This window comes from Anomalospiza imberbis, chromosome 4, assembly GCF_031753505.1.
Source record: "Anomalospiza imberbis isolate Cuckoo-Finch-1a 21T00152 chromosome 4, ASM3175350v1, whole genome shotgun sequence".
In the NCBI taxonomy this organism is placed as follows: Eukaryota; Metazoa; Chordata; class Aves; order Passeriformes; family Viduidae; genus Anomalospiza; species Anomalospiza imberbis.
The window spans coordinates 55710152-55781022 of record NC_089684.1 but is presented as its reverse complement, the minus strand read 5'-3'; the positions used below and the strand labels follow the sequence as shown (position 1 = coordinate 55781022).

General features: G+C 39.1%; 4 protein-coding genes and 1 long non-coding RNA gene across 5 annotated transcripts; 1 reads left to right on the top strand and 4 right to left on the bottom strand.

Annotated features, from left to right (window-relative positions):
- Window positions 1-10558: 10558 nt before the first annotated feature.
- Window positions 10559-23543, bottom strand: OTOP1 (otopetrin 1). The gene is made up of 6 exons (XM_068188667.1): window positions 23228-23543; window positions 18014-18150; window positions 15087-15145; window positions 13491-13621; window positions 11592-12538; window positions 10559-11221 (listed from the first exon to the last, which is right to left on the bottom strand). The coding sequence occupies exons 1-6, from the start codon at window positions 23511-23513 to the stop codon at window positions 11051-11053; spliced, it is 1731 nt and encodes a 576-aa protein (XP_068044768.1). The 5' UTR covers window positions 23514-23543; the 3' UTR covers window positions 10559-11050.
- Window positions 23544-25987: 2444 nt separating this feature from the next.
- TMEM128 (transmembrane protein 128) lies at window positions 25988-33737 on the bottom strand. The gene is made up of 6 exons (XM_068188677.1): window positions 33579-33737; window positions 32356-32497; window positions 30268-30429; window positions 29067-29175; window positions 27685-27724; window positions 25988-27264 (listed from the first exon to the last, which is right to left on the bottom strand). Exons 1-4 carry the CDS (start codon window positions 33694-33696, stop codon window positions 29076-29078), a joined length of 522 nt encoding a protein of 173 aa, XP_068044778.1. The 5' UTR covers window positions 33697-33737; the 3' UTR covers window positions 25988-27264; window positions 27685-27724; window positions 29067-29075.
- Window positions 33738-41151: 7414 nt separating this feature from the next.
- Window positions 41152-41425, bottom strand: LOC137473452 (uncharacterized). The gene is made up of 2 exons (XR_010998810.1): window positions 41350-41425; window positions 41152-41299 (listed from the first exon to the last, which is right to left on the bottom strand). It is a non-coding gene; the product is annotated as an uncharacterized lncRNA (long non-coding RNA).
- A 2336-nt stretch (window positions 41426-43761) lies between these two features.
- On the bottom strand, window positions 43762-51375 carry LYAR (Ly1 antibody reactive). The gene is made up of 9 exons (XM_068188658.1): window positions 51234-51375; window positions 50636-50803; window positions 50213-50327; window positions 48162-48269; window positions 46695-46778; window positions 45552-45888; window positions 45180-45284; window positions 44230-44315; window positions 43762-43913 (listed from the first exon to the last, which is right to left on the bottom strand). Exons 2-9 carry the CDS (start codon window positions 50755-50757, stop codon window positions 43779-43781), a joined length of 1092 nt encoding a protein of 363 aa, XP_068044759.1. The 5' UTR covers window positions 50758-50803; window positions 51234-51375; the 3' UTR covers window positions 43762-43778.
- Window positions 51376-52375: 1000 nt separating this feature from the next.
- On the top strand, window positions 52376-70551 carry ZBTB49 (zinc finger and BTB domain containing 49). The gene is made up of 8 exons (XM_068188657.1): window positions 52376-52474; window positions 53754-53927; window positions 55944-57040; window positions 62350-62396; window positions 66206-66279; window positions 67026-67108; window positions 67197-67358; window positions 69184-70551. The coding sequence occupies exons 2-8, from the start codon at window positions 53776-53778 to the stop codon at window positions 69858-69860; spliced, it is 2292 nt and encodes a 763-aa protein (XP_068044758.1). The 5' UTR covers window positions 52376-52474; window positions 53754-53775; the 3' UTR covers window positions 69861-70551.
- The last annotated feature ends 320 nt before the right edge of the window (window positions 70552-70871 follow it).

Below are 70871 nucleotides of genomic sequence, written 5' to 3'. Positions count from 1 at the left end.
CGCGGCTCACCGCAAGTACCTCTGCTCGGGATCCCCGCCCCGCGGCTCGGAGCGGATCCCCCTGCTCGAGGTCTCCGCCCCGCGGCTCCTTCCAGAGGTTGCCGCTCCGCAGTTCGGCGGGTCCCCCTGCTCGGGACTCTGTCCCGCGGACCCCGGTTTGGGTACCCGCCTTTCGCTTGCGCTCCGCGGCTCAGCGCGCTCCTCTCTTCCCAGGCCCTCCGCTCCGCGGCTCAGCGCGTACCCTGCCCGTGGCACACGCTTCGCGCCCGCTCCTTCTGGGTTCGCTCTACGCCCCCGTGATTCCCGGTGGCTCCTGCCCGGGCTGGCAGCGCCGCTCCCCCGTGCCCGCCCGGGCTCCCAGCGCGGCGGAGCGGCGCTCCCGCCTGTGCTGCCCGTCCCTACCCGGCTGCCCGGGCCGGCCCGCCCGCCCCCGCCGCCCTGCGAGCATGCTCCGCCGCCGGGGACGCCCCGTCCGGGCCGGTGGGCACCGCGGCTGCCAGGGGACGGGACGGGACGGGACGGGACGGGACGGGACGGGACGGGAAGGCGCAGCGGGGCCAGCCGCCCTCCCCGCTCCTTCCCTCCCTCCGAAACCGAGTCACCCTGGCAATTCCTCGGCGCCGTCACCGGCTCTGTGCGGCGGCTTTGCGCAGCGCAAGAGAAGAGCGCGGTCCCACCGCGGGGAGCGGGGAAATGACCCCCAGCATCCCCGGGGCAAGAGGGGCTGTCCAGGACGGGCACGGACACAGCTCGGCCGGCCTCTCGCTGGGAGCGAACGGGGCTGAAAGGTGCGCTGTGGGGAGCGGGACGGGCTGGGTGTCTTCCACAGGGATGGGAAATAGAGTGTGCCTCCGTACTTGTTCCAGTGGCTTCTTCTGGATGGCTGAGATGTATTACAGGCAGAAAGCCCGGCAAGCGAGAATCCGATTCTCTTTCTTTCCAGCTCTACGGGATGAATTACTCCTCTCGGTAGGGCTCCAGCTCAACTAGAAACAGACTATGACCGTGAGCATTACAGGTGTTAATACTCTTGGACTCGCCATGTGCTAATGTCATGCTTGAATTTCTTCAGAGAACATGTCTTAGTTATTTTTATTGAACATACAATTGATTTAGTTCCTCTAAAACTTAATTTCTTTTTAAAACGATTGCCAGAGATCAAACACATTCTTGACTCAGCAGCCTGAATTTTGGCATTGAAAGGGCTCAAGACCTGACACTCTCCAGGGGCCTTCCAGATGCTTCTCCAGGCAGATCAGGAAGGACAAGAATCACTATACCTTGCTGCAGTGACATGAAGGAAGATTAAGTGCTAGAGTTACTAAATACAGAGGGGAAAAGAAAAAAAAATAAATCTAATTCTGAAACTTTTTAGGTAATTTTATAAAATTGTCACAAGAAAACTTAAGCCTCACTTTAGCTCTTGCTTAAGAAATTGGCGCTACTTTTCCACATTTAAGCAGAGTTATATTTAATATTGGAGGAAGAATTTAGCTTTTGTCACCACTGAATTCTAAACAGTGTGACTAAATCTCTGATGCTGAGGCAATGTGTTGCTTGCAGAAACTCTGCTTTCCTAAGCAATGCCTCCTACAATTTCTCTAAACGAAGAAGCAGATTGCACAAGTATTTGTGCACATGCCTGTTGAAGTTGCTAGTCATGGGAATATTTTGTAATGTAGTTAATGGGGATTTTTTATGTCAAAAGCAATGATCCAATTTGCTTGCTTAGCTTATATTCATTGCTTCAGCAATGTAGAAGTGCATGCATTTGCTTGTAATGTTGTATCTGCATGTATGTGTGTGTTTACATGTGTGCTGCCAGTACACACGAGCTATTTGAATAAACACATGTGTAGGTATCTGTCTTAATAACAAAAGTAGCCCAATAAAACATAGCGTGCTCACAACTCAGCAGCCCCTTGCCCACACTGGTAGCTTGGTACAAATCAGAGGTGCAGGTGTGTGTTATCTCCTGCCAGCTCTGCTGGGTGTGCTGGAGTCAGGCACAGAGGAGGTGCAAGCAGATGGGAAAGATACCTTAACTCATTGAAACAAAAATTATAACAGCACACTTGTCAGATGTCTAAAGAATGAAGTTTTGCTATGCTTTGTTCGTTACTGTCTGCAATAGGTGGACCCAAAGTGAAGGACCTTCCAAAGTATCCCATTTATTGGCCAGGAGTTGTATTTGGCTGTCTGAATCATGTAACTCAGAATTTAGAGGATGCAATATCCTTTCCCACCTATTTAGTCTTTAGCAATAATTCTTGGTTTCCATCTGGTGTGAACTGATGTTGTTCACCAAAGCTCCCTGTGGATAAAGATTCAGCTTTGAGCTGGGAGAAGGTTTGTCACCCAAAGGTGCAGCTGTCAATGTGTGCATCAGTGATAGGGTCTCCAATGCTGATCCAACATTTCATGCATGCATGTTCAAAACTTTCTTTCAAGGCAAAGGAATGCATTAGGAGATCAGGAAAATTTTCAGTGGTAGTAGAAAAAAATCCTAGTTTGTGATGGGGTGGCATGTGAGACTAAAACCCCCATGCTGACAGACTCAGTGAGTTGGGAAGAAGTGGAGCAGGAAGAAATGGAGCAGGAAGAAGAAACAGGACAACTGCTTTGTGCCTTTACTGGATCATTCACAATGGCATCAGGTCAGAGAAACAATTATTTAATGGGGACATTTATGGTGTGTTATTCCATCCAGTGCCATCAAAATTTTTTGAGCCTGAGATAAAAACCTTTTGCATTTATAGGTTATTAGCATCCTTTTTTAACTTTCTGTAGGCAGTTTGCATATAAATCTCATTTTAAGAATAGTCCATTAAACCCACAGCTGTCATTTGCTGAGAGATTTGGGGTGGGATTTTTTTTCCATCCTGAAATTATCTTTGTAATGTCTTTTGTGCTTTTCCTTCAGAGCTTTGCCGCATTTTTCTTTTTTTTTATTCACCTGTTAAAATTGCAGTTCTCTCTCACAGCTGGCAGATTGGAAGTAATGGAATTTAACTGCTATTGCAATGGTTCTGAGAAAAAAATCTTTTCCATTCCTGATTTTAGAAATGTATGTTTTACTAGCTCTTTCCCTTCATTGCCACATTTTCTATTTCCACTTCAAAATAGAAATACCCATTGTTCTGCCTAATAATATTTATTTTAAAATCATCAACGTGCATAAATTCACACATTCTCTCATCTGAGAGATACTTGGTGTAAAGAGATAGGAAAATAATTAATGCTGAAAGGAAATTAAAATACAGAGACACAGGTGTACCACTGAGGTTTAGGCTGTAAAAGCATCTCATCAAAAACCTCCCATAACAGTTAGGCTCTAAAACAGAGAAGAAGAGGTACTGGGAGGGGCTTAAGTGTAGAAGGGTGCTCAAGTGGAGCTGTATTTAGGAGCATGGCTGTACCAAGGCTTAAGGTCAGTCAGTTTTACCCACTGACACTGGCAGTCTTTTTTGCACAGGTGCAGGTGTGTATATAGCCATGTGAGAGTACTGAGGAAGGAGAGAAAGAACTGGCATCTGCATGGAGTACAGAAAAATCCATGCAGACTGAGTTGGGTTCTGCTGCTCATGTTTCAAATTAAAATAAATATGAGCAATTGGAAAATGGTCAGAAATGCATTACAGGAATTATGTCTGGGAAACTTCCTCAGTTGAGCAGAGGACAACAGGAGGGTCAGAACCAGCTGGTGATATCTGACAAGGGGAAAGTTTTCTATAACAGATGACTTTTAATATTTTAGGTAAAGTTAGAAAAATTTCAGAGGCTAAAAACTGAATCTATGAGAAAACAGGGTAGAGGAGGGGTACACATTTTTAACAGTAAGGATGAATAATGGCTGAAGCAATTGGTTTTGGATTGTAATAGACTTGCCAGCATTTGCAATCTGAAAGCCAAGGCTGAATGCATTTCTCAGAGGCTGTGCCTCAGCTCATCCCTCAGCTCTGTCGTGATTCCCAGGGTCCCAAACAGTACTCTGTAGTCCATGTTGTGGGAAAAGTAATTTTGGATGGCTACGGTTACCCTTGCAGGCCTTAAATCCTATTTTGGTTTGTGTTTATGTGATTAGCAATATGTAACAGCAACTGTAATGATCACTCAGGGAAATCATAAAATAACTGATGTTAACAGAAGACATTTCCATAGGGTTTTTTTTTTTAATTCATACCAAGCTTGACTTCATTTAAACCAATGGTAAGAAATAAAAGATGGATGCTAGCCAAGGCCAAGATCAAAGGGAACAGCATTTTTGTAAATATGATTCCTACTGTATTGTCTTACTTCATTTTGGGGCTTTTGTCTTATAAAATATTATCTTTTATTTTTAGATATTTATAATCCGGTATTAAAAATACTATATTTTTTTTCTCATAAAGCAAGAGGTCACATGATTAAAAACTACTAAAGATCGGTCACATTTGAAACAAGACAAATAAAAAGAGGAAAACCCTTGTTTTTTACAATTCAGGAATTTTATTCATATTCTCTGTGTGTGCATGGTAAGAACTGTCCCGAGAAAATAATCAAGATGAAAAATGTGATTTTAATTCTCTAATGCTGAACACGTCAAGATTTTTTTTTTGTCTTTTGCCAACTATACTTTCGAACTGCAAATAAAAATCAGATGGTCTTAGTTTCCCAAGAAGCTGCTGTAATTTTGTATCTGGCTTCATTAGTGTAACAATTTGGCCTGTGGAGTAATTTGAAAACAAATTTCAGTGTTCTGATTTCTCTGTTTTCCTTACCAGCCATATATTAGGAGGATCTATGAATTTTATATTGAAAGTGTAAAGTACAGGTTTTTTAGTTAAATAATTTTTATTGAAACTTTTACTAACATCATCATTTATCTCTAGGATTTTACCCTGTCCATTAACAAAGTATGAGATTATCTTTCACAAAATGAGTAGGAAAACCAAATCCTTCATGGAATCAAACAGTAATTTCAGTAATGAAATCAGACACTATTGTGAAGACTCTTAAGTCTGATAGAAAAGATGGGCTCAGAAAACAGAAGTCAGCAGCTGGGTGTCTGCCTCTCAAGGAACACAGATGATGTCTCATAGGGTCAGACAGTGACTCATCCTTGGGCTCCCCTCCTCCCAGAAGGCAGCTGCTGCATGGAACGGAATGGGGTTGGGAAGCAGGACACCCAAACCTCATCTGTTTCACTGGCACTGTGTCACAGTACAGAAGAGCCTGTTGCAAATGCTACGCAGAAAACTGCAGAGCAAGGTAATTTTTCAAGTGTGTCAACAGTTAGAGCTGATAGGGTTTTTAATCTGTACTTTCTAGAGCTGTGCAAGACCAGCATTAGATTTCATAGTTCAGAATTTATTTGAGGAAATAATTCCAGCTTCAAATTTTTAAACATTAGTGGTAAGGATAAGCAACTTTGTTGCTTCGAGGTAAACAGCAATAAACTGCAACTTTTACTTATTTCTGCCTTTCCCCCCCTTAAGCAGTACTTGAAATAACATGCTCATTTAGAATCCTTCTGATTTCTTCTCCAACACACGTAATGAGGGTCAAAGGAGTTTCAAGTGCAGAGAGTATCAAGCATCCCTGTAACGCCTTTAGGACCTCCCCATTCTTCTGGCTGATGCACTGCAGATCAAAGGAGGGAACATACAGATTGAAAAGCATATGCTCAAATAAGTCAAGGCAAATACCCCAAATTCAGCACAAGGTCAATGTATTGCTGCAGTGGGACAAAGCTTGCAAGTGCAGGCACAGCCAGCTCTTCTTGATATAGTGAAGTTTGGGTTCTTGACTCTTATTGGATTGGAAAAGTTTTCCAAAATGGAGAACAAAGAAAATAAAATTAAAAGTTTAGTGAGAAGAAAGACATTCTGATGCTTGGAAAGGACTCGAGGACACTTTCAAAAGTCTGTTTGGCTAGTGATGCATCTTTTAAATGTATTTCTTGGTAATTAAACTATTAGATTCAAGCAGGCAGTGAGGGAAAACCCTACCTGGGGAGCTCTGCAGGCATGCTTCTTGTGCCTGGGAGAGGAGCAGCAGGAGGGACGAGGAAGGGGGTTCATGTAACCAGATACCATTAAGATGTTGTTAAAAACTATTGCTTACTGCATCGTTGCTGTTGGTTGCTGCCTTACTACAAAAATCATTGTCTACTAGAAGTGAAATTACTAAATTCAGAAAATTATGGACTCTAGTTGGAACCAGACAAAAAGCATGGACTTAGCCTTAAGTATATTAATTGTACCTGTTAATTCTTAAAAGCATTCTAATCTTCAGTTAAGCCTGGTAAATATTTGATAGCACAATAAATTAGAATAAAGAAGTTATGGTATCATTTAAAATCTGGCCAGCCACTCACTCCCTCCCTCAGAGTGGATGAAGGAGAGAATCAGAACAGTAAAGGTACGAAAATCTGTGGGTTGAGAAAAAGACTATTTAACAGGTAATGCAAAAAGGCCATGTGAGCAAGCAAAGTGAAACCGGGAATTAATTCAGCACTTCCCGTGGGCAGGCAGGTGTTCAGCCATTCCCAGGAAAGTAGGGATCCATCACATAACAGAGACTTGGGAAGACAAATGCCATCACTCAAAATGTGTGTCCCCTCTCCCACTGCTTCCTTCTTCTTCCCTCAGATTTATGCTCAGCACGAAGCCATAGGGTGTGAGATATGGTGTGCAATGTCCCTGGGTCAGTTGGGGTCACTGTCCTGGCTGTGTCCCCTCCCAGCTCCTCACTGTGGGGTGGGATGATGGACAGAAAAGGCCTTGGCTCTATGGAAGTGCTGCTCAGCAATAGCTAAAATATCCCTGAGCTACCAGCACTGTTTCCAGAACAAATCCCAAACACAGAGCCCCAGTAGCTGCTCCGAAGAAAATTAAGTCTATCTCAGCCAAAATTAGCACATGCGGAGCTGTTCCTCACTCAAATTAAGATTCTGATGTAGTTCACCAGCATTAATGATTCTACGTGTGCTTTTCACAATATGGCTTTTAATTCTAGGTGTATTGCAGTGACATTCAAGCAAAGATTATGGGAAACTAAACATAAAACACCCACTGCTTTGTTACAAATGAAGTAGAGAGATAGCAGCTGGTTTTCCTGCAACCCCTGTTCTTTCAAATCTTTCTACCTACTGCATCCATCTTTATTTGTACTTAGGCATAAATCATTGTCCTTTTGCTTCTGGCAAGAAAATGAAAAAAGTGTTGGTAAAGATTTTACCAAAGGTCATATTTTAAAGATGAAATTCAGTTCTCTTTCAGGTGAAGAACAGTAGTAGAGGAAGGCAGGAGGCATGCCATATAGAACTAAAGGTTTGGCTTTAAATGTCAGCCAAATTAACATTATGGGACATAACACACCTTCTAGTTTAAAAAAAGAAACAACAACAACAAAAACCCCAATTAAAAAAAATAATAATAATAATAATAAAATATTCTAACCATTGACTACTGACATTAAAGTAGCATCAACTTCAAGATGAAATTGTTCCTTTAGAAGCTAATAGAGCCAAACTTTTATTTTAAAGTTCTCCTTAACAATTGCAGCTGCTTCAATTCTGTTTAAATCCAGATCTCATTTTATTCATGCATGCATAGAATGAGGCCAAATGCTTGGGGACAATGGTTCCCAGGGAATAAGTGATCCAATGAACCATCTGTACACACATCATGTCTAATCACGGTGAGGTGGCAAAAATAAAAATTATTAGATTATTAAAATCTTGATGTTTGGGAATCGTTTTTATCTCATGGATGTTTGGTGAAGATGAATGAATTATTTAAGCCAGTGATAAGAAACATGCACTTACATTACTTGGGTAATTTCCCTCTGCTGTTCTCTGGAGCCATCTATTTCTCTGCACTTATATAGTCAAAGTCTATGGAACACAAGTGGACAATACAACATACAAATATTTCCAAAATTATCAAAATGGACATTAATTTTTGCATGATTAAAAGTGAAAATTCAAAGTATTGAGAAATACTAGTAAAAGGAATTAACTTCTTTTAGAAGGCCTCAACCATGAGTCTTCCATTTTCTATCTCAGTGTCATTGACACAAAAAAACACTTGGAAAATCTGTGGTCATGCAAGTTTGACTCTTCTGGTAAATTGAGATTGTAGTGCTCTTTTTGCACCTTAGCAGCCTTTGATTCTGTACACATATGAGTTTAAATGTAACCAAAGCATGCATTATTGAATAGATAAAATTATTCAATGAAGAAAAGGAAGAGCTTAACAGAAGGATGAACATAAGAAAATAACTTTCTGGTTAAGATTATGCAGCAAAAATTCAGAATCTTTTGCATATCAAGTGCATTTCACTAAAGAAATTCCCTTTTAAAAAGGTCTCTTTTAAAGCAATATTAAATTGGAGCACCTCAGGAGAATATCAATGAGCAGCTGTTAAACTTCTCTCCTGGGTAAGCAGGCTCTCATGCCTCCTGTCACATGTTCAAGCAGATAGGTAGGCAGAAATAGGGTAGTTTTGTGCTATTTATTATATTTACGAACCTGTGATAAATCAGTATTGTCAATATATACTAGAGGGAAAAAATAAGAAAACAGTTGTTTGAGAAAGCCCAGGTTTAGCATTGAGCAGAGAGCTAGAGTCACACTATATTAACTATGTTAATCTAAGTATTTTTCCTTGTCCAAAAATCTGTGTTTCTTAAAAATGCATACTTTTATTTTTCCTGGTTCAAAAATCAATATTTTTAAAATATATATATTCTCAAATATTCAGAACTTCATGACTCACTACTGCTTCAAGAGTAAAGCTAAGAGCTGCTTCCATCAAATAGTCTCTATTTGGATTAAACAATATTTTTATAGAGATTTCCTGATGTGAAAACCTCTTAAGCATGTCAGGTCAAAATCAAGTCTCTGGTCCTGAAGCGGAACCATTTCAGTCAGCAGGATTTCATCAGTGCATCATGGAATAGAATTTGCCCATTAGCATGTTTAAAGCATTTGCTCACTGCCAGAGTGCTACCTTAATTCACTTTTCTGAATAAACTTCAATTTCAGCACTCAAAAGCAATTTAATATTGCAGGCAAATGAAATTGTTTCAATCATAATGTGAAGAAGCAGAAAGGGCTAAGTAATTGCAAATGAAATATAACTAAATAAGGATGTTATTTACTTTTGAAACTTCCAAATGTGTGCTTCATGTTTGTAATAGAGCATATGGCCCCTTCTTGGCCTTAGGGATTTAGAGCTAGCTGTGCTTTGGCTGAACACAGCTGCTGGAAATCAGTTAAAGAACACCAGTTCTAGCTAAAGAATGACATGGGACTGATCCCACAGGAGCAGAGGAAGAAGAAACAGGCTTCCTCTAGCCATCTTTATGAGCACTTGAAGGTTGAAATGAAAATTTTTCCCCTACCTAGTGAAAGTGTCCTTTCTAAAAACCACTGAAAATCAAACAACTGATATTGCTTTGCAGGAAGATGGGAGTTCTCATGCTCAGTCTCCTGATGCTTCATCTAATTCAGACTTCACCTGAGACTTCAGATGGATACTTCTTTACCTGATCTGGGCTCTGCAACAGGTGAAGAAGGTAGTAAACATTTCTAAGCCGGTTATGGCTATGTGTACCACAAAATAGAATGGAAGATTAATTATGATGTGAAGCAATTCCTGAAGCAACCTAAAGAAATCAGGCGATTTATCGAATGGTCTGTGTTTGCCATCTAGTGGTACAAAGCCAGAATTTTTTTTCTGCTGCACGAGAGTAGACACACCTGCTGAAATCGCCTATCTCAGAAGCAAACCTCTCCCGCACAGAAATATTCCTGCTCTCGGGATGATGGTGGTGATAAGTGTACAACTGGCCTTTCAGGAACCAGGTGCAGAATTTTTTCAGCCCTTGACCCACCAGACCTAGGACTGGGTCAACAACAAATTAGCAAGGGTTATCCAGTAATTAATTGATCTGTAGCTCCAGTGTTCTGGCTACTGCTCCGATCTTTTGATCTTGCAGGTGCAGATTCTAAGAATATGCAGGCACCCAACTTTTCACTGCTTTCTGTGAGAATTCAAGCAAGTAACAGGGTTTTGAGAATATATTCTAACATCTTGTAAACAACACTTATAAAACTCTCAGCCAAAGGCCCACTGGATTTCTAGAGGCTTCAGCTTTGCTTTACAGCACCTCTGTATGAAAACATATGATTATTTTCCAACCAGATGACTGATCGACAATGAAATTAGCAGCTCATTAAAAAATTGTGCAGGGAATACATACCATTCTGGCACTGGAACACATATACCTAAATATGATCGATAAGACTAGTTATTTCAAGAATATTTGAATAAAGAATTAAGTAAAAGGATTAATTTTATTTCTCAGTTATGTCATAAATACAAGAAAATTAATAGAAATGTATTTTATCAGAAAAATTATATACAGCATTATATCTAATCATACATGTTTCTCACCTGGATTTCTTGCTATCTATATCTGTCCACAAAATAATAATTATATATTGATTTTCATCAGTAATAAGGAACTTTAAACTAAATCCTATGTCACAATTATCTAGCAAATATTTTTTGGTTTTACTGTAAAAAAAAAACAAAGCTAGGAATTAAGACTTGGAATTTTCCTGTTATCTCTGTGATTCAGGAGAAACTCTTCCTGGGATTTTCTGTTCTAAGTCATACAGAATTTTTTGTAAACCCCATTCACAAGTCACAATGAATGAAAACAAAGCCATAAAAATTGTAGAGAGAACAAATCCCAGTTGACTAAAACAAAGATTAATGAGATTGAATTAACTTTACTATGTAGTGTTAATCAATATTAACACTAATATGATTCTGAAAAGTGTATTTATAGAATAACACCATATATATAACAAAACATGTGGAAAGAAAGAAAAATTACATGCTATTAGCTATGGTCCCTTCTTTTAAAAAAAATTATTGAATCTTCTATTTATTGAGCAGCTGCTGCATTCACTCATTCATTCATCCACTCCCTCAACTGTTATTTATGTAATTAATTATTCAAGCAATTGTTCACTGAGGGACCATATATGATCTATGTTTTACAATTGACCTCAAAGAGCGAGGCAGCTGAATGCATCCGATAGAAAATAGAAAAAGGCATCGCAAGGTTCACAACAATTATCCAGGGTTCAAAGCCAAAAACTATTTCTTCCAGTCCATTGTCATACTCCGGGCGGCACCCGAACGCCGGTGGTATCCACAGCTGCAGGGAAAGAACGCGAGGCCAATATTAATCACCAGCTGTACAAGTCAATAGCCCTTAATGACTGTGACTCCACCGTACTGCAAAATGGTTTCAGGAATCCCTAAGAAATCCCTCCCTGTTGCTGCTGGGGCAGGCTGGTGGAAGTGCGCTTCAGCTTCTGCTGTTGCTTTTGGACCATTACTGAAAGGAGCCTCCCTTATTCCTCATTTAAATAAATTTTGTTCCCCAAAAGCATATTCACTTCTTCCAGAAGTAAAATTTACTGCCTACAAACTATAGAACCATGCAATTTTAATATACTTATCAGACTTGAAAGGATGGGAAGCTTTTGGGTATTAACTTGTGAACTACATGCAAAATGTCTTACCGAAAGATTGCAGAGGAATAAAAATGCAGCAATGTTCTTCAAAATTCTCCTCTTGTTGTTAGTAACTGAGTTTCTGCTGTAAAATGAGAAATCTGAGGCTGAGTGCATGACCAAACTATTGTCCTGATTTGTTTCTTCTCTGGCAACACCAGCACCATCGTTTTCTCTCCCACAGATGCTGCCCTTAAACAGACAGGGTATGTCGCCGCTGTCACGAGCAGCTCTGCCGTTGTAAATCTCTTTGTACAAGGGGGTGAGGGACAAAGTGCTCCCCCGAGATATGGTCACTATCCGAAGAGTTTTAATGTCATCATTCACCTTTTCCTGCTCACGGTGGATGGATTCAATGATAAAGAGGTTCTGAATATATTTCTCAATAATAACCAGAACAGAGTAGGGCAGGTTATACCATGTGTATTTGGGATGACCTTGGGCACAGATAATGGCAAGGATTGAGCCCCAGGAGAGCAGCCAGGACCCTGCAGCTGTGCCTACCAGCAGTTCTGCATCCAGTTTTCGAGCGGGATTCTTGGAATTATCCAGCGATCTATCTTCCAGTCTGTAGATGAGAAGGGCGACGATTCCAGCTGTGCACATGAGAGCCAACACGAAGATAGCGTGCAAGTAAAACATAGTGAGTGCTAACTCACTTTTGATTTTTGAACCTCCAATCTGAATTAAATACACAACAACTATGGCTATCGTGCTAGTTAACACGATTAGTCCAAAAATCATTCCAACAGTTATGCCGTGGAATTTGAATGGAGTTTTGTTTTGCTGGTGGTGCTCAACTTTACGACCAATGTTCTTCCACAGGACATAGAGCATCGTGGATGCTAGGATGTGGTACTCTATATTGAAGGGATATAGGTAATATATTCCCTGAGAAAATATTGAGCAGAGAGTTGTTGTTGTGCAGTTGCATTGAGGTGCATGATCATCTAGAACTAAAGGAGAAGGAGAGATCAGTTATGTGCATTATCAAGGTTCCTTGTTTTAAACGAATAAGTAAAACATAAATAAAATAGTGAAACACAAAAGGTCAGATTTCAGTCAAACAACACCCAGTTACCCACCTAAGAAAAGGCTTCCCCATGTTTCACTGGGGTTTGAAAGCAGAAGGCATCTCCAGCAGTTGTCACAGAATGGCCTGGGCTGGAAGGGACCTTAAAGATCATCTATTTCAAACCCCCCCGCTGTGGACAGGGAACCTTTCACTAGACCAGGTTGCTCAAAGCTCCATCTAGCCTGGCCTTGAACATTTCCAGGGATGGAGCATCCACAGCTTCTCTGAATAGCCTGTTCCAGCATCTTAACACCCTCACAGTAAAGAATGTTTTTCTTTATATCTTCCTTGCTCTAAAAGTTTGCTAACTACAGCTTGCACCATCTTGCTACTGGAGAAAATGATTCATTAGTAAAAAAAACACTCAGAGCAAAGTCTTTGTCTTGTAAAACAGCACTAATGGATAACTTCTATTCCTTTGAGCCATGCCACTGAATCCTGTAGGACCACAGGCTACATGCAATCACTCTCCTGGGAAAGATTTGCATTATCCATACTTGTTTTTTATTAATAACTTGGTAAGTAGTAAACTTTCTTTTTAACACTGCTATGTTAATTTATTACTGTGATTTACTAATAAAGTGGTTCCTTAGTTATATTATTCCTGAAATGTTCTCAAAAAATCTATTTGTTTGGAACTTTGAAGAAAATTACTGCCTTGTTCACATATATAATAATGATCATATAACATTTCAGTATCAGCTAATTAGCATGGGCCCCAGAATGTCTATGCTGACATAATCATGAATGACCCAGCTAAATCCTACAGTGACAGTGTTCTGTATAAGTATGCTAGAGCAGGAATTTCACAATGCACCGAGACTTTTGCTTACCTATAGTTATGTTCCCAAAACCAAGCGTGATTAGTCTTTCCTTATGTTCATTCAATTGATGTTTTGACTCTGTTAACACACCATTTGTCCACAGGAGCAAATTTGTAAAAACAGAATGGATAACACCAAATCTACAAAGCAAAGTAATTATTGCAGGAATCTGTACAGTCTGTATCTCATGAAATATGTGAAATGAAATTAAATGGATTAACTTTCTATATACAAGCTATATGGCACTATTTATTTGTCAGTGCAGGGGGGAGGGTTGAAAAATCATCAGCAATCTCTAAAGATGTTCTGCAGTTACTGAAATCAGACTTCCAAAACCTTACAGAAATGCCATATATTAAATGGCCTAGTGTATTAAACTGTTAATAGAATGCCAGGTGTTTTCCTGTACCCGAGACTGTTTATGTTTCTTCACCAAGAAACAGTTCTTTATTACAAACACTGTTCTCAGTGATAAAGTTGCAGTTAGAAATATTTTAATCTACTTATAAACAGAGCTGATAGCACCAGCTGATGTTGCAAAGCCTTTTGTAATCACTCCCTGAGCATGGGGTTTGAACACTTACCCAAGAGAACAGAACAAAAGGAGAACCTTCACCACAGATTATGTTTCTGAGCAAATTTATTTTACCTCCTATAGAAACCGGTCAGATCATTGATAACTTTAAATAAGTACTTTGAAAATTACCATGTTTGCTTACTTGTGTTCTATGTACAGACAGATCAATATACAATAACCCACCTTCTCACAAACCTAGAAAACACATTGGATCTGATTTGGTACATAGGATACCACCAGGGAGGTTGTGTTCCCAAGTGCATGTGCACAGCTGCATCTACCACAGCTGTGAGGTGTGGTTGATATGCCTGAGGGATGGGATGCCAGAAGGACCTGGATGAGCTCAAGAAGTGGCCCTATGGGAACCTTAGGAGGCTCCAAAAGGCCAAGTGCAAGGTCCTGCAGCTGGGTCAGAGCAAGCCCCAGCATCAACACAGGCTGGAAACATTCACGGTCAGGTTGGATGGACCTCTGAGCAGCCTGATCTAGTTAAAGGTGTCCCTGCTTATTGCAGAGGGGTTGGATTAAATGACTTTTAAAGGTTTCTTCCAACCCAAACTATTTTATGCATCTAAGACCTAGATTTTAAAAGGTGCTTTCCATAAAATCAAAATTAAAAAATCAATATAAAATACCTCAGTTACATTGCATTAACTGCAGGTTGGTGATACAGGTTCCCTTTAAGTAGGTAAAAAAATAAAAACATAATATAGTGATCAGTCTTAAAACACAGTCTTAAAACATTTCCTTCTTAAGTGATTCTGTGGTATCATATATTGCCATTTTCCTCTCTCATGAGAAAAATATATGTATTCTGTGACTATTTAGTATTACAAAATATCAGTGCAGGTTGAATAAGGGTAAGTGGAGTTTCTTTAACTGTTCTATTTCTTTCTACTTAATGCAATCAAGAGAAGAATCAATCTGTGTATATTTTCAGTGTCTCATACAATAAATCTTTGGTGTTAAAGCACTGTACAGACCTACACCTATTAACATGCTAGATGAGGATCAGATAAACTTTTTACCTTTCAAGTGTTTTGAAAGACTGGATAACATCCTTTGCATGACACCACAGAAAATACACCTAAATGGAAGAAATACAGAGAAATATCGTTACGCAGATGCACATGTGTAACACTCTGAAAGGAAAGTGCATCTGTAGATAGACATTCAAATGGTTAAAATTTCTGATGATTTAAACTGAAGCAGCTCCATCTCCACAAATGTGAAAGAGCTCATGATTTCATGTGATATTTACACAGAACCTGAGATTTCTTACATGAAAAATCAGTGGCTTAACTGTAGGAAGTCCAAGTATCACTCACCAAAACATATTTTCCTTCTGTATCTGAAGAGACTTTTATTTCAATGACAAAGAAAATAAAGTCACTGGCTGTGGATAGAGGCGTGATTGCTGTAGGGCATGGTGATGCTAAGTTTGAATAATTTATGAAATATATTAAATTCTGTGGAGGGAAAGAGATTGATGAAGGATGCTAGACTTGACTAATAAAACAACAAATTCCAGGAAGCATGAGAAAAATTTGTACTAACTGCATGAGAGGCAACCCCATTAAGAACACAGCAGCTGCACTCAAGGATAGTGCAGAAAACTCAAACAAGGAGTAAAAGAGAGAGATAACAATAATGAGTTAGCAAGTCAAGGTAAGGGGGATAAAATTAGAACTCTCTGTTTGTGAGTGCATAATGGAGATCTCAGAAAGAGACTACCACTGAAACAAAACCAAGTGTGGATACGTTCAAGAAGAACTATACCAATGTTCCTCAGGGATGTTAGGGTGACACTAACAGTCTGTTAACTCACAATAGTTCCTAAGATACTGAAGTCATCAGTAGGAGAACTATCAGGAGTGAAAGAGTCCTAAGATTTCTTTTAGAATCCTGTCTGGTTTGGTATTCCAGAAATGGTCTGAAAAGTGATAAAAACTTTGGGTTCTTCTTCAGCAACCAGAGTAACTGGAAGCCCATTTTTCCTCAGCATCCATTACTGTAGGATGCCTTCACAGCCACTGTTTCTGAGGCAATCAATGCTAGGCAAATGCAGCTCTTTATGGCTCAACTATGCTACCCAGCAGTAACAATTCCTCCAATGAAGCATTCATCAATGAGAGGAGTGGCCTCTGTAAAATCCTAGATGTAAAGACTAAAATATTTCATGTAGGCTTCAAATGAAATCAAATTGAAATCACCTTAATCTCTGATGCCATATTCAATTTCCCATCCTGGGAAAAATGCAGCAAAATCTGACAGCAGATCTGAAACCATTCCTTAAAACTTATAAAAACATAAGTTTTGAAGATCTATTCAGACACAAGATAGTGGGAAGAAATAGGACAAGCCAATAAAGAAATAGCATAGAATCCAGTTTTCGCTCACAGAATACTGATTGTGTCAAGGGGACTTCTGCCTGCAGAAGAACATAATGCACAGCCTGCCCTGGGAGGGCAGGTACATGTCAGTTCATACATGGGTGCACAACGTATATATTCATTTCATGGCATGTGTTAGGAAGCCTCACTTAGAGTAAATGACAACAGAATCTGGTAGAAAACAAGTTCTTTGGTTTTTAGATGACACATATTAGGGATGTTCTCTGCTGTGATTTCATTCACTGTTTCAAAGACACAAGAAGATTCCTCTTAGGTAAGTTAATTACTTCTTAAATTTAACTTTTTCTTTGATTGCTTAGGCTAACATTCAAGTGTTTATTATTTTAAGCTCTGTAGATGATAAATTCAGTGACACTGGGTTATGTAAAATTTAAATTAGAATTCTTGTTGCCTTTGTTCAGCATTTTTATTCACCATTCTTCCACACTCCAGTTCATGGTGGCTGGAAACCTTGTCAGCTCTGGGTCACTGGCTGTAATGAAGAATGCTGTGTTCAGATCAGCAGGACAGAAGAGATTAATTTCATTGGTTTGTTTTTCAGAGATGAAAGAATAAAGTTGCAAGATATGGAAAGTGGATATTAAAATAATGTGAAATTAAAATTTCTTCAACCAACTCAGAATTTAACTGTCAGAGAAAAACATAGATGGGTTGAGAGTTACTGTTTACATTTCAGTGATTTTTTTTAACTGTTGAAGAAAGCAGAAAAACATAGGTTGTTCAAAAGCTCATTTACATGCAATCACAACTGCTAGGAAAACATTTATTTTCTTTCTGAATGACATAAAACTCTTGGAAAATTCATAAAAGTGCCTGGCTATGATTGAGTATCTCAGTTGAGTAGCTTTTTCTTTCCTCCTTCCCTACAAACCTGCTGGCAGGGGATTAGAGGAGTTAATGTGAGAAACAATCAGCAATGGAGTGTCACCACACACTGTAGACCCAAAGCTTTATAACAAACAGGCAGCTGGAATATTTCACAGGAGTCACTGACTATGTTTGCTACTGTGCAGCCACTGATAAGACCAACCAAATGCTTCTAGAAGGAACATCCATGTTCACTTGTTACAGGAAAGTTGTCCAAGTATTTTAGAACCAGCTAGGAAGGGGTTTGTCCCCTTTAACTTACAAGGCCTACACCACAAAGGAATTATCAGGTTAGACTGATTGAATTGAACTTGTCTGGCAAGTCCTACATACATAAACAAGGGAATTGTCTTTAGCCAAAATACTCATTTCAGCCTGAAAATTCTGTATGTCACTTCAACTAAACAAAAAGGCTACATAACTTCAAGTACATGATAACATTTTTTTATTATTCTTTTTTTTTAAATCCATGTCTGAAACCCATGAATTTCATGGCTAAGTAACTTCAGGTTGCAAACTTTGAATTTACTATACATGCACAAGCATTTAGTCCTCATAAGTATTCTGTGATATGCTTAGAAATCAAATTAGTGTTAAGTCGACTGATGACAAGATAAAATACATTTTTGGTAAGAAGCAAAGATTAATATAAAACTGCAATCAGTGACTTTTACCTGTAAGATGGTGTGGACAGCATGTGTAACAGGAAAAATGCCTTCAGTTGCTGATAAACAGTTTGAAAAATCAATATAATATCCAATTTTAAAGGAGTCCAGAATTAAAGTAATCACTGCAAATAATGTAATCCCACCTACAAATGAAAAAATATATTAGAAATGTTAATGTATAGTTATAGTGTCTAGGGATTATATGTAAAATATACAAAAACCTATTTAAGGGAATGAAAGCTGATCAATAACTGTGTTCTTGTTTAGGGAAATAAGACTAGATCAATGCTCAAGAAGATAATTGACTCTATGAAATTAGTGCCTCTAATTTGTGACAGCCTCTGCCCAGTACATTGAGCAAGGTCATCACTGGACAGCCCCTGCATGGCCAGGGAGGAGTTGCCAGCCCTGCACTGCCCAGGACATTCAGCAGCAGGCAGAGTGCCCAGCTATGGGCAGGATCAGCCTCCCAGGTGACAGTGGCACTGAAGCAGCCATAGAGAGCAGGAATTACTGCCTTCAGCAGCCCCACAGCAAACTGGGCATTCCTGGGGAGCTGAACAATCACCTCACAGTCCCCCAGCCCAAAACCTCCACAGTGGGAAGAGACACAATCACTTGGTGTGCCCTGCCCATGGCTCGGGGGTCACACTGTAACTCAGAGACCACAACAAGCTGGATGGTTTGTTCTCCTAGAAAGGAACCAAAGATTTCATTTCAATATCTGTATTCCATACACACACACAAAAAAAAATACCCTAACATATTACTCTAAATACCCTAAAGAACTTTGAAATACATTTCCCCTTGTTTATTTTTGTGTTGCTGTTATTATTGGGTTTGGACCTGTATGACTAAGTACAATTGGCTACAAGAGTACTGAACCAAACTCTAAGGCCTCCATTTCCTTGGTTTTGGTTTGTTTTAAGGGCTGTTTTGTTTTGGGGTTTTTTGTGGTTGGGTGGGGTTTTTTTTTTTCCCTTTTCTTAGGCTTTTTTTCAAGCAAGTTTTCACTGGATTTAATTTGAACTTACTTGAATGAAGGCTAGATAAAAATTTATCCATGGACCTTAACCAGACCTCATGATATAAACCAGCATCAGTAACTTATTCTTTACAATTCCTCACAGAGTAAATAACATAACTAGTGTTGACTTGGATAAATATTTATCTTTTATATAGGGCCACAACCTAACTTCCATATACGTACCATGTGTTCCACTTGACATGTGGTAGTAAAAAAGTAATACTAAATTAAAAATTTATTCAATTAATACCTTTATTGTCCAAGTTCCATTGATAAAAATTAAGTAGAAATTATATAAACACACTGTAATTTTGTTTATTATTTCATTGACCCTTTAAAATTAAACAAAAATAGACTTCAGAAAACTTTTAAATCACAAGGGTATGAATTCCAGTAGGATTTTATGCTTCTGTTTTACAGTCTCTCTATAATAAGACCACTGTAAAATCACTGATTGAGTGTAATTTCTACCAAAAGCTAAAAAATTCTGCTTTTGCATTGCAAAATCTAAAGCCTCAGCTCTTCACTTCATACTTGTGTGTAATCCCATACAATTTTCTTTTAAATTTATGCTGCTTAGGTCAGCTAATTTGTTTTCTAACACATGTAACAGGACTGGAGCCCACATTTTTAAATAGAGGTGCCATTTTTATTGTGTATGAAACTAAATGGTATCATAAAACACAAAATTATAGGCTACTCTTGAGATCAAATTATATGTTTCTTTCCTTATCTAAAGAATGTTAATAATTATGAAATAAATTAGAATTTCTAGTTTTGATTATATAATTATAAATATAACTGGTTATAAATCACTCTGCCTGAGGTAACTAGACATGCTCTGAGCAAGGTGTTAGACTAGATGCACTTCAGAAGTCCCTTCCTACTTGAATTATTCTAAGATTTTGTGATTTATGGTTTATTTACAAAGTAGGCAGGAAACAGCCTGTTTGTTTGAAATGAGTCCATTTCACGTGTTATGATTGTTTCAATAAGAAGGCAAAAGCTATTTTCTGAAGCAAAAATATGATAGACTACTGACCTCCGAGGATTAGAAGACTTTATATGATTCTTAATTTTAGATTGTTTCATTTATTCAAATGGTATTTAGATATTTCTGCAATCACCCAGGTGGCCACACTACAAGTGTATACAAAATGTCCAACATGAAAGAGAATGATTGTACTGATTTCCTTAGTCAAAAATCAAAGCACAACCGTAATGACCATGCATATAGTACGTTAATAGTTTTTCTGACAACTTTTTGTGATAGAATCTTCAGTAGTATGTACTAATACTAAATGGACACCAGTAATTTCAAGAAAGATAATTCCACTGCTTAGTTATTTTCATTTACAATTGTAAGAAATGGGAAATTATTGCTATGGAGCACTGTTTCATTATTTTTTCTTTTCAAACATTCATTGAAACCTGTGTGTCTTAAGGGATCAATAATAGGATTTTAAATATTGCTAAGTGCTGCCTCATTTCCTCCTAGTAGCCATCAAGAAGATCAGAAAAACATAATGATACAGTTGCAAAAATACCACTCTCACTTTAAAATATTGTTCAAATAATTGGCAATTCAGTGCAAGCAGTAAAAAGATACAAGTTGATGTCTGTCAAGAGCTTTTAAGTTGACCAGTTGTCAATGCTTTAAACAGAAACTCTGCTGCTAAAGAATGTGATAAAATAAAGCTGTTTGTGAAGGCAACAGATTTTCATTTTGAATTCTCTGGCTCACTTCACTTTCCCCAAAAATGGTCATAGAGCTTTTCCTAGCAGGAGAGCAGACTTAGGGGAATAACATTTGGAATGTTATAAACCAAGGAAAGACTTCCTAAAGTTCCCTGTGGTTATTTAGGTCAGGATAACTGTGTTGTATTAAAGGCACAGCTCTGCCACAAACTTCTCCCACATTCAGACTCTAGGAACGGTTCTTGGTCAACCAGGCAGGTGAGAAGACAACAAAGCTCAAGGGTTCACACAATTGGCACCTTGGTGCAGAAAGGCTCGAGGAAACCTTCTGTGAGCAGTTCTTGCAAACTGATCATCTGTCCTTCTAGTATTGCTAAACATGTCCAAGGAGTCAGTTATAGGAGGTTTTTGTTAAATCATTCCATTTCAACATTTAGCAGAGCAAAATGGTCTAAGCAGGCAACTGCCACCACTTTTACTAAAATGATATTCAGAGTTTGAAAGTATTCATGAAAATACACTCATTTTATACTGTTTAATACAAGGACATTTGCTCTCACGATTACAGCAAAGAGATGTTCATGAAAAGTAGCTGATAAAACTAGTAAAAAATATTGCAGAAAGCTTTCAGTGGAAAAACTCAATCAAAATATGTCTGTCCCACTCCATCCTCCCCTTTCCTTCTTGGACTTTTGATCTTTCAGGTAAAAGAATTCTATGACAAAAGCACTGATAAAAGGAGGGCAAGGGAGATCTTGGCAGAGGAATTGCCACCTGAGTTTTTCCTTAGCTCAAATAAGTTTTATTTTACCAATAGAGGATAAAGGAGTTGTACAGATTTGTTGCAACTACAAGAAACTCCCAAGAATAGGAAAGTGTAGGTCATTCCCTAAGGGCAAATTTGTTGAATTGCAGCCTAAGAGAAGCCATGGAACCCACAGCACTTGAGAAGCCAGGACAAAGAGCCATCCTGTGCTGGTAAAAGAAATGGATAAGGTAACCTAGTAGTTCAATCTAGGATCTTATTTCTAAGTTTCTGTGACTCCTTATATTCTGTAGGACAAATGAAATGCTGTGAATGCGATGCTAAAAAAAAGAGGGTGGGGGATCCTGCTGTACTTACCCATGCTAGGCAGTATTTATTCCATATTTAGGAGGGGAAGGCTACCCTTTGAGTAACAAAAGCTTAGCTTGGTCCAAGGTAGGATCATATTAAGCCTTGCATGAATTTCAGGAGGTTGTAAGTCACATAAGCTAATTAATGAAAAATGCTTGAGAGATGAATATTGCCTTGAAAAATAGTAAATAATCAAGGGGAACAATTCATCAGTTAGTATGTGAACTCCATACATTTCAGGAAAGAGTCTACAGACCATGACTGTACATTAGACATTAAAAAATAGGTTTTCTGTCAGCAATTCAAACACAAATGTTAACAGTTGCAAAGAAAATAAATGATACACAAGCACTGAGATTGAGAATAAACTATATTTCCACAGCACAACCTTACTTCAAAATAATTAGTTGTCAGGTGTTCTTGGGATTTGCATTTAGATATTTCATTAGCTGCTGTGAAAATTAGCTGTTGTCTCATTGTTAGTAGGTAGAAAACATTTTAAGGGAAAGCTGTCATAACATTCCACTTAAATACGTTCCAATCTATCATTGACAGTGCTGAGACCAGAAGAGGCTGCTAAAACTGGGATTGCCTATTATTCCACAAGCACTGATGCAGGCTATTTCTTTTCCTTGGTACCCAAAAACACAGCATTCCTGTCACTACCACTCTGTGAAGTGCTGCCCAAAAACCTTCTCTCAATATACCGTTGTATCCTCACTCTGGTACGCACCTGACTGCAGATAAGGGCTGGCACACCCCGCCACTACCCTCACAAACTTTTATACTTTTTCTGCAAGCAAATGCTCAGTTTAGATTCCTTGTTTAACTGCTTTATGTGCTGATTACAAACTGATCTGGTCAGGGATTTTGTCCTCTTCTAACTCAAAATGTTTCAAAAGCATCACTGTACACATATAAACAGGAATCTCTGATATACATCGGTATAGAGAACACTTCAGAACCTTTCTGACTGGTACTACCATAAAGTAAATTGCATTATACCATCTGGAAAAGGTGATAATTCCTCCAAAACAGCTGCAAGACATCAACAAAATTGCCTCTTCTGCTAGCTATATTTCATTTTTCAAGTTTGACCAAACCAGCCTGGTAAGGAAAAAAGGAGCCGGAGCTTTCAGCACTATAAATGGTAGGTTGGAAAGTGAAGATGTTTAACAAACAGCTTCCCAATACAATCGTCTAGTATGTTCAGCTTATGCATATATTTACTTTAGAGTGCACTTCATGTTCATTCAGTTTGCGAATACCAGGATGCCTCCCGGTAGGGATGGAGAGGGTAACAAAGAGGCAGCAGACACAGGTGATGGCACAGATGTCCCTTGTGCAGTACCACTCTGTGCCATCCGCCCGTACTTACACTTCAGCCAGCGGGCTCCGGCGTGTGTGTCCTTGTCCCGGATCAGCCTCCTCTGCGTGCAGCTCCTGCAGAGGTACCACAGCATCCACAGCAGCTGGATGAGCATCAGCGTGATGAGATAGGAGAGCAGGTGGCTCTTGCTGATGCCCACAGCATGCACAGCCCAGGCGAAGGTGAGCAGCAGCCCGGCCAGGAAGAGGTTGATGCCGTACTGGCTGCTGAGGATCTCGGCGTTTTTCTGCGGGTAGCTGCCGCCCACCGCGGGGCACCCGGCGGCTTGCTCCATCTCCCACGCCGCCGGCCAGGTGCTCCAAGCAGGTGGCCCCGCTTTCCCCGGGGAGCCCCGAGGCTGCTGCTGGCCCGTCCCCCATTGCGGCGGGGGCGGAGCGGGACCGCCGGCCCTGGCCGTGCCCTGCCCGCGGGCGGGGGTCCCCGGCTGCCGGGGCAGCCCCGCGCTCCCCTCTGCGGGAAAGGCTGCTGAGGTTTTGCGGGACATTCTTCCCTGAGACTGATAACAGCTGGGGTCCAGACCAGGGTAAGGAGAAGTGACTCGGACGAAGATTAGTTCGGAGCCAGCCCTGCCCGGCTGGCTTTTTAATGGACATGCGGTTATGTCCGTGTTGGGAGACCCGTGCGTGTAGGTGTAACACGTTCCCTGGACAGGAAGATGCGAAAGACACTGTGTGTTGAACAAACCCCCGGCCCGACGGCTGGAAGGCCGAGGAACGGCCAGAACCTAGGAGCCGGGGAGGCTGGAGCCTGCCCTGCAGCCCAGGCGTCTCCAGCTGCTGATGGAGCTCCTTCGCACGGCGAGGCAGAGGGATCACACACGTGCTTCACGCTATGGGCTCCACAGCCCATCTTCTTTTGAGCAATCAGTACTTTCACTGGTAGGACGGAACCTCGTTTTCCAGGAATTCTCTAGACCTTTCAAAAGTGGTAATTTACCTTGGTTTTTTTAGAAAGTCCTGTTCTGACAACACAGTACTATAGGAATTGCTAGCTGGAGAAGCAAAACTTTCTGCAGAATTTAGTCCATTTCTTATATATTCGTGTTCCAAATATTTATACACACTCGGAACCTCGTTTTCCAGGAATTCTCTAGACCTTTCAAAAGTGGTAATTTACCTTGGTTTTTTTAGAAAGTCCTGTTCTGACAACACAATACTATAGGAATTGCTAGCTGGAGAAGCAAAACTTTCTGCAGAATTTAGTCCATTTCTTATATATTCGTGTTCCCAATATTTATACACACTTTCAGTATTGACCCTTTTCTACTTAAAATTAATTCTCTTAACTTTAGGTATTTGAATGCCAAGCATAGCTTGGAGGCCAAACACCAAGATAGACTGGTCCTTGTTCTGGCCAAGCAGGTCTTACATTTTTGCTCTGTACGTGTTGGTTGCATATTGATTACCCAAAACATTGATTTTTACAGTGAGTGACCCACGCCTCACATGAAATTAAGCCACTAGTTCAACTACAATTAAAAAAAAAAAGATATATTGAAAATACAGCATCAATTTTACTCCACTTCCTCTGGCAAAGGAGTCATTTTAAGCTTTTTCTCTTCGGAAGCCAGAAATTAATAGACGGGTTTTTCTCATATAACAAGGGACACTTTTGAACTTACGTATAAGTGGGGATCACAAGCCTCTTAAAGAACGGGGAAGAAAAACAATATGGCAGAAAGGTGGAATGAGTGAATTCTGGACAATCACCGATTTAGGTGAACATAAAGAAGTAGTTCCTGTCCTTTATTCATTTTGTCCTGTTCTCAAGAAACACGTTTTAAGCCATCTGCAAATTTTCCTTTTGAGGAATGCACTTAACAGGAAACAAGCCCTATGTTTCCGTCTGGCCTGTTAAATCAAAAGCATAACTAGTCAAACAGGCTTCAATCACCTCTAGCTCACAGCTACATCCATTGTTATCAGAAATGGCATTGTGGAATTGCCAAATCCTACTTCTGTCTCATAAGATGTAACCTTTAAAGAATAACTAAGAAAGATGTTTCCATTTTAGAGCTTCTATGGGTAACTGGGATAAATAATCTTCATTGCATGGACTATTTTACTTCAAATTATCCAAGAGCATCCCTTGTCACCTGTAAAGGAAAGCTCTTTGGTGCTAGTACACGTTCTCATCCTGAAATGAAATAATGTAAATGGATACAGAAGATACCTATGGTGGTCTGTACCAAGAGAATACATTCAAGCTTTAGTAGAGGTAGGGATTTCAATTGCCTCATATTTTTTTCAGGGAATTAGTATGCTCCCTCTTTCTACTCCCTCACCCTAAATTCTTTATTTGGTGGTAAGGAAAATAACAAAAGCAAGGAGTTCACAGAAGTGGCAGCAGCCTTGTGTCAGGTTACAACAATTAAAATAAGCATTGTTTTACATTCTCACCAGATTTGCCACTACTTCCTTTTGAGCACATAAGTGAATAAGTATTGGGTTGGATACTCAGATCTGTTACTGAAAGACTTTGCTGAACTCTGTACAATGAGCATTTCTACCTGGGATTCTCAGAAAGACATCAAAGAGGGCAAGCAGCTCTCCAGAGGTGAACAGTGTGTTATTACACATTCAATAAACCCACCTGAAGGGGCATGAAAGACAAAGATACTCCAAGTCAAGTATCGTATTTAAAATCTACATGAACATCTATTTTATAGAAAAAGCAATGAGATGGGGTGGAAGTCGCCAAGAAAGTGTAATTAGATGGTTAAACAATTAAATATTGAACAACTACTGATCACTTTTGTACAAAGTTTATTAAGATGTTCAGAAGAATGAATTTTAAAAATCATGTAGCAAATAGTAATTTTAATTCAGATCACAAGGCAACTCATAACACCTACAGCATTTATATAGCTGACAAATAAAAATACAGCTATAATAACCATCCCTGAGCAATATTGCATTTTAAATATTATAATAAAGAAAGTCACACAAATGTACCTGTGTATGCAGACATGAAATTGTTAAAACCTTTTAAATTGAAGACCTGAAGATAAGCAACTTGCACTTTAAATATGTGAAGCATGACTGGTTTTGGCAAACTTAAATATTACATTTAAACAAATCAAGCTGTTAACTTACCCTACAAACGACTTCAAGTAGTGCTGAATGCACTTTATTTTGGTTTGTCTGATCTTTTGTATTACACACTATTAGGTCAAAACTTTTTTTCATTAATAGAACAGTAACAACCAAAGACAATGTGTATCTCTGTCATTATTAAACATTCCATGTGTTCAGCAATGGTGTGAATTTGGAAGTCAGAATTAAGAACACAGTACCCTTTGATAATCCAGACTTTAAGCAAGACTCACAAGGAATAGATATTAACAGGTTTCAATACCCAATTTCTACATTCTTCTATTTTCCAAAAGGCATGCATGGAAAAGTATTTACACAAGGATTTACATAAAGTGGTCTAGCAATCAGATGGTGCCCAGGTCTTCAGACAGTTAAGTATCTCAGTAGACATGAACAGACACTTAATAAAAATAAAATGCTATTTTATTTTCCCAACTGAGTATAACTAGTAGCTTTTAAGTTAATATCAGCCTCTTTATTGCTGAATAAGGGAAATGGCAACTTCATTAACAGGCACTGCTAAGAATGAAAATTTGATGTACAGAAGAAAAAACAACTTGAATACTGAAAACCAGTACATACATCAAAAGAATTTAATGTGTGCTCCAAATTTCTTGTGTAGTGTTAATATTGTTCATTGTATTGCTGGTTATTCACAGCTTGATCATCCACCTTTGGCTGTGGACAAACTGTATGAGCACAAGTAGAATTTATTTATTTAATTGATGGCACTGCCAAATGTCAACCAGCCTTCCCTTACCCCTATCCATACTTTTTTTTAAACACTAGCAGATCTGAATTCAAGACATTAAATAATAAAGTATTTCCTACATGCTAACACATGTAAGAGTAGAAATTTAAGAGATCAAGAATGTCTTCTGTAAGTAAGTTTACAAGTACAAACACAGGTTCCAGATATCAGTATTTTACCTGTCAATTCAAATGGAAAGAATATAGTATTAAAAGCCCACAACACTTAAGTATCACTTACTTCCAAATCAAACAACATGATCTGAACAGGAAGTTTGAGTAGGTGGCCACCAAGGCCCTCAGAGATAATATTTAAAGGTCCTCTTAAACACTAACTATTCTATGGTGCTATTACTTACTACCCATGTGCTTAATACTCAAATATAAATAGAAGTTTTACAAAGCTTTACAAAATGAAAGGCTTCATGGTACTAAGAGATGTAAAAAATATTTATCTTCCAATTATTGACTAATCAGTTGCTTTTTCCTATGGTTATGTCCATTGATTTATAAATCAAGTAGATTAAGAATTACTGTATTAGAGGAAACAGGCAGTACTAGAAACAACAGAAGTACTGGAATGTAACAAAAGTGACATACACTTTACAGGATTACAGTTACTTGAATCCTTCACATGAAGCTGAAAGAAAAGAAAAAAAAAACAAATTTAACAAAAACCTTTGAATGTTCCATATACCACAAAAGCTGTATCATCTACTAAATGAATTAATGATTTTTGGAACACCAAGTAATAACTTGTCCCTAATTATTAGGCAAATAATTATTTGATCTAATACAGAATTTCCCCACATACTTCAAGTGCAAAGACAGAAAACCACTAATGAGAGAACCAAACATGGATACGTTTGTATCAGCAGGTGTGACTCAAGTTGCCACAGTAAAGAGGTTCTGAATTAAGCATTGTATTTCTCAGAAGTCTGAGTTTTGTTAGAGTAGAAGTTAATTATCTCCTTTAAAATCAGGTTTCCTGATATCTCAAAAATAGAGGGGAAAACACAACAGTGATTCAGTTTGTTATTAAAAAAAATAAAATCCGAGTTTCACCATCCCAGACATTAAACACTTTTTGCCTACAACTTTGTCAGTACAAGAGGCTACACTCTAAATCCAGCAATCCAGCACAGTCTTCTTTATGCTGCACTCCTAAAAATGCTGAGGGATCTCCTCACTAGAAAGGATTTGTGGTGGCAAGCAAAGCCAAACAGGCTTCCTCCTCATTCCCTTGAGAAGTACAACAAAAAAGACCTGCTGAAGGAATAGCTTCCCTGGATGATATGAGACATGTGTGATACAGGGCACATCCTTTATCCTATTTACTGAGCTGTATTTGGTATCTTCCTTAGCTTTTTACATTTCACTGGATTTATTTGATAGGTATATCCTAACAAAAGATGTGGCAGTTACTGAGAATGCATTTTCAAGTCAACAAAAGATGGGTTGGCCTTTGAAAAGTTCTTTTAGAAAGAGCAAAGAACTTCTCGTATCTGGCAATTTTCCACACAGCAGGTTGGTCTGGGCTGTGCATCACAGAAAATTAAAACAGCACACTTGAACACAAAGACATGACAAAGATTTTTAATTTTAAAAAATGGAGAAGGCTTTTGTCCACGGATGTTGATATACTCTCTCCTTTACTATTGGGTCAAACAGCTTTACTAAGAAGTTCTCCCAGTCTAGGTAAAAGCTCCAGGTTTTTGACCTATACATCCCCAAACCATCCATTCTCACTAATGTTTCTTTTCAATGCCTAGAATGGGAATTTTAGAGAAGTGGAAAGGATATTCTTCCCCTTTGGATAACTGTATGTTCTCTGGTTACTCTATACACCACAAAATGTCATAATTTGAAGAATGTCCACAAATTATAGAGAAGAAACAGCCTCCCAAACCTTAAATGTCTAACAAAGCAGTTCCCACAACAAGATAAATACTTTTATATGCTTAAAAAATTCAATTATTTACCTGAAGGGCTTATCCCAGGAGTGACACAAGCATCACAACACCCATGAACTGAATGAAGAGCAACACAGGTGTAAAAAATGACCAGACAGGCCACAAGGCAACATTGAAACTGGGAATAAAAGCAGAAAGTATTTGATAAGTTCAGTTGTCATATTACAAAAACACCAGGCATACAAAGGAAACATGTCAAAAGAAGAAATAAGATTTAAATTACTTAACCTGGAAATATACTTCTTTGTTTCTGAAAACAAAACACATCAAGGGTAAAGGGTAAGGGTACCTTTTACTTTCAGAAAATCTGTATCTGAAGCCCCTGAAAATGACCTACTCTTTGATTTTTCCATGGGCATACATGGCAGCTGAGAGAAGCCTTAATCTGAACTTTGTTGCAGACAGATTTCAGTTAACTGAAGAGACAGGGGAAAACCAACTTATTTTACAACTGACTTACATGAATTACAGATTTGACTAATTATAAACCACAGGGAACCTTTACTTTCTTCAATCTCTTTTTCACTATTGCAACAAATTCTGACTGATACTCCGATACAACAGCTAAACAAGAGGAAATCAATTTTCATGCAGAAAGCAAATAAATTAACTGACACGATGTATGTAATTTTCTTCATTCACATTTGCTCAGTTCTGACTCATATAACCTCATAAGTAAAGCAACTCTTGCTAAAAGTACCATTCTCAGACAAAATATAAACCCTTAAAGTTCATATGGCAATAATCAAAAGTCTAACATTTTCTGTATGTCTGCTACTTAGAGATTGATTGAGAATGAAGAACTGTGACAGCAACTGATTGAACTGAATTCTCAGATAGACAGACTGCACCTTTGTCTTAATTTGTAAAATGCACAAGTACTTGCCAGAGGTGAGAAATTTGCACTAACAAAGATAACTTCAGTTTTCTCCTAAATTTTCAAGACAGAAAAGATCCAGTACATCTCCAAGTACACAATATACAGTTTCAACTGTTGCAACTCTTGCTTTGTGGACGAAAGTTGAAAGTGCAAGAAATTATGCTACATAGAACTGGTATTGTCACCAATACACATAGCCGAATTACATACAGAATTTCATTACAGAATTTCTTATCATTTGTAAGAAATTATACTTCTTATAAAATGAGCCCATTAACACACAGACTTGCACAGGTTTAGCAGAATTTTGCACACAGTGTTTGAACTCACCAAATAGCTGCTGCTATAAAGGTAGCTGTTGTGATAGGAATCAGTGCAGGGTACTGTTCATCATAGTCCTGAATTCCACAGTACCACTCAAGATACAGTATGCAGTAAAAGGCAACAGATAAACATGTAGCCAATAAATAAGTGCCACAGGAAAGCCACCAGCTGCAGGAAGAAAAGCACATTAAAACATGTTTAGCACAGTCACACTGCAGTTTGCACAGTAATCTTCACTTGATTTGACAAACAGAACAGGCAATATCTGTTAAAAACACAGATTGTGGCCCAGAGTTCCTGTAGGTTTTACCTTAAATTAATTTTACAAAACACTTTTTGCCCTTAAAAACTGTCTAATATAAACAGCTGAGTTTAATTTTGCAGTGAAACATTCCTTTCATATATTGTCCCCTCAAATATTTTGGAAATTCAATGTGACAGATCTTGTCAGGAATCTACCATACTACCACATCAAAACCACTTTGTCATTAATAAAATAAAATAGGCTCCACTGCAACTGTACTTTTCACTATATATTAGACTGGTGATCTTTTGCAACAGAAATGCTGCAGAAAGCTTTGATATGGTTTCATTTTGGGAACTCTCAAATTTAGCAGACAAGATGCATGAAGACTTTTCTTTATAACTGCTGAAAAAAAACATGGAGAAATCCAGAATTTTAAACTCAGAATCATAAAAACACAGGGTATGTGATTATTTAGAGAGACACACTTTTGAACCTCTTTGAGGATACACTTCAAGACTAGTTCAGATAAGGCAACTTGGGAGGAAGATGTGCTTTAATAAAATCTTATCTGAACGTGTATTAATAAATAAAAATTTTGAAAAATGAATTTTTACCATGACTTGATTACTAAATTATAAAGGGTCATCAAGGATCTTCCTACTTAGGTGACATGTGCTCTGGAATGGTACAGCAAACATGATGTGCTACTTTGAAATCTTGTTACTACCAATGGAGAATTCTGCACTAAGAGAACTGTTGCCATGACCTAGACAAGCAGTGCAAGAAGACAGGGTCCTGACCCCAAATTTTGATTACACCTTGGAGTCACTGGCTTTGCTTTCAGTCAGGTGTATGAAGGGTATAACTAGCCTGGGAGAGCAGCTCCAGAGAACCTCCCAGCATAGAGCCCTGTGCAGCTTCCACATACTGATATAACAATGACAACAGCAATGTGTTTTAAAAGTACTCCCAGCTGAAGCTATCTAAAAACATTTAACGTACTTCAATCCCATTGAAAATAATTTAATAGAAAGAAACTAGAAATAAAAATTACTTCACAGAAATTATTTCACTAATCTTTTGCTGATCTACTCAAAATCATCTACAGATCTTCCAGAGAAATTAACTTCTCTTTGACCTTTAAGGATTAATTTAAGGTGGTTTATTATAAAAAAATAAAATCAAAACCTAAATACTTCCAACAAAACAGGCAGCTATTTCTTGGACTTAAATGAAATCTTGAAGGTACAGTATTAAAATGTCTGGTATCAGAGCAAACTTTACAAGTACAAAGATGGCTCAGTAGCATTTATAGAGAAAAAAAAAAAAACAATTGTAGCAATTTTTAAGCATTGTAGCATTGTATTTACTTTAAAATTAGTTCAATAACATCAGCTTAGGTGGTCCAACCTCCCTGCTCAAGCAAGCTCAGCTGCCAGTTGCCCAGAATCATGTCCAGATGGCTTTTGAGTATCTCCAAGAATGGAGACTCCACAATCTACCTGGGCAACCTGTTCAGTGCTCAGTCACCCTCACATTAAAAAAGTGTTTCCTGATCTTCAGAGGGAACCTCCTCCATTTCAGTTTGTGCCCACTGCCTCTGGTCCTGTCCTGGACACCACTGGAAAGAGCCTGGCTCTGTCTTCTTTGCACCCTCCCTTCAGGTATTTACATGCATTGACAAACTGCCTCTGAGCCTTCTCTTCTCCTGGCTGAACAGTCCCAGGTTTCTCTATTCCTATGGCAGATCTTATTCATCCACGGTTTAAAATACAGTGACCAGATGTAACAAACTGAGTATGATTACAAGACTAAAACACACATTTTAATAAGAAAAGATACCTTACCTATCTGCTTGCATAGTTTCTTTAATATTTTTTAAAAAATCAAAGTAGTATGTCACAGCTATTGATGCCAAAATCCAGAATGCAGAATGCATATTCAGTCTGTTAAGAGGCCTCATCGTCTTCTCTACAGCTGTAGACTCTTCTGTAAATAAGAACATAATTATAGCACTAAAGCCAGTCATTAAATGAAGTATGATTATAGTTACATAAAGCATGATGCTCTATCTTTTTAATTCATTTATCTTGGGAGATTGTTCTCCTCATCATAATACACTTTGTGCGACAAATATTCTAAAAAGCTCTGTACATTTACTGAAATGAAACAGACTAAGCAAGGTATCCTTTGGTAAAAGGATAAAGCAGTAACAATCAGCACAATACCATATCTGTATATCTTTTTAGGAAACAGCGGACTAGATTTTGTAAGGGTTGTTCAACTAATTAAAAACCCCTGGTGTTACTGAACCATTTTTATTAATCTAGTATATAGAATTTCAGGCTGCTACTTCCAATTACTAATTTATTTGTACCCTACTTTATGAATTTTAGCATTTGCAAAACGATTGCAGGCATAAATAATTTTCTTGTTCTCAACTGCAGATAATTCACTGCAGTTTAAGAAGCTAGATTGACTTACACTGCACAGTTTCAGCAGGTAAACTACAACTCTCACTGTGCAGGAAACTACCTTCTCTTTTTCCGCACATTACCCCATACTGTTTTGGAGAGAGCAAGACATCAGAGCAAGCAGATGAGAAAGCCATTTTTGTGCACGACAGTAACCATGTAAGACAGTATTTATACACACTATCAAAAAAGGTGTCAGAGGTGGTTTTGATGTCTCACACTCTGAAGTTTATCACTAGGAGTTCTGCTGGCCTGTGTGCAGCAGTGCCACATGTGCCGATTCCTCCACACGCACCGCCAGCAGCCGAGCGTACCCACAGCTCTGCTGGAGCTTTCAGGCAGCATTATTTTTCATTTTCTAGATCCTCCTCATCCTGCTGGAGCTTGGGCCTGGAGCATTCGAGCACTTCATCCGCATCAGGCAGTCCGCGGCCACAAGCCCCTGGCATCTCCCACGCCCAGCTCGCAGTCAGGAGCGGACCCCTGAGGGCAGCGGGGCCGCGCTCCGCGCCGCTCTGCCAGAGGCGGCCCCGCTGCCGCCACAGCGCCCGCCCGGCGGGGCCCAGCACCGCTCCCCGCGCCCCAGCACCACCCACCGGCCGTCCCGCCGCCCCGGGCAGACGGCTGCGGCTGCTGCGGGTCCCGGGGCTCCGGCCCGCGCCGCCCCGGGCGCCGCAGCCTCGGGAGCGCGTCCCCGCCGCCGCCGGGCTCCATGTTGGGCCGCTCCGGCAGTGACGCGGCGGGGCGGGAGCGCGGCGGCCGCGACCGCCCCGGCGTGAGGGGCAGCGGCGGCGCCCGGCCCCGGCGTGAGGGGCAGCGGCGGCGCCCGGGCCCGGCGTGAGGGGCAGCGGCGGCGCCCGGCCCCGGCGTGAGGGGCAGCGGCGGCGCCCGGCCCCGGCGGGCGGCCGGGCTGAGGGCCCGCCGGTACGGGATCCAGAAACAGCTCCGGGTGATCCCCCTGGGAGAGAGGGAGCACTGCCGTGTGGAGCCGAGTGCTGCAGTGAAGGCTGTGGTGCCGAAATGATTCAGAAAAAAAAAAAAATAGACAAAAACTCTGTGCGTAGAAACGTTTTCCTCATCGGCCAACCAGATGTTCTCGAGGACAGGTATTAGGGAAATCTCAATTTTTGTGACACAGAGCAGTGGTGTAGGTTAAAAATGATTGGAGAATGATGCTAACACCAAGCTCAGTTGGATCCCCGTGGGGGCCGTTCACTCAAGGGCTGGATTCCATGATCCTTCTGGGTCCCTCCCAGCTCGGAATATTCTGTGACTCTGAGTTGCAAAGCTCTGGGAGGTTTCCAGAGCCACGGGAATCCTGTACCACTCGAGACTGCAGCTGGTAACTGGAAATGACAAACGTATTTGCAAGACAAAATAGATAAGAGTTAAATAAACTAATAAAATTGTAAAATAGATTGTTTCAGTTCTGTAGTTGATTTCTGCATAACTAGATACAAAGTCACATCAGCTTGTTTCTGCAAACAAAACCTTGAAACCATTTATATTACCGGGGCTTTCTTGGTTATTCACACGGACAAATTCAGAACTAGTCAATTTTGCTGGCACATTAACCTTAGGTCTGGTCCTTATTCTGTGAATATTAAGAGTACTGTGAATATGTGTACTGTATCTTCTGGGGTGTGTTCAGTGATTAGGCCATTAACATGGCTTTTAAAATTGAAATTGTTTCTAATAGTAATGATTGATTAGATTGATTAGAGGATCCATGTGATTGTTACAAAGCCTGTGCTTTTTCAGAAAAAATTGTGTGGCGTAACAGTCCGATTAAGGCAAAAATCCTGCTGACTTCAATGTGGAAGTATCTGTCCAATATGACAGCTGTTATCTATAGTTTTTCTTTACAGTGGGATTACATGTAGAAATATTCAATAAAAGCTCAGATTATTATAATGGAGATTGAAGAAACTAAAACGTACTTTCAGTATGTGTGTTTTACTTACCAAAATCAAATTTACTAGCTGTATATAGATTAAAGTTCAAAAATCCAAGTGTTATAATCTGATTGTACTTTTCCTCTCAGAAGGCAAAATATTTTGCATTAAAACAATGATTATGAGAAATGTGTTAAATTTTCACTTATCACAAGCATTCTTTGCATATTGTGCAGCATTTATCAACAGAAGTGCCTTGCAGATGATTCCTCTGTAGTTTTATGTTGAGAAAACAGGAAAATCAAAAAGAATGGAATGTAGGCTGTGGTTAAATAATTATGTATTTTATCAATAAAACCTAAAAAATTTTAGGCCATCCTAAGGGAAGAAACTAACTGGTAGAAACTAATTAGGGTAAAAGCTAAGCTTTCTGTGACTTGCACTGTTTTTAAGCAGTTCTAAGCCTGCTGGATAACTGTTTTCCTAAATATACTATTGTCTGTTTTATTAATGAGTGAGATTCTAGGGACAAGGGAAAACAGGGATCTGGCTATTCTTTATTACTGCACATTGAATTTGTGTAAATTCAGCCTAAAAGATACAAGAACAGGAAAAAAAAACTTTCTCTGCAGAAAGATAGGCCTTCATTTACATCTGAATTTCATGTGAAAGGTGTCATACTAAGTAGAAATTGTTTTCCCAGCATTAGAACATGTATCACATAAGGGCCAACACCATTGCAGTCCTTAGTGACTACAGGGATTATTCTTTATGTAGTTCAGTTGAATATTTTGAATTTAGCAGCTCATGGGAGATCAGAGCTCTGCTTTCTTATCAATGAAATAAAGGTTTCTTTGTTTTATTTCCTTTGAGTGAAATTACTGCCTCAGCCATCACTTTCATCTTAGTGATTCAAATAAGAAACAAAGGAAATCTTCATGCACTTTCTTTGCAAAAGCTATTCATAGGATATATCTTTGATTTAAATGTAGCAATTAAATAAATATGTATGCTTGTAAAGGTTAAGATCTGTCAATATTGTTATACTGAACACTTCTGTTTACCTACAGAGTAGGTATTGTGCAAAGAGCTGAAATAAGAGCTTCCTTCCTGGGGTGACTATTGACCTTAACTGAGACCGCTCATGTTCTGTGTTTGTAGAGCTGAGATGTTTTCTGTGATCTTTTCACAGTGCTTCTCTGATTCAGAAATTATTAATCTGCCAAAGAATAGATAGCGACTGGGAGCTGAACCGAGACTGCCACAAAATGAACAGCATAATTAACAAAGCATCTAAATCAACGGGCCTGTTATGGGTAATTAATTATTCCAAGTTAATGTTTAAGAAGCCCTGCGCAAATGTTAGGAAGTATTTTAAAATGTGATGCTTGTTGTAATAACTTTAGTTAAAAGTCTGTGAAATAAATTTGTGAATTTGAAGTTTCAGTGAAAGAAATGTACAAAGGGCAGAGTTTGCAGCAATTTTTTTGTGAACTGTAATCCTGGACTCTCACATAATATGATTCAGTTTCCACATCTTGGGAACTGAATTTAACACCTTTACATTCTTTTATTTTAAGTAGAAAATAATGCTTTGTATGTTAGTTGAATGTCTTTAAATATTCAGGTTTTTTAGTTATAAGCTGAATTTCACAATCTATTTGGATATATTGAATTTTATTTTCCTGTTGCTCACTGAATATTTGCTGCTTAGTGATCGGTTGGTTATATGTTGATTTACGAGTAATTCTTAATGGTACACAAATGTGGTAGCTTTTTGTTTGTCTCAGCTGGGTAGATAGAAAATTTAGAATTGGAATTCCCAGTTAAATTCTCACTTTTAGGAAGTCAAATTAGTTTTCTAGTATTCCAGCCAATTTTCATAGCTTTTTACCTATTAAAGAAATCAATAGCTAAATTATCCCAAATGTTATCTGTTCACAAAACACCTGGTTGGAATTTTCTTCATTCCATATCTATAGGATGGGCTACTTCCTATATTAATTTTTAGCTGAAGTAGGTTGGATACAATATAGAAGTATTTTTTCATTTTGAGGAATGATTGTGCTATAATAGTCTGTGCTTTCTGTTAACGAACTAGGTAACAATAAAGTCAGCAGTAATCTGCTGCTCATCTTCCACTGTTGGGAGTAAAAGATTGGATGGGTAGAGATTCTCAATCCTTTCTGAACCTTGTCCTTGGACTAAAGTATTGTGCATCCTCTCTTACACTGGGTGAAAAAGTAAATACATTGTCTGACTCATCTAGGTAATAAAAAAGCCTCCAAATAGTACAAACAGTTCCCCTGCTTTCATCTTGCATTCTTTTAACTATTTTAAATTCAGTACAATGGAAAAGGACTTAAAAGCATTTGGTGTGAATAACTTAATGCAGATCTGAAAAACAACTGCTGGGTAAAACTCAATTGACTCTGAATGTGGTCCATATACAAACTCCTGAACTCCAGCTGAATTCTCATGTAAGTATTAAATTGCAGTACAGCCTTGGATTGACCCTTTAGGAAGGAAACAATACATAGAATAGTGTGCTTGATACCAAGAAGGCTCTATATTTAAGCATGCAAGCATTTGAACTTCATGAAGAAAAAGAAAGCAGAAAACATAAAGGTACTTTAAAAGGTGAAGAGGGCACCTAGGAGAACAGAAAAAATGCACCACATAAAGACATCTGATTTATCTAGGTATGTTATTCCTCACCTTGAAAGCTGTCAGCAAATTGCAAAAAAAAAATAGCTGATCTGAAGTATTTATTTGATAGAAGACCATCTTAACCTTCAATTATCCTGATTAAAGATGTTAGATATCTTTAGTGTTTGACACTTGCCTTTTTATAATCAGCAATACAAATACAATAACTGTTCTGTTCATTCCATCTTTAACTGTGCAAACAAAACCAAAATATTTATCCAAATTTATCCAAATATCCAAAAATCATCCTATTTATCCAAAAAAAAAAATCTGGACAAACCATTCTCCTAGAAGTAGATAAGTAAATTTTCTTACTTTCTCTCTTTGAAATCATTTGTTGAGTTTTGTTTCACTTAACTATGCTTACTTTCTTGAGGGAGTACAATGGTTCTCAAAATGTTTTCCCAAGACTACAGTTTAATGATACAAAGCACTTGGCAGCAATACTCCAGCTATAATTGTTCTTGACTACTCAATCCCCAGTAGTGGTATATAATACCTCTCAGTTTGAGGATTTGATCTGGTTTTAAAAGCCTGCAAAAATGCAGGGGCTGGTAGAGAGGCAAAAACAAATGGCCAGATGTGGGAGAGTGGGAAAGAGAACACTTGGGACTTACTGAAACTAATTATTTAACTTAGGAAAAAATCTGTGCAGCCATGCATCTGTGACAATATGAAAAGAATTTCTTAGGGCATTTAGGAACATCCTTAAATGTGGTTTTTGAATAATGAATGTCAGATCTAATTCACACAGGAAAGACTATCAGTTGTGGGAATGGGCATTCAAGTGTATCATTCAACATTTACTGTACAGGAGTATTGGTCTCTTTTGGTGTGACATTTTATTTCTATATTGGTAGAGGTTAGCATTATTTTTGGATGTAATAGAATAATTGTTTTGGAGATATCTAGTGTCACCACTGCCTGTGATTTGACTGATGTATTAAAGCAGGGACAAAGCTTCTTGAGCATGTGGCTCTCACTGTTAACAAGATTGGAAAGTACAGTTCAGCATAGCAACATCTCATTGCTGTGTATTGTGGGATTCAGCTCATGCTGTTTCTGTGGAGTCTTGAAAAACAAAGCTCTTACATTCTTCATTCACAGCAAAGGTTTTCTTTACTATTGTCCTTCACAGTCCATTACCACTTACCTATTCTGTAGGATAATTTTTCATGTATTTTGAATAGGTATTGTAATTAATTGGACAACAGAGTTAGAAGGAACACTGACTGAGTACTAAGCTGTCCCAGACAGACAGGAAGATGTTTCCTTCATGAAGACTGAATTCAGCAATTTTAATTTTTGACTGGAGGATTGTTGTACAATTCCCATTACTGTTTTGGCTAATCTGCATAACAGGTCCTTTAGAACATCAGCTGAGCTCAGATTTTTTTCTTCTCATGGAGAACTTACTCAATGCTAACCCTCTGGAACCACTTCAGTTCTGAAAGTTCACCAAAAAAGCTGAAACTTTCAAAGGCATAATGCCTCAGCCAGAACTGTAGGAGCAAGAAGCAGGAGGAAAATATTTTCATGGTATAAGACATAGTAAGAAAGAACAGTCTAGGAGAAAATCCTGGTCCTGTCTCATCCACAGAAAACATGAGCCATTTTCCATGTATGGATACATGACAATACATGGAGTGTCAATAGGTGTGTATTCCTCCAGGAATTCCTTCTCACCAAGAAAAAAGGCCAGCAGAAGGGCAAAAAATTAGAGTATAAAAGTGCACTTTGTACTTTGTATTTATACATTAATGGATGGATGGTGGAAGTTCATTGTGTGGCTACTGCAAGGAACAGAAGGAAGGAGGGAACACAGTGTGGTTTGAGCCACCTGCAATGCAGGTGGAATTGTGGTTCTTTTTTATTCAGGGTCTTTTTCTTTGTCACCTAAGTGAGATGCAGTGATCTGAATACTTTCAAGTGGATTTCATGCTGCCTGACAGGAAGATCCCATTAAGTTTAAAAGCACCTTTTTTCTGGTAAACCAAATATGAGTTGAGCTTGACTGTAATTGGGCCTTAATTAGGCTTTTTATACTAATTTTATACTAATGCATTTCACACAGAAGTTTGAGAAGAGGGGTTTAATGGGTGGGCAGGCATAAGGACATAATTTCTGGTTTTCTGTTACTTTCAAGTAATTTTAGGAACTATAAAACTACTTCTGTTGGAAGTCAGTATTTTACTTCTGCTGTAGCTCAGGTATGAAGTTGTGTAGCAAGAGCAGTTTCTGCTAAAAGATTCTAATGAGAAGGGCAAAACACACAAAAGACTGGACAATTCTAAATCTTCTAGAATAAATTTTAAAAGGAAAGATAAAAAAAAATGCGTTAGGAAAGGACTAAGATCTATGATCTGCAGTCTTGAAGAAAAAGTCCAACCTAAGCAAAAAGCTTGAAGGTTTTTCAGCTTTTGCTGAGAGCATAAAAGCATGAGGATTCAGGTGCAAAAGGAATTACATCCAAGAATTGCAAAGAGAAGCAGTAGATTACCAGGGGCAAAAGGAACTGTATCTTAAAAGTGCAAGGGAAAGTTACTAGTAAAACTTCCTCTAGTCCAAGTGAAATTTAGAATTCAATATAAAGTAACACTTCCTGTAAAAGTACTAATGGGAAACATAATATGCAGCTTTTCTTGGCTGACAGAGCAGAAGAGAAACTTAGATGACTTATTCCTGGTTTTTTTCTTAAAGGCTAATCTGGGAGAAGAAAGGGGTAAATGTTGAATATATTGACTGAGATATCTTGTAACCTGGGAATACAGCTCAATGTACAGAACAATATGCCTTTTTTTCACTTTCTTGCACAAAAAGTTTAATATTTGGTCTCTTATTTCCTTAATAAGGGTGAGTGTTACAGCCTTAAAAGTTTCTGAATGAAATCATGTATTGGGTCTCTGTATCCTGTGGTCATCAGCTACGAGCCACTACTCATGCTGGGCTCTGACTACATTGTCCTGATGCAATTGGATTATAGCACCAGGTGGGAGGATCGGTTTTCACTGAAGAATGAACTACTCTAATGCACCAGGACAGTGGAGGGCTAAGCACAACAAATAAGTATCTGTCCTTTGAAGCTTTTTTTTCTTCCAGTGATTAAAGTCCCTGCTTAAGTGCTTATGCTATACTTATAATGAAAGCCACTAGCTTTAAACATTTTTCTAATTTCTTCCTTCCTTACCCTGCCACAAAGACACTTGATTTTCAATACACTATTTTAGAAAGGAAAATTTTAACAATAAGGTATAATTATGAAGCTATTTTATGCTGTTTAGAAAATCACTAAAACTGGATATCATTATATCTGAATTAATTAATTAAACATTAATATTCTGGATTAAAACAATACTGGTAAATATGCTACTTAATTATTGAATAGAAATTAGAAAGGTCCTGCTGTTTTTCTGTCTTCTTGAAGGAGTCTCAATGATCTGTGAGGGATTATGCCTTCCTCTGAAACAATTACCACCAAATTTGTAGTAAATTCAATCTGATCAAGACATCATTAGTTGCAAGGAGTAAATTAAAGTCCAGATCTGTTGTAAGGAGAAAAGCCAAATTCAGTCTTCTGAGTACTTTATTAATTGTCTAATGAAAAAACATTGAAGTTGGGTTTTTTTTTTTTCCACTGGAGAGCTGCATGTCAAGAATGCAACTATGCATGGACTGGAATAGCACTTGAAGCCTTCTACAATTAGAGGCATAGACTCATCTACCATACTACGTATTACTTACCAAACTTACCATACTACATTACATATACGACCATACTACAGTATTCCCTGGAACACCCAGAAAGAAAAATATGCCTACAAATCATATTGCTCCCCCTCCCCCTCTGTTAGAGTCCAGGACATCCCTCTGGCTGCCCTGGCTGTCTCGAGACCCTGGCAGGGGGCTCAGAGACCTTGGCAAGAAGTCAAAAACACTTGTGACTTTGATTTTAGCCCGTGGGAGAGGTTGCCAACTCTATATGAGGAATTACAAGCCACAAGGGTTTGAGTAGTGTAATAGCTGAATTGACACAGGGTGAAAAAATAGAATTTTGGGATTTTTAGAATGTGATTCAGGGGTACAAGAGAGAGGAATTTGGGCATGTCCTAGAGCCTTCTCCTTCTTCTTGTCCTCCACGTCTTTGTGTGATGGTGACACTCTTCTATTGGTTTAAGGTAGAGACACACTGTCTAACATAGCTGATAGTTATTGGCACATTATTGTAACTATAATACACGTAATTTCTGATATAAAATGTAGACGTTGCCTGACAGGGCAGGCAAACCGCCATGGCTCCTTTGCCAGATGGACCTCAGCAGGTCAGAGAAAGAATGTTATAGATAAGGAAAAACAAACAACCTTGAGAACTCGATCCTTCGCATCTTCAGACTCCTTCCTGGCTGCATGGGCTAGGGAACAAGGGGTTTTACAATCTTGGGGTCAGCCCAGCATTGAGACCCTGAGACCCCTCCTTCTGCCAACACAGCAGAAAAAGGTAATACCACTGCAGCAACATACACTGAGGTTATACTGCTGTAATTATAATGGGGCTTACTTGCAACAGACTCCCACTAATGACTGTCAAATAGAGGCATGCATTAGATTCATGTCTGCCAAATCATGAGGGAAAAACTGAACATCAGCTGGTGCTGCTTTACCCTTTACACAGAGAGGGGAAGAATAATTTACAGTATGTTTACTACTCCACACAGGCAGCACTAACCCAACCATGGCAATGCACAGGGAAGCACATTGTTTGAACCTTGAAGAATGGTAACAGCTAAAGCAGGAAAGAAAATTACAAGGTCACATCCTAGTCTGATAGCTCATCTGCATACTGTTGATTTGATATTCCTTATTCCCAGCTTTCAACTGATCCATGGTGTTTGAACACTTAGCCTGCTGCTTTGCTTCATTCAGTGATCACTGCAGTAAACCCTGCGCATCAGACACCAGAGCTCTGCAATGACAGGAGCCAAGATTCTGGTTATCTGTTAGACTGAATAAAAAGAACAGTTGCATAGCTTCAAAAAACAACACTTGCTGAACAGATCTTTAATTCATTAGGTGCTTTCTCGCAACTTTTACAGTAAGACAAGTACCTACTCAGAAAAACTGAACCCAGTGTATCACAGTTAATTTTAAGTATTTATACCTTTAATATATTCAGTATTTCTATAAATTCCGATATTTTTACTATGGAGTTTTATAGAAGTGTATCTGCTTGAAATCATTAAGCAATTTTTAAAATACCATATGACTGAGTGCTTTATAATGCTGTTTTTAACAGACTGTATCACACCAGGAAACTTCCTACATGGAAGTAATTTTGCAATTAAGTAAAAACCTATAAAACTTCCCCCAGGCAGCTCTGCCTCTTACATACCTGTAATATTTCTAGCCTAGCTAAATTGTTTTGGTGACAGCAATACAACAGCCTCTTCAAATGATGTATAATTTGTGGATTTATTATGCAATTATAAAGTGACAAGATTCATTATATTTAAGCTTGTATTTTAAAGTAATCTATTTAATCAGTCAATTTTTACTCCATGTAACCACTCCTGTTGAAGTCAGTTACGTTACAAATCAAGACTTTCAGCAGCAATGCATATACAGATAACTCAGTCTTTAGATTTTCACTGAATGTACAATATGGCATACACAAATCTGACATTTTATTTATGCATTTTTCAACACAGAATCAACAGTTTATTAAAGGCTGCATACACTATCCACAGTGTGTGAAGTGGGTATCAGCCATACCATTTTGAATTTTAGCATAACAAAACATTTATTCCTCAGTGGGTTTTTGAATATGAAAATCCTATTTGCTCTGAAAATAGTTCCTGCAAAAAAACACACAACCCAGGTCCTGAAAAACATTCATGCCTGTAAATTATTTACATTACTGGGAGGATTTTAATACAGTAGGCTAGCAATTCTTTTCAATGCCTCTTAAAACTTGTACCAAAATATATACATTTTCCGTAAAATCAAAAAATAAAATATCTGAAAATGTTCTGTGATAAATCTAGAAAAATCGGAAGGATCCAGTATTAAAAGTTAAATTCTGCTTTCATATACACAATTTAAATTGATACCAATGCACAGTATTTGTACAGCTGACAGAAGAGTTTGACTCTGTCTGCAAGATTAAAATGCAACAGCTATCAAAAGTATGCAAACTGTTTATTTCACAAGTTTCACTTTGTCCTTTAGAACTCTAAATTTGGGATTGTTATTCACTTTCTTATTGAATAGGACTAGAATCTCCTCTTCTGTTTTGTGATGTTCACCAGCTACTGCATAATATTGAGCTATCACCTGCACAAAGACAGAGAAATGGTTTTTAGTCCATGAAGATGATTCCATTGTAAGCAATAATAAATTTACATTACTGCATGAAAAGTGGCATGGAAGCTATTGAGCTATTATTCCTTTTCAGAACCAGCACTGAATTTCTTGTGTAATTCAGTAAGCACCAAAAAACCTGTCCTTCAGCTGACATTCTGTTAATTGATATTCCATTAAAAAATGTTGAACTTTCTTTGTTTATGCCAGCCAGAATTTTCTGACCTTCAGCATTACACATATAAATTCACAAGACCAAAGGAGATTAAAAAAACCTGCTATACAGTACCTTTTTTCTTAGTTTCTTAATTGAAATTTCATTGTCTGGAGCCTGTTTCAGAACTGCTTTGATGGTTCCCTTCCAGTTGAATTTACCTAGAAAATAATTAGGTGTACAAGATCGTTAGTAAAAGGAGGCAGTCTGGGTCTTCTTCTCTACTAGTAACCAGCCATCAATCTCCTTATTTTGGAACCAGTTTGGCTACAACAATTGTTACCTACAACAGGAGGGTGTCTTATAAAGCATAAAGTCATCAGCTGTTCCTGAATATAAAATGGAATAGAGATGAAGAACCAACACAGTACTTGAACAACAGGGGTCAGAATTGTTTTTACTTAACTTCTGCACTTCAGCTGTTAAGAAGAAACTTAAATAACACAGGAATAGTTAAGATCCTGTCTCTTCACACATAAATCACAGGCAGCCAAATTTGACCATACCACCTTCAGAGGTCATTAATTGGTGGTATCCAAATAAATGATCTGTATGTTCAAACACAGTCAGAGCGTGACAGGTGCTAGGCAGAAGCAGGTTTATCTAAGCATAAACTAAGGTCCAATGTATCTGAAGTCCAGTTATGATTCACTGAGCAAAAATGGGGATATGAGATGCACCAAGAGGTCTAAGAGTTGTTACCCTTTTTGTTGTGTTGTCTCATGTGCATGGCAGCAGGGAAGAGACCCAACTGTGCTGAAACCTCAGTGTCCACTGGAAACAAGCACAGCCAAAGGCTGCCAGCACAGCACAAAAAACAAATTAGAGAAGTAATTCGTTATCAGGTGTTAAGAGTAGCACAGGCTACTTACTCTGGAACAGCTGTGTACACGGCATATACACACATTTATGTATACTGAGGCACAATTTATTTCGTGGCTTGCTACAGAAGCTGTATTTGTATCATGCATTAGGTCTTTTCCAGAGTAGTTTTGTAACAATCTAAACTGTTCCTTTAAGAATACCTTTCTCTGTTCCCACATTTTCTTCACTGTCATTGATGTTTTCGGTTTCCATGTCTTCTGAAACGCTTTCAGTTTTCATTCTCTTTGTTTTAGTATGAGGTTCCTCTAGAGATGGAATTGGACAGAACATACACAAGAAAGATTTAAAACTAGAAATTCTGACATGACTTAAGTTTTTGTTCTTGTAACATGAGTTCATATTTGCAAAGTGGTTCAGATTTTATAAAAGAAATGTACAATCATTGTTAAAAATAATCTAATTTGTATATCTAATGCACTACTTTAAAATTCTACTTAGGTAGTTTATTGAGCTTTGGAATTGAGAAAAAGCATCTTCGAAACAAACATGAATATAAGTTGTATGATGGATACCTTCTACATGTTTATGTTTGCGTTTCTTTACATTTGTTTCCTCTTCTGTTTCACTGTGATTGCCATTTCCATTTATTTCAAATTCATCCCCCACACTCTCTTTTCCTTTTTTGGACTTTTTACTCTTTTTTACTTCTTCCTGGTTTTCCAATTTCAGATCTTTTTTCTCCTTCTTTTTGTTCTTTTGTCTCTCTTCTTTTCGTTCCCTTTTACTCTTTTTTCTCTCAGTTTTTGCAACTGTAATTCCATTTTCTTCTGCGTTTGTGTTTTCCCCAGTTTCTGCAGACTGCTGCTCTTCCTTCTGTTGTGGTTTGTCTTGTTCTTTTTCGTTTGAAATCTTTTGTTGAAAGAAAGATAATTACAGTTTTTACATGTGTTTTTTGACATTGCAACTTTCCTCTACTAGATCAATGGTAACTGTTCAGAACACTGATATGCTGAAATCAATTAAATTGCTCACATGTGATGTCACCAGTTATCTGAGAAGCAGCACTACTGAAATAATGTGCCTGATTCTTCTTTTAACTTTACAGACTAAATGCTAATCACCATCACAAAAAAAATGTTATCTTACAACATATGTTGTAAGAATTAGGCACTGAAAAAGAGTCCACAGTTTGGACAAAGAAATGGGAGGAACTTGTGCCACAAACTGGAGGATCTCTCTCCCACTAATGAAATAGGTAAACTATGTGTTTGTTAATTTCTCACTCCAATACACATAAATTTGAGACCAATAAACTCTGAAAGATGTCTTGTTCTGTCTTAGTGTGTGATAAAAGACTGGAAAAAGATAAAGGTGGTGCTTTTTCCTTTTTTTTTTTTTTTTTTTTTTTTTTTTTTTTTTTTTTTTTTTTTTTACATACTAGTAGCATAAATTAGCCTTCTGATTATCATGGCACAATCGTGTCACCATGTCCAAGTTTTCAATCACAACCTACTCAGTATGAACAACTACTTCAGCAACAGTTTTGTGTTCCACAAATAAACAATTTAGTCAAGAAGTATTACATTGTAACATAATCCATTGGAACTATGGGAGACAATGTTTCCACTAACATCTACAAAGGGAGTCTGAAAGGTTTTCCTCCAAACATTTTGGAGTGCGTTCCCATTTTATAATGTACCTCCAGTTAAACTTACGTTTCTGGTTGCTTCTGAGAAAACATCCCACACCTGATCTTGCAAATTGCTGTCATTAATTCTCAAACTGTTCTTGATCCAATTCTGTGTATAGAAAAAACAGTAACAACTGAAAACTTGCACTTCTGGCTTTATTTCTTCATTACCATATAACTGGTTCTTGTTTTTAATTTTTCATTTATGAATCTAATCACTGCTTTTGACTAAGATCTGGTTAGAGGTTACTCCTATTAATCTCTTAAGCTTCCTTGCTAAATTGTTTCACATACGTCTAGGTACTGTTAGGAGGCTACACCATACATCTCAATTGCCTCACCAACAGCCATCCCCAAGTGGTTAAATATATACAGAAGATAATCCTCAAGCTTTTTGATACTAATGGCTATGTTAAGGTCCCACCAAATCTTCTGACTGTTCCCAGGAGTTAAAACATTAACAATCTGATCTTATTTATTTGTGTACTGGACATCTGGTCACATTCCTAAAATGGATACCTTAGTTTGTTTTAAACAAATATCTCAATGCAAACATTTGAAAGTTGTTTGGGTTATTGCAGGTGTTCCTGATGAAAATAAAAATATAGCAGTAAATTATGCTGTTCACACTATCTAAGAGATCAACTTTTAGAAATGTGGAATTCAAAGTTAAATGTAAGGGAAAGATTTTTGCATTGCAATGAGAACCCCAGGAAAGGTGCATTAGTAAACTGGAACAATTAACTGCAAAAACTTTTGATCTTCCACTGCAATGTATCTTATCAAAAAGAGAGGCTTCTGGAAAATACCATTTTTCCTGCTCAGAACATTAACCCTGCAGGGAAATAGTCTAACCTTCAGCTTGCTAGCAGCAATTTCACCACAGCTCTATTAAGCCTATGTGAGTGCTTTGGAAGCAAGCCTGATGTTCTCTCAGCCTCACAATCTGAGGCACAGAACGGGGTGGAGGGGGAGAAGGCCTGTTTGTAATTCTTCACTTTTAATGAAATTATTTACAGACAGTAAATTCTCCACATCTGTAATTTACTTTAGTGAAGCATGCAGAGCAGGAGAGTCTGTGAGAATACTGAGTAACAGGAAAACTCTCAAAACAGGACCTTGCCTTCAAGAAAAACAAAGCCAAAAAAATAAGAAATCTTTAAAAGTATGTCTAAGAATTTGGATATTCAATAGAAATAGCAAATAGCCAAAAAAGAAAAGTATTGAAAACAGAACAAACCTATATATATGGAGATTGAGCTTAAAAGGTCTCTGGCTTAATACCTAATTCAACTGGTAGACCAAGAGTCCTTTTAAGCAAATAAATGTATTTTAGAACCACTGCCTATTTGAAATTCAGTTATTGCACAATCTATACGAATGCCCAAATATGCAATTTGTCCCACCTTTGTTAAAAGAGAGTGGAATTCCCTAAAAAAGTCTGGTTTTATGCTCACTGCACAGATTACTGCAAATCTCTATTAAAACGTACCTGAAACTTTACTTTTTTTCTTGGAATGTTATCAAAGGCACGCATTTGCTCCAGGATGTTCCGCACTTTAGGGCTTATGTTGGGCTTCTTCATTACTTCATGAATTTTCTGAATGAAGAAAAACAGAATTAAATCAGCCAAGGATTTTAAGGATCAAACAGTACAGGTCAGGTGTGCAAGTCTGAAATACACTGGGCAGAAATCACCCAGCACCCGCAGCTGGTATAGTCTGCTCATAGGAAATATTCAAAAAACATGAGAAAAACACTGACCTTTGGCTCTATCATGGCTTGTTAAATGTGTCAAAATTATCTAGATAAACATTTATACCTAAGTAGTAAGCAGAGGTAAGAGGACTGCTCACCAGTGCTTTCTGATGAATAAATTACAAACTGTAAGAAAAACATTTCAAACTACAGTAACTGTATCACAGAAGGGATTCCTGCAGCGCAAAAGAGACCTGCATTATGAAAAGCAATTTTTTGGTTTTGGTGTTAATTATGAAAAATCAGGCTTACTTTTGATGCCACAGCTGACATGCATTTCTTCTGGCAGCAGTGCCAGCGTCAACAAGCATTTATCTCTATATGACAGCTCTGGATATTCCTGTGCTACGGGTGTCAGCATGAGAGAAGAGAGATTAGACCAGGCCTTCATGGCAGCCCCTTGAACAGCACTGCTGCTTGTGGGGGAAAAAAGTTCTGAGCTTCCCAGTACTTAAGAGAGTGCAGCCACTGGACACTGTAGAGCCTTCCTATACTTCTGAAGATCTGGTGACTGAAAGGCTCTGTGAATATGTTAAGACTATCAGAAAAAGGTGTCTGATAATAATCCCTCATCCTTCTACATAAGAATCACTTACTATTGAGGCAGCTACCAGTGTTCGTAAGCAACAACACTCATGTCGTACTCCCTCTACAAATGTCCTCAAACATTTGAGTGCTCAGTCTCAACAAGAGCACTCATCTCTGACTTTAATAGTACTCATCATATGCTTCACGTATGCATGCAGCTTAGCACCTTCTTAGGATGTGTTCTACATGATCAAAAAAACAATTTCATGCATAGATGTGATCTAACTTACTACTAATGGGGTTTTAAATGTGTTTGAGGTCCTTCCAAAAAACCTTGAAGGAAAGCCATAAGAGGGTAGATTCTTGTGTAAGACAGAAAGAGTAGGAGATATTTCTATCCATGCTGGAGCTTCTCCTGTTCAGCATATTTACAAAATATCTGACAAGAGGACAGAAGATTTTCCCAATGATATGGAGCTATTCAGGATGAGGACTATGACAATTCCAGAAAGAGCTTAAGAAAATGAGTGACTAGGTAATAAAAAGGTGAAATACATTCAACAGAAGTTCACATAAATCAAGAAGAAAAGGAAAAGCAATCCTAATTTCACATCTAAAATGGCAGGCTTTAGTTGACCATTGGAGCTTAGATACAATATCTCAGGGTTAAAACAGCCAATTCCATGAAAATGCCAGCACAATGATCAGCAGCAGTGTAAAAAAAAAAAAAACAAACAAAAAAACCACCCAAAAGTAGATTAACTGACAAAAAAACAGAAAGGAATAAAGAACACAGAAAACATAATTATGACACGTGGTAAATCCATGGTTCTCTTAAATCTTGAACAGCATTTCACAAGCATACAGTAGAGTGGGAAGATTTTAGAAGACTAAAGATATAATTTACATAGGAAGAACAACTGAGCAGGGTAGGATTTTTGAACCTTGAACAAAGAATATGAGATGGGGAGGGATGCCTGACAGAGGTCTACAAAAGCATAAATGGCATGAAAAGGATGGACAACTACCAATGTCTCTTTGTATGCAGTTGGGAACACTAAATCAAATCAGTAAGAGAGATTCAAAACAAAAGACACGTTTCTTACTGGGATAAACACAGAACTATCAGGGAAATGCCAGAAGACAGCTGGGGGTATTGGTAAAAATAGACCTCTGGCTTGAGCCAGTATAGGCTCTTTTCTGTCTTTGATAATTACAGACAATAGTTACTGTAGGTGTACACAGTACAAACCGTACCTGAATCCACTCCTGCTGTTTAGCATCTCCTTTGTTCGTTTTGGCTTCAAAGCCTTTCCCACCATATTTCTGGTCTTCACTTACACACTTCATGTGTTCCTTATAGTCATCACCCCTGAATATAAGAGATTTTTAACCACAGGTCACTGAAATGCTTCACTCTTCCAACTATGCAACACTTAGCCAACCAACAAGCTGATATAATAGATAATTTAAATGAATGGATCATTTAAACCTTATTACCGTCAACTCTTAAATTATAAAAATGTGATGTGCTTAAAACACATGCTTGTAAGACCACAGGCATTTCAGTCATGCTACAGCTTTCAGTGAAAATTTCTGACTTGCATCTCTTGTATTTGTGACAGGAGCGAGCAAGTGAGTCTGCAGAGTGAGCAAGGCTATTTCCCATTTTTTACATACCAGAAGTCCTTGCCACAATCCATGCAAGACAGGCACTGACACTTTCTGCAGATGTTCACATGCTTTTCAACCTGTGCTTTCTTCACAGCTTCTCCACACGCATTACATGTGAAAACCACCATGCTGGCGAGTGGTCAGGAGCCTCTTCCTTCCCACAGAAGCACAACTCTAGGAATACAAGAAGAATAAGACCTTAACTGAAAGAACCCCTCGGAGGGCCGAAGCGAAACACACCCGTGCGCCCACTGACAGACAGGGCGAGCAGCCCGCTGCTGCCCGTGCAAGAGCTCCTTCCACCTGACGCCCTCCCTGAGCCCGGGGAGATCAGGACCCCGGGAACCGGCAATCCCTGCACCCGCCACCCCAACAGGGAACCAGCAACCCCCGAACCCATCACCCAAACCCGGGAGCGGTAACCCCCGTACCCATCACCCGAACGGAGAAACCACCTGTAAACCCTGCACCCACCAGCCCAAGCCCGGAACCGGTGACCCCCGTACGGCTCCCAACGCGGACACGTCGCGCAAGGGGGTTCCCGGTCCCCCTCCTTTCCCCTGCGGGACCCCGCCGCTCCATCCCGCTCCCCGCAGCTACAGACCCCTCTCGGCCGGGCCCCGCCGAGCGGCAGCGCTGAGGGGTGGCCGGGCCACACGGCGTGGGAAGCCCGGCGTGGCCGCCACCCGCGCTCCTAGGCGGCAGCCGACTGCTGCCGTGCCGTGCCGCGCCGTGCCCTGCCGTACCGCGCCGCGCCGTACCGCGCCGCGCCGTGCCATACCGCGCCGCGCCGTACCGCGCCGTGCCGTACCGCGCCGCGCCGTACCGCGCCGTGCCGTACCGCGCCGTGCCGTGCCATACCGCGCCGTACCGCGCCACGCCGTACCGTGCCATACCGCGCCATACCGCGCCGTACCGCGCCGTACCGCGCCACGCCGTACCGTGCCATACCGCGCCGCGCCGTGTCGCGCCGCGCCGTACCGCGCCGCGCCGTACCGCGCCGCGCCGTGCCGTACCGCGCCGCGCCGTACCGCGCCGTGCCGTACCGTGCCATACCGCGCCGTACCGCGCCACGCCGTACCGTGCCATACCGCGCCGTACCGCGCCGTACCGCGCCACGCCGTACCGTGCCATACCGCGCCGCGCCGTGTCGCGCCGTACCGCGCCGCGCCGTACCGCGCCGCGCCGCGCCGCACCGCGCCGCGCCGTACCGCGCCGCGCCGTACCGCGCCGCGCCGTGCCGCACCGCGCCGTGCCGTACCGCGCCGCGCCGTACCGCGCCGTGCCGTACCGCGCCGTGCCGTACCGCGCCGTACCGCGCCACGCCGTACCGTGCCATACCGCGCCGCGCCGTGTCGCGCCGCGCCGTACCGCGCCGCGCCGTACCGCGCCGCGCCGTGCCGTACCGCGCCGTGCCGTACCGCGCCGTACCGCGCCACGCCGTACCGTGCCATACCGCGCCGCGCCGTGTCGCGCCGCGCCGTACCGCGCCGCGCCGTACCGCGCCGCGCCGCGCCGTACCGCGCCGTGCCATACCGCGCCGCGCCGCGCCGTACCGCGCCGTACCGTGCCGCGCCGTACCGCGCCGTGCCGTGCCGTGCCGTACCGCGCCGTACCGCACCGCGCCGTACCGCGCCGTACCGCGCCGCGCCTCGCCCGCTCTCGCTGCCCCGCACCTCAGCGCCGCCGCCGCCGCCTCCCGCAGCCGCCCGCGCGGCACGTGCCGCACCGACCCCTCCGGCCCGCGCCTGCGCTGCCCCGCCCGGCGCACCGGAACGGGAAGGGGAGGGAGCGGCGGCGGAAGCTGCCGCTGGCGGGGATGGAGCTGGGAGGTGGCCGGAGCCGGTAAGCGCAGGGCCGGTTCGGTTCGGTTCGGTTCCTGCCCTTCGGCCGCTGTCGCGCCTGTACGAGGCCGCGCCGCGTTTTTTCCTGCCCGGGGCTGTGGGTCCGTGCAGCCCCGTCCCCCGAGCCCGCCACCGGCCGCTCGCCTGCCCTGTCCCCGGGCAGAGCCGGCCCGCAGTGAGGCAGACCCTCCCTCTGTCAGCGCCTGGGCGAGGCTGACGGGAGCTTAGCCCTAAATAGCGGCTGTGCCGGAGCGGCTCCCCGTGCCCGCCGGCCCCGTGGGGACACCCGCGCCTGAGGGACGAGAGGCACTTCGCTGTCAAAGAATTGCAGGATGCGTGGTGGGAAATGTTCACAGGGAAAGCGGATTGATGTGCTTTCTTTATTTTAAAGCCTGGTCAAAGTATGATAAGCATTAATGGAGAAAAAGCACAACGTAATAACCGCTGCATGTTACACAGCAGGAGACAGGGAATCACAGAGCAAACCGGGATAAATGAATGTGGAACCCTTATTGTTCCTGAGATTTGAGAATGGGGCAACCACTCTCTGGTCATGCTTATCAGAGGGTGGTTTTCCTGCTTCATTCCTTAGAATGGGAAGGTTTTCCTCCTCCATTCCTAGTTAGAAGACTAGAAATTTGGATTGTCCTAATAGTTGGAATTGTCATGTTTACAAGCATATAGGAGAAGTATTACATCCTTGTTAGGGAAAAAAAAAAGGAAGTATAGAATTCAATGTAAATGTGTTGTGTTGGAATGTTACTTGTCTTTTCAACCTCTAAAGAGGGGATTTTTTCATTTTGATATTACATTGTGTTAAAAACAATACCATGCTAATGTGTCTAATTAATCAGAACCACCGTGGAAATGTATGTAGCTAGAACAGCAACAAATGCCTGAAATATACTTGTACTTTGTTTTCCCTTTTGAGTTTAGAGAATGAAGTAACTGAAGTTTTCCTCTACAAATGCTCCTGATTTTGTACATACAATGTGTTTTTGCATTAGAATCTAATTATTGTGGAAGTTGTCTAAATTGAGGTGCATTTTTTTGTGGTTATGGAGTTCAGTTTATTGGCAGCACCGTTAGTTTTTTGCAGATGCTCTTTGTTGTAAACAAATCTCTGTTAAAATCACTATTTCATATGTATATGGCTGTGTTTCTGTTGGTGAGCAATACTGTGACTCATTTCTTTTGAAAGATAAATTGGAAAGATATTCTTAATACTTCAAATTAATTTTGCTATTTAATATTCACCTTAGCATTTTATTTCATTATAGGTAATTTAAGTGATTTTCTAGCATGGACACTGTTGCTAGCCATAGCTGTCATCTTCTCCAGCAGCTACATGAACAGCGCATTCAGGGGCTTCTCTGTGACTGCATGCTGGTGGTGAAGGGTGTCTGCTTCAAAGCACACAAAAATGTGTTAGCTGCTTTCAGTCAATATTTCAGGTATGTGAAAGAAAATTCTTCTCTTTAAAAAGTTAACTAAATGCTGTTGGCTGAGGTTTTCTCTGAGAAGGGTATTTGTTTTTTGTTGGTCGCAGACTGAGGAACTGTTGGGAGTATAAGGAGAAAAGGGAGATTGTTTGTCCAGAGATAAAGCTGTGTCAAGTATTCACAGTATGCTCTTTGATTTTGACATTTTCTCGAATTACTTGCTTATAGTGCTTCATGTAATAGATTCTGGCATGGACCTGTATTCAGTATTTCACCAGAAAAAGATAACTGCTTACAAGGAACTTAGTAAGAGTATATGAACAGAGCCAGATAAGGGGTATAACTGATAAAATCCATTTCCAAATAATGGGACTTGTTTCATCAATCATATGCTAAATAAAATGTGACCATAGAGGTTATTAGTGAATCTCTGCTTATTCAGAATCTCAGAGACAACAACTGTGTTTTGAAGTATACAGATGGCCCATTACACCACATCACTGATTTCTTACCCTTCTGTACTGCCCACAATTGTGCCTTCAAGTTTTGGAGGATGCTGGATCTCTCAGCTTAGTGTTTTATATTAGTTATGAGTAAGCTGTTAGATCTGGCAGTTTTTAGACCTAGTTTTTTGAAACATCTCTAAGGCTTGACTGCTAATTCATTTGTAAGAAACCTATTTTTATGTTACGACCAGGAAAAAAAAAGATAAGAGGTTCATTTTTCTCCTCTAGTGCTGTACTGCTGATGAAGTGCAATTATGCTCAAAGACCAAATTTTTAAAGTAGTTAAAAAGAACTAAGAGCTCAATTCCTATTAAAATTCAATAGGATGTGAGTGGCTAATTAATTTAGACTCTCAGCCCAGCTGTGTTCATTATAGTTCCAGTTTTAATTTAGATAGGCTGGTCTAGATTTATGGAAGAATTTGGATGTGGGCACTGGCTTCAGAGTATCCCCTGCATTTCTGAAGTTTCAGCATAGGCTCACATTTTCTTTAAGATTTAGAGCTCATTGATATCATGCCCTCCTTTAAACAAACCCAAAACTGAGATTTAGCCCACAAAGAGGAATCATTAAGTTTGGGGCATTTTTGAGTGTAGGAAAGTAACTACATATGAGTGACCTGACCCCATTTATACGTCATTGTTTACTGTGAGAGTATCAGGATTTTAATGGGTATAAGGTTTATGACTGAGAGTATGAACCCACTTAATCTAGGACTGCTTGTGCATGTGAAGAACTACATCTCTGATGCTGAGAATACTTAACATCAAACAGTAAGAACTTCTGTGAATTCATTCAGTATAAGGATTCAGTGACAATTCATTGGGTATTGGTTGCACTGCTATTTTAGAATTATGTACCTGTACTCTTCTTTTTTTCTGTTACTTGGATCTTAACCAGTACCAGTAAAAAAGTACCTTTTTTGATATGAGAAAATAAATTGAAAATAATACCATCTTCTTGTTTAATATTGCCATCTTCTTGTGTATTCATGGAGATACAATTAATACTAAGAACTTTGATAGGCTTACTGATGGAGTTCAGTGGACAAGCTCAGTTGCCAGAGGTGAAGAGTTTAGCTGAATTTGAGTTTTGTCTTCTCCCTTTTGCTAGAAAATTTGTCCTGTTTGATCTGCCATGATGAAAGGAGAAAAACCATTCTGAGTCAACCAGTTCTGCAAATTGTCCATAAATACACCACTGCACCTAATATGTGAAGAACAGTGGATAAGAAACCACAAGCGTAGGGTGTTATTTGAAAACATTAAAAAATACAGAATTAAAGTTAGATAAAGGATCATTTACTTTGATTTATACTTCAAGTGCACTAATGCAGGACTAATATATGAGACAAGTAATTGAGCAGTTTTGAGAAATTAATCATCAAAAACACAGCAATCTTTAGAAGAGTACAAACTTGTTTCATACCAAGCAGCCTATTTGAGATGTGTGTATATTTTTATTATTGAAGTGTTTGTGAATTATTTGTGTTTGTATTTGAATATTTGCCTTATTTTATCAGGACCCTTTTCCAGAATTCTTCAGGCCAGAAGAATGATGTGTTTCACTTGGACATCAAAAATGTAGGTGGCATAGGCCAGATCCTGGACTTCATGTACACCTCCCACCTGGATCTTAGTCAGGACAATGTACAAGCTATGCTGGACATTGCACAGTGCCTCCAAGTGCAAAATGTGCTGAACATTTGCCACACCTTTTTAAAGTCTTCCACAGCTGTGGAGCAGGCAGCCAGCATGCCGTGTAATAGTGTATTTTCACTGCAGAACACTTTGGGTACGGATACCAGCTGTGCCGGTGACAGCTATGGGACAAACCTACTGCCTGAGTGCTCAGCAGACAGACAAACTAACAAAGTCTTGGCTGGGCAGCACTCACAGTCTGTTAATCTGCACACCCCATCAGGTGATGGACAGAAACCACCACAAGATTCCTTAGATGGCAACTGCACAGAGCTCCCATTTAAACAGCCAAATTACTACTATAAACTACGCAACTTTTACAGCAAACAGTTCTATAAACAAAACGCTTGCTCTGATCACGAAAGAGGAGCAGAACCATCCTTTTCTTACAGCACATCCACAGAAATAAACACAGTGGAGAATAATTCTTGCACTGTCAATCACTCTGAGTGTATTCTGGAAACCTCTGAGCATTTACCGTCAAACTTTCTGGTTCAGTCTGCAAGTGAAGCTGCTCCAGACCAAAATGCAGAGAGCACAGTTATGCAGCCCACCAGACAGATGCAGCTGAAAAAGGCAGTACACCTCAAAAAGTTAAATTTTCTAAGATCTCAGAAATCAGCAGAGCAGCCCCCTGAGCCCCAGAGGGATGACAGCAGAATAACAGAAGTAATTGAACCTGTAAATGAAAGTACCACGGACACAACAGGTGGTAGAGTTACTGATGAAAAAGAAGCTGAAGATTTGGTGAATTCAGAGAATTTTGAACAAACTGTTGAAGTGGAAAGATCTCAAGGTCCTTTGGAACAAGAAGGACAATCACAGACTCTTCAGTCACAGAAACAATATACTTGTGATTTATGTGGGAAGGCTTTCAAACATCCAAGCAATTTGGAGCTACATAAAAGGTCTCATACAGGTACAGTTATCAGTTACTTGGTCTGCAGACCAAATATTTCAGTTATAGAGAATATCTTGCAGTGTCTCTTGATTTAGAGATGCTGGTTAAGGATCTGCTTTCAAAAGGCTGTAGTTTGTTGTGTTGTTGTTTTTTTTAATGAATAATCCTACAGAAATAAAGAACTGTAATACCAAGTTTTGCTGGGAGTTGTAGAAAAGATTTCTATGTATTTGGGGTTTGGGGTGTTTTTTCAAAGAACATCATGTGAATTTGATGAAAATGAAATTTGAATTAAAATTTTGGTTTTGTCCTGCATTTAGATGAGTCATTTCTAGTCAGTTTGTCAGGTGGCCCAGATGTTTGAGCTAGATGACAACAAAAGGTGTAAACCAATAAATGGTACTATAAGTATACTAGAATACATCTGTTCTCTCTGGTCATATATTCATTGTAAGATGCAAGAGATTGGGGCTTGGTAGTAATTTTTTTAACCTGTAGAAATATGCCTTATAACAACTTTAATTGTGTTTACCTAGAGAGTAAGGGTCTTGCAGGCTGCATAATAAATGAGAGTTTTGAGTTAATGTGCTTTGTTTTAAAAACTCAGAGGTAATATTTTTAAACCTAACATAGATTTATTTCTAAGTATCTTTATTCTAGTGAAGAACAAGACCCAGTTTAACTTCAAATTATTTAATTTGTCTGTTCATTTTAATGAGCATGTCCATGAGCATGTCCTATTATTAGATATACTTCTTTAGAAGAGTTTTTGAGAATTACCTTGGCTAGGCAGGTAACACTATTGATTCAAAGTCCTTGAGATGGTATTACTCCTGGTTAAGCTGTTGAATATTTTTTACTTTTCTTTTTCCCTGTATTAAATATATAAATGCATCTCTCTCAAACTTGTCAAATAAACATCACTTTGGAAATGATCATACATGTATTGGTACTTTGACACTAAATATGAAACTCTCTTATCAAACATTAATTTATTTTGTTAACTGATCCTTAGAATTAAAAGTTTATTTTTCAGTTTTATTCGTGGAAAAATCTTCCCAGAACCTGAAAATATGAACATTTTGCATTAGCTTCCTGAAGTTTTCAGTTGTTAGCTTTAACTGCTTCTGTATGTTCATGTTGCTAATACTTTTTTTTAACTTGTTCTCCTGTGAAAGAGTTGCATATGCCTCTTACCTAGATCCTCTTTTTGTCTTGTATTTTTTTGAATTTTATTATCTGGTTTGAGCTGGTATCATCAGGTATATTTTAATATCCTAGATTTTCAGGAAAAAGATGATCAGATAGAAGACAAGAGCACCTAGAAAAGTTCCAGCTAACTGTAGTAACGTGTCGGTTTGGGCTAGAGAAAACCTAGGATTCAGGAATTCTCTGCTGTTTTCACACACCATCTTCTTCCAGTAGTTTTCAAAAATTACAGACTTGAATGCTAGTTAATAAAGCACTAACATTCTTCTGTGGACGCGCTAAGATGACAAAAGTGTGAGAGCCTAAGTTTAACAAATATTAAGCACATCAAAAGATGGAAAAACTGAGGCAAGGATATGACTAGAAATGCCTGTTTGCTTCCCCGTTATTTTTGGGAATTATTCCATTATTTCCCTGTTATTCATGTTAACTCTTTTTTAAATACCCAACCAGTACAAAAAGAGTGTTTAGAAAATTGCAGTGGATGGTAAGTAGGATGTTGATATTGGAAAGATCTGTGGCAGAAGGTACAGGGCACATCTGTATTGCTACTGTTACGTACACTGGTAGTTAAGTAATATAAGTGTATGCTAAAAGCCATTTCTATTCATCTGCCACTTCAGAAAGCATAGCAGATTGCTAGCTAATCAATTTTATTTAAAAACATTAATTTTCTAGAGCTAAGCAAAAGGGTTAGCAGGCGTTTAAGTCGTACAGTTCTCACTGAAAGCCCTCCCAATACAGCTTTGCTGAAGACATGGAGGAAGCTGAAATGCACATGTCACACTGGCAAACCTGTTTGTAACCCAAAAATGACAATTCATTCAACACAAGTGCTGTGGTGGTGTGATTGTCAAGAAAAAGCACATGTAAAATTCTCTGTTCCTGAACACTAGGAACTACTAAAGAATTTACAGGTTAGCATGGGTGCATTGATGAACTGTCTATGTGAAAGCAGCCAAACTGTGTTCAGCAGTCATTGTGCTAGCATGTCTGACTGTTTTATTTTTATTATTATCGTGGACATGGAATTTCTAAACAGAGCTTACTGCACTGACTTTGGTTGATTTTGGCTGAATGTTATAATTTGTTCTTTATCATTTTATTGACTTGTCTGAAAAAAAGGAAGCAAATGTATCTCTTTTATACAGTCCATACCTGTCCAGGAACATCCAGTGGTTTTGTTGGGGTATTTTATGTATTTTCAGGGAACATCTCAAAAGAGCAACCCAAAACAAACTCCAGCCAATGGAAAGAACTCTTGGCAGGATGGAATGCAACAGGAACAGAGTAGCACTGCCATGTGCTACAATACATTGTTGATCCTCAACATTTTTATTCTGAGCTTTGCTTGAGCAATTTCCAGCCTTCCTTGCCTTAGTGAATACAGCTCCTCACCTCTGTGATCTCATCAGGAGCACCACTTCTGCCTTCATGCCTTTCTCCTCTGGAGCTGACACAACACTCTTTGATCACTCTTGTGTACTTTATCTTCACCTCTTCTTGCAGAATGTTGAACAAGAAAGGATGCAACAGAAGGTAGAAAGCACAAGGCAGCCCAAGGGTTCAAAAGTAAAGTCCTCTGGATTAAGCACTGTCTAAATTGTATCCAGTTACTACTTTTCCCCAGTTTTTCTCTCTTACTGTTGATCCAGCCACGTATCCCACTACTGTGTAGTTTATCTTCTTGCAGGGTGTTGAACAAGGAGGATACAATCCTGGTGTTCTCAGATGAGGTTTTTTGGTTTAGAATTTATTGACAGTTGTAGAATCATAGACTAATTTAGATTGGCATGGATCTCCTGAGGTAATCTGCTCCAGTTTCCTGCTCAAGGCACATAAAATTAGATTGGGTTGTTTTGCTTATGACCTTGTGTAGTGAAAATTTTGGACAACTCCAGAGACAGTTTCCACAACCTCTCCAGACAGTCGCTCCCAGTATCTGACCACCCTCATGTGGTAAAAGATTATTTTCATGTATCTAATTGGAATGATCAAACTTGCATCTGTCGCCTCTTGTCCTAAGACTGTGTACCAGGAACCACTTGCTTGCATTTGCCCTCCTGAGAGTGTAGACAGCAGTAAGATTTCCTGTTTGCCTTCTTTTCTTAAGGCTCCAGATAGGGTCTCACCAGTGATAGGCAGAGAAGAATAATCCTAGTTTACTGGCTGCACTTTTACTAATACACCCTCAGGTCCAGAGAGGCTAATTGCTTCTGAGCAGTAGGTTACTAGATAAGCCCAGGGGTTCGGAATTCTATGCAAGTGCAAAATTGTTCTCCAAAAAGTAATTTGATGTTTCTTTAAAAAAGAAAAAAATTGGTTGTTTTATCTTTATCCTGGGGGAAAAGCCTCCAATTCTTTGTACATCAGTACCAGTACAGTTAGAATGAGGCTGCATGCAGCCTAGAGTAATTGTTTGGAGAAATTTGAGGCTCCAATTCCTTCCCTCTCTCTCTAGTCATTTCAGAGTAGATTCCTGTTCAGATATTATTCTTTAGGTCTCTAGTAATTTTTCTTTTTATATAGGTAATTTCTGCAAAAATTGCTTACTATTGTACTATTGTTTTTTTATCTTCCATTTCATATTATCTTGAAGCTTTTATGGCTTTCAGAATCCTTCCTAGTTGCTACAGATCTGGCTCCCTGTTGGTTTCATTTACATTTGTGTTGTCAGTATCCGAATTTTTAGTGTTTTGCAAGTTTAAAGCCGTCATGAAATCAAGCCTCAGTGCTCTTTAGAGTTCAGTGACTTTATAGTTGATTTACTGGTTTCATAATTTTTATCTCTAATTGAAGGAAAGCTTTTTTAAAACAGCCAGATTTCCATTCTTCATTAAGTGGAGAAAGTAGGCAAAGCCTCAAGCTGTCAAACTAACTGCAAGGTTGCAATCTGTGAAGCAACAAAACTGTATGTTCACTCTGTGTTTTAAAATCTAAAGAGAATTGCATTTAGTCCTTTTTCCTAAAATATGTTGGAAGAACTCCATCTGTATTTGGCAAGAGGAAAGGAAAATGGAATTCCCACACCTGGATATGGTAGTTGTTGCTTGTAATATTTCCAAGGATGGAGGAAAAACATTGATGTAGAGAATACTTAGTGGAAGAGAGGCCAAGAGTTGTAAAGTCCGGAAGATTAAAATTAAAGAAGTAAATAAAAATCTTTATACAGATTTTTAAATAATGATCAAGATAAAGCACAGTTTAAGATCTCTTTTTCCCCTTTGTAAATATTCTGTTTTCAAAATCACATGGATTTACACTAGTTTTGTTGCCCTGCAAATGTGGAACAGATTATAAATGTCCTTTAAATGTGCAGTTAGACTCATGAAAGATAATAAGTGTGACTGCCATTGAATGAATGGTATTTGAGTATCATTTTTGTTTTCAAAATTCTAAAAGATGCACATAAAATTTTATCAACAGTGTAAAAACTAGGAAGCCAGGAAATAAACAGGGGGACTTAAAAAACACCTATATGAAATACTATAGAGAAAAAGTTATTACAAAAACATATTTGTCTTAAATTAACAATGAGAGAGTTGAAGTGTTGTACAGTTACATTCTAGATTGAGACTCAAGTTATTTTGAAAAGCTAAAGTGGCCTGCATCAGTTTTTATTAAAGTTGCTAATCTGTTTTTGGAGATTCAGGGATAACAGTTGTACATATATTAATTCAGTATTTTGGAGTGAAATACTTGTAACTTCCCTTCATTCCTCCTTCTTTTTAAGAATGTATCTCTGTGCAAGTGAAAAAACATGTGCCCTTCCCATCACTGTTGTTGTTGGGCCTTGTCATCTGTTCTGTTCTTCCTGGTGTTATCATACTCCTTTCATTTTGAATCCAAAGTATTTTAAAAAGATTAAAACCTGCACCCATTCATATCAAAACTCTTCTACTTGTTTTGAAAGATAAATTCTGACCGAGTCTGTCTTGCAAACTCAGTGGTAAAAGCTGTATTTCTCTCTTAAATTTCCCCTTAAATAGATGGGTAAGTATCTTTTTGGGGATATTTTGTACTCTTACATTACATGTTTTAAAAGGAAGTGTACCAATTTTAAACATTTCTGTTCTACTGCAACTATTAGAAGTTCTATGTTCTGTTTCTTCTTTTAGGTGAGAAACCTTTTGAATGTAACATTTGTGGGAAACACTTCTCACAGGTGGGAATATTTTATATATTATGGTACTTACTTGAAATGTATCTGTTGATTCTAAAAATCTTGGGTTTAAGATTAGATTTTTTTTTCTTTTGTTCAAAGACAGAATTCACTCTAGGGATAAATTATTAAAATGTCTTATATAAAAGCAGTATGTTGAATGTTTTAGGTTTCTTTGATGCATTCTATGTCTTTGATTCTATCTGCTCTCAGTAGATGTGTTATGTATTTTACATTCAAATGAATGTTTAAGTATACAGAACCACAGCTATATTTGAAATATGAAGAACATTAATTTCCAAATTGTTCTTCTGCCTTATGCTTAAAGGTGCGTTGTGAATAGCATTTTTACAGTGTCTGAAAAAAGTGCAGATTCAAGTTTTATGTAATGTTGTATTCACAGTACAGTTTCATCTTCCTAAATGGCATAAATTATTAAGTAGCTTTGAGTGAGATAGAAAGAATTTGTATCCATATAAGTGGGCTCAGTTTCTTTCAGTGAGAACACCACCTGTTGGAAGTGACAAAGCTCAGCTATGATTTAAAAAAACCTTCTTGTGAAAATCCATACTTACATACAGGGCCTAAGCTTTAGCTACTTTATTTGCCCTCCAGTGTTTACTTCCTGTTCTGAGTACAACAATTAATTTGTATTTCTACAAATTTGGTGCCTAGTTGTCTCACATTTCTAAAATGTCTGTTTCCTTTCTGATTTCATGGTTGAGAGGTGCACATGTATGAACAGCAAACAATAAACAGGTGCATATTTTTATACTAAGACTGCTTAATTTTTGTTGAATAGCTTTGGCATTTCTTATGGGTCCTGTTTTAAGAATTAGAGCTATTTGCTTTTTGCCTACCCACCCACCACTGGTTGTGCTGCTCTTGCTTCAGTTTCTCAGCCCACTAGTGGGCCTTGTTTGACCCATGAATCTGATGCCTTTGTGTCCTCCACCTGGTTGCTAAATGTGGTATCCTCCACAAGGTGTCTTCCACCTTGTTGCCAAATGTAAGACTGCATCCAGTGAACAATACTGTTTCATCATGCTTATTGGGCAGTTTTCAGCAAAACTGGGCATGTTTTTCAGGCAAAGAAGAGCATTTTCATTCATTTTGATGGCTGAACTTCCAGTTATTAAAAGGAAAAAAAAATGGATATTTCAAATGCCATTAAAAGTACTTTTGGCAAATAGAGTAGTATTCTGTACTGCTACAGTGGGGGAAGAGAGGGGAAGTGTCACACAGTGTTTGACAGGCATGACAGACTCCTCATGCCATATGCTTTGCTCCTTTTTAATTACAGAAACAAACAAAACCCCTGACAAAGCTGGAAATTTCTGCCTTTTAATTGAAACCTCCCAAACAGCTCCCCTTCCCTCCCTGTGACCTGACTTGCCTGAGGGGCCAGGCAGATATGTGTCCATGGACAATCCCTACACATCCAGCGCACGAGCCAGAGCATTCAGCCTCTGTGCTGCAGTTCTTTCTCGGCTCATAAAGGGGTCTTGCATATTGCTGAGGTACTTGCTTTTGAGTCCTGCAAATAAGTAAGATTCCACTCACCAGAAAGTTAAGATGCAAGGATAATTATCTACTTTTTGCTTAAAATACCATCTCCGATCTTGTCCTTTATCTTCCCCGTCTGCAGGCACAGAAATAGAAACACTTTTCTTATTTAAGCCTTCACGTTCTGTGCTTTTGAGACAGTGTAGCTGTTGGGCCTGGTGGGATGTCTGCTCCTGCTGAACGGAGCTGTGTGTTGGAATGTGGAGCAGAAAATGAAAGAAGTAGGCAAAATCGATGTGGGAACTCAGATTTGGGAACAAACAGCCATGAAAGTCTGATTTTTTTGAGGAAAACATTCCTTTTTTACTTCCACGCCTTCATCTTCCCGTATTGCTTGTATACAGCTTGTTGTGATGTGAATCCTCTCTGGCTGGTGATCCAGGATATTGTGTTTTACCTCCTCCTGCAGAGATTCTTTTGGGGGCCCATGTGCACAAGGTGCTTCACTTTGAAAGCTTGCCATTTACAAAAGGACTAAGTCTGGTGTATCTCTCTGGTCTCCAAATTTGTGAGGAGGTCTATGCAACCATTTAGAGGATTCTTCTGAGCACTTTTTTTCTTGCACTGAAATGCAAGCAGAACTCCCCTTAGATTTTTTTCCATTGGTATGGCATATGATGCTTTAACCAAGGTTGTGTGCCAGCTTTAAAGCTTAAGGAAGAATACAAGCTATTGATGTTTTTACTGTTTTTTGTCTTAGCACAGATAGTAACAAGCTTTGCCCTCATTAGGAGGAAAGGACATAGGCTTGTAATAAAGAAATGGATCTACTTGCTGCTTTCTGTGAAATGTTTTTATTCTTGCTTTATATGCCTTTGTGGGAAATAGTTGTTGCACTTCAAGTTCACCCTTTGTCTTTATCTGGAATAACTTTCAAATGTCCATGACAGGGTTTGTTTGTGACATGGATAGAAGTAAAGGTTCTTTTTTTTCTGTATGTTTTTCTAAAATACACTGCGACATAAAATCCCTTGTCTTTGAAAAGCAAAAATTATTCCATGGTTCATCTTCTTCTTCTCTAGAAATAAGTACCTAATGCCTCTCTTTGAGTAGATTTCAGTATTAGAAAGTTTGGCCTTAGAAAACAGTTGTTCAGTCACACTCTTGTCTGAAAAAATGTACAGGGGTTAAAGAAAACTCTTTCAAGGTTCCAACACTGATCCATTCAATACTGTCCTCTGTGTGTGTGTCTGCAGTACTTGAGTACTGGTATATTATAAGGTCTGATTACAGTGATAGATCATAATAGGTAATTTATTATCTAAATGTCTCAGAAGGAATTTGTCTGGGTCTTATTTTTGTTATCTTACTGTGACTGATGAGGACCTGATCATCTTTGCATACCAGATTTTCTTTCCTGTTGTAAAGGACTTGATGTTTCCTTACATAAATAAAAACCAGGCAATTATCAATCTAAAAGGTTTAAAAACTGACTGTGGAAGTGTGCACAATGTATGGAACATCTGCAGCTCTTCTACAAGGTGTGACTTGTGGTTTGAGAACTGGCCTCAGTGGAGTGGCCATTCACAAGGACTAGTGGCTTTAAAACATTTCAAAAAAGTTGGACTCAGCAAGAAGATTTTATCTAGTCATTGTCTGGTTTGCTGGCTAGACTAGCATGATTTTTTGAGGATTGAGAGAGGAAAGATGTGTAATAAAATTGTTAGCAGTAGTCCCATTTGCTCTTTTCTGTACTTACTATTCTGTTTTATTTTGGTATGAGTAAATAATTTCAGGTTTGGAGCATCTGAATACTTTATGGATAGAAAAATGCTCACCCTATTATTTTCTTTTTAACCACCTGGTAGGTGAATTCAGACATCCTTGTGTAACAATATTTTATTTGTAGAACAGGGAAAGTGAGACTAACATGAACCATATTGCTAGTAAGTTAGTTAGTTTTCTTTTTCACTGCATTCTAGATGGTGTAATTTTCATTTATAATTGGATCTGCTTTCAATTATAGGTCTTTCTTTTCTCTTAGCATTTGATTTCAGGCTTCTTGTTTTTATTTTTTTCCCTATTTCTTTTCTTGTCATTGGATAATTGCATATGTAAACCATTTGATGTTGAAGTACATGGTAGTCTGTCTTTACTTGATAAGAATGCTTTGTAGTCTTCACTATCTTAGAAGTAGGAATAAAAAAGCTAGTCTCATAGTTCATCATAGTTCATCATAGGTTTTTTTAATCTATATACAGCAAGAGACAAGCTGAATTTAAATGCTTAAATTGCTCTCCCTTCAGGCAGGTAATCTCCAGACACATTTACGTCGACATTCTGGGGAGAAGCCATACATTTGTGAAATCTGTGGGAAAAGGTGAGTAGCATTGCTCATCTAAGTAAAGCTAATGTGCAAAAACTTGTTCATGTTTTTGACTAATCTTCATGATTAACTACGATCCAAGAGCTAAGGCAATATGCTGCTCAATTTTGTTTAGAAGACGCTGGGTTTAAATGTGTGCTGATAGAATTAAAATACATGAATGTTTGCAATGGACTTGTTGTAAGATAATCAGTGTCACCAGAGCTTGTGGTCTAAATTTTTTGTGTATTGGTATGTAGGTAAGAGTAGCATAGAGTGTATTTTGTTGTGTTATATGTGTTGTGTTGTGTATTTTTGTGTGTATTTTGAATGGTGTGAGTCACCGTAAATCATGTGGGTTTGTACCTTTCCCTCACATTTTTGTCAATATTTGGTGATATTTTTTTTTTTTTTTTAACATTTTAAGGAATTCTGAAGTATGGGAAATTTGACAAATTTAAGCAAAGCATTAAATGATTCTGCTAGCTAACAGGTGACAGAAAATACACTAATGCAGGAATAGCATAAAATGCAGAATGAATTAATAACATTAATGGTAAAAATGTTTTTTGGAGGTTTTTTCCTAGCATAAATTCAATTGGACATTGTCAATTTAAAAATGTTTTCTTAATTGCATCTATTTATCTGTGTTTTAGGTCTTAGTCTTTGTTCAGAACATCAGGCATTCATTCAAGCCAATTTCCATGTGATAGTTTAGGGAAATATAAGGACACTAATTGGGTTTCTGTGTTGTGTTACAGATTTGCTGCTTCTGGTGATGTTCAGCGTCATATAATTATTCATTCTGGAGAAAAGCCTCACCTGTGCGATATCTGTGGCAGAGGTGTGTAAGAACCAAAGTTTCTGCCTCAGCTTTTTTGACTGAAAAGTGAGGAGTCATTTTAATCTCAGAGTCTGTCATCTTTTTCTAGGTTTCAGTAACTTCAGTAATTTAAAGGAGCACAAAAAGACCCATACAGCAGATAAAGTATTCACCTGTGACGAATGTGGGAAGTCATTTAATATGCAACGAAAATTGGTAAAGCACAGGATAAGGCACACTGGAGAGAGACCATACAGCTGTTCAGCTTGTGGTGAGGTTCACTGTGCATTTCTTGGTTGTGTCTTTGCTTTTCAAATGATGAGTAAAAGTTCCTTTTTCAGCAGAATAACAATTAATCAAAACTGCTGTAAATTGAAATACCATGTTGTGAAACTCAGTCACAAAATTTTCTGTCCTGCATGCTTCATATTCTTTCATTTGGTGTAATAAACTCCTTTATTTCTCATAAGTTTAAAAGAGAATTTTAGTTGAAAATTAGAGAAAGGAAGTAAGAGGAATCAACATTGTATGTGTTTGCTACAGAGCTGCTCAGAGTAGCTGCTTCAAAAATAGATTTCTTTTCAGAATAGTCCTTTCTGATGGAAAGTTAGGTTTGACATCACTTGACTATTGATGGAGTCTTTTCTTTTTTTTCCAACTGCATACCATTTGATTTTAACTCCACCTACAAAGTTTGATAATAACAACCTTTTGTTACTTTGCTTCAGCCTCTGGAATAAAATCAACACTTGATCAATATTTCAGAACACCCATTTTCAAAATCTGTTATATAGGCCATACTGCCAGGAGGTCTGAAAATGGCTTTTTGATCAGGTACATCTTTGTCTCATCAGTTACTTAGCATCCTGCATAATTTTTTTTTTTTTGCCATTATGTGTTACTTTGACAGAATTTCATTCATGTTCTGAGGAATCAGCTTTGGAGGAGGGTAGCTTCATATGATCAAATCCAGCTGCAGTATGTTTTATTTGCACTGTCTTAAGGCACAAGAAAAAGCCAATATTATCAGGAGGCTTTGCATCAGAATGAGGAAATAGATACACAGGATACAAAAGCAAAAACAATTAGTTGTGTTGCTGCCATTAAACAGGGTTGCTTTCGTTTTGTCTTGTAGTGGTCTTTTGATTTTTTTTGATTTGTGCAAAGAGGATCTGATGAAGCATTAGGAAATTATCCACACTATGCAGAACATCCAGATGTATTACTCCAGTAATTTTAATCTTATCATTACTGTTTAATGACTGTTCTGAAGAGAAACCTGTGCAGCAAAATAAAAAGTATGCTGCTGAATATGGAGACTGCGATTTTATTGGGCAGTCATTTAATATGGTTCGTTTTAGTTGGTATCTGTCCTTGAAAAATAAATTAGATAAAAATCATAAGCTTACTTCTACTATTTTAAAGAATGTGAGGTGTCTCAGGCAGTTCTGTCATGTGGCAATTCTGGAAATTAATTCTCTCTTTTTCTGCTTGTTCTCCTACACTTTGCCTTCATTCAGCCTCAGATTCTTTTCTTAGCAATACGGTGATTGAGCTTATTTGAGTCTGTAGCTTTGAAGATAGACAAACAGTTGAATATTTTTCTGTGTTCTAATATTTACAGCAATAAAAAATTATAGTTCTCACACATTCTCTGGCCAGAATATAAAAAAAAAGGACTTGGTAGTGAACAAACCATTTCTTTCTATGATGCAGCTCTCACTGGAAGAATATATTTAGAAGCTTATCAGCATACTGTTTTTCCAGACAGACAAATTAAAATGATAGTTAATTTTTTTTTTCTCGGTTAAGATTGGGACAAACTGAGAGCACTCACGGCTTTCAAATACTAATGGATATTCCTGTCTCTGGAGGCAATAGCTAAACCCATTCATTGGGAAACACAAGTTAGAAAATCAGATCAAGAAGAAGAAACAAGTAAATGGAATTGTAAAAACAGATGGGACTTGTTTGAACCTGTTCTAGATAAATGATGAGACATATGATACCTTATCGCTTGATAGTTTCTGTAATTAAAACGTGTTTATTCACTTGTGTTGAGAGCAATACCTGAACCCAGCCCTGGTCTCTTGCAGGGAAGTGTTTTGCGGGCTCTGGTGACCTGCGCAGGCACGTGAGGACGCACACGGGGGAGAAGCCCTACACCTGTGAGACGTGTAACAAGTGCTTCACGCGCTCGGCCGTGCTGCGGCGGCACAAGAAGATGCACTGCAAAGCCTCTGAGGAGGGGCCCAACGCCCTCGAGGAATTTACTCAAGGGATTGAAACGCCCGACCTTGACAAGTCCCAGAGTTCTGACTCTTTTGGCCCAGAGATGTCTGTGACATTGTTACCAGTGTCTGTTAAATTTCCCCTTCATGCAGCTGGAAACTCCCCCGAGTTTGACAGTTCTGCGGATTCTTACTGTAAGCTGCGGTCGATGATCCAACACCACGACTCGGCAGACCCAGAGAAACTCGGCGTGGATTCTGCTAAACTGCTGAAAGGCCAGGCACCGCAGGCTCCAGCAGCACCCCCACCGTATGCTTACCCAGATGTGGATGTGTCTGCAGCAGAGGAGCCCTTGCAGGCCGATGGCATTCCCATGATCCGCTCCTCCGTGGCCGGCCTGGACGGCCACTGCACCGAGCCCCTGGGCAGCCGGGCCTCCTCTGCCGCCTACAAGAGTAACGAGGGCCCCTTCTTCTCCAGCATGACCCTCTGGGGCTTGGCCATGAAGACCTTGCAAAATGAAAGCGAATTGGAGCAATGAGGGCTCAGCTGACTGTACCAAAACTTCTTAGAGGCATTTCACGCTAACGTGGTTGCAATTGCACTGCAGCACAGAGATCATCGAGAGTTTTTAGGCCAGGTAGCTTGGACACTGACAGGAATCAGAGTGCTCATTCCCAGAACCACATGTAGGCTGCTTTTATTTACACTGTTTCTCAGCAAAGTTTAAATGCACTGTTGGGGACCTCTGTTCTTCTGTAACTGCACTGTGTAGCTCCTGTGTCATAGCCATGATTTACTAAAATTTGCCACCGACTATGTTTACCATTTAACTTGGAAATTTTTTACCTGATAATGGAGGAAAGAATGGCCAGTGTCTAAGTTCATGATATGGATACAGCTCCTAGCATGGGTCATCACAGCTGTGTAATGGTGTAGATATGACAGGAGGAAAATGCTTAACCAATCCCTAGTGAACCTGAGTTTCAGTAGTGGCTTTCTTACCAGTAGGGTCATTGGGTTACAGGACCTGAGTATTGTGACATTAAATTTAAATGTTAAATACTGGGCAATATTTGTGATAGTGCAAAGTAACTGTATATCTAGAAACTTTATTTTTTTACAATAAAAGCTTTTTTTTTTAGTATTTTATAAACTATTTTGCACAGCAGATTATTTGTACAATGAAGGCCAAGATCAAGTTGTGAATAAAGAGAAATTGTTTTACATTGCTTGATGTATTTCATCTTTCTGTGAAGGATTTTCAGTAGCAGTTCCATCTATTCCAGGTATCTTTACAATGCTAAAGGGGATGCCATCACAACAAGAGCTGCACTATAAAATAAATGCAATCAACACATCAATAAATTGTCTTGTACTTGAATGAGCATAAGACATTGGCTGATTAATGGAATAAATAGACTGTGACAGGATAGAAGCGTTGCTTAGAGAGGCCTTTTTCTGCTTTGGTGCTTTGAATAGTTGCTGCATTTCAAACTGCTTACTACAGATACATGACATTCTGTGGAAATTTAAAGTTTTGAAAATGTAG

Bases quoted from the DNA above. Each gene is read 5' to 3' on its own strand.
- ZBTB49 (XM_068188657.1), top strand. From the start codon at position 53,776: ATGGACACTGTTGCTAGCCATAGCTGTCATCTTCTCCAGCAGCTACAT. The intron at 62,397-66,205 runs GTGGGAATATTT...CTCTCCCTTCAG, and splicing joins GTGGGAAACACTTCTCACAG to GCAGGTAATCTCCAGACACA. The intron at 66,280-67,025 runs GTGAGTAGCATT...GTTGTGTTACAG, and splicing joins TGTGAAATCTGTGGGAAAAG to ATTTGCTGCTTCTGGTGATG.
- LYAR (XM_068188658.1), bottom strand. From the start codon at position 50,757: ATGGTGGTTTTCACATGTAATGCGTGTGGAGAAGCTGTGAAGAAAGCA. The intron at 50,328-50,635 runs GTATGTAAAAAA...TCTTATATTCAG, and splicing joins GATTGTGGCAAGGACTTCTG to GGGTGATGACTATAAGGAAC. The intron at 46,779-48,161 runs GTACGTTTTAAT...TTCTATACACAG, and splicing joins GAAAAAAAGTAAAGTTTCAG to AATTGGATCAAGAACAGTTT.
- TMEM128 (XM_068188677.1), bottom strand. From the start codon at position 33,696: ATGGAGCCCGGCGGCGGCGGGGACGCGCTCCCGAGGCTGCGGCGCCCG. The intron at 32,498-33,578 runs GTGGGTGGTGCT...TCTTATTTACAG, and splicing joins CCGGGGCGGCGGGACGGCCG to AAGAGTCTACAGCTGTAGAG. The intron at 30,430-32,355 runs GTAAGGTATCTT...TTCTTCCTGCAG, and splicing joins GAAACTATGCAAGCAGATAG to CTGGTGGCTTTCCTGTGGCA.
- OTOP1 (XM_068188667.1), bottom strand. From the start codon at position 23,513: ATGGAGCAAGCCGCCGGGTGCCCCGCGGTGGGCGGCAGCTACCCGCAG. The intron at 15,146-18,013 runs GTAAAAGTCACT...TCTTCCATTTAG, and splicing joins CTGTCCACACCATCTTACAG to GTGTATTTTCTGTGGTGTCA. The intron at 12,539-13,490 runs GTAAGCAAAAGT...CTTCTCCTTTAG, and splicing joins TTTTGGGAACATAACTATAG to TTCTAGATGATCATGCACCT.